Source organism: Moschus berezovskii, chromosome 6 (assembly GCF_049115385.1).
Source record: "Moschus berezovskii isolate FMDL1 chromosome 6, NW_MosBer_1.0, whole genome shotgun sequence".
Classification (NCBI taxonomy): Eukaryota; Metazoa; Chordata; class Mammalia; order Artiodactyla; family Moschidae; genus Moschus; species Moschus berezovskii.
In genome coordinates this window covers 104,561,491-104,616,785 of record NC_142465.1, presented here as the reverse complement: position 1 = coordinate 104,616,785, position 55,295 = coordinate 104,561,491, and the positions used below count along the sequence as shown (strand labels likewise).

The window sequence follows — 55,295 nt, the reverse complement described above, 5'->3', positions numbered from 1 at the left end:
GCAGGTCAGGTGGTCTGGGATTCCCATCTCTTTCAGAATGTTCCACAGTTTATTGTGATCCACACAGTCAAAGGCTTTGGCATAGTCAATGAAGCAGAAATAGATGTTTTTCTGAAACTCTCTTGCTTTCTCCATGATCCAGCGGATGTTGGCAATTTGATCTCTGGTGCCTCTGCCTTTTCTAAAACCTGCTTGAACATCTGGGAGTTCACGGTTTACATACTGCTGAAGCCTGGCTTGGAGAATTTTGAGCATGACTTTACTAGCGTGTGAGATGAGTGCAATTGTGCGGTAGTTTGAGCATTCTTTGGCATTGCCTTTCTTTGGGATTGGAATGAAGACTGACCTCTTCCAGTCCTGTGGCCACTGCTGTAGATATAACTTATTTACTTTACTGTAGAGCAGAAACTGACATCACAATGTAAAGCAACTATGCTTCAATAAAAAAATTTTTTTTAATGTATTTGGAGAAAATATGGCTAAACATTTCCTAAACTTAAAGAAGGGAACAGATATCAGGTATACAAAGCACAGAAGGTCTCAAATAAGATGAAACCAAACAGACCTATACTAAGACATGTCGCAATTAAAATGGTGAAATTTAAAGACAGAGGATTCTAAAGGCAGGAAGAAACAAAGAGTTAGTCACAAGGGGACACCCATAAGGCTATGAGCTGATTTCTCTGCATAGTTAGAGGCTGGAAGGGAATGGGGTGATATAGTCAAAGTTCTGAATGGGAAAACCCTGCAACATAGGATACCACATTCAGCAAGATTATCATTGAGTGAAGCAGGAGACATAAAGACATCTTAGACAAACAAAAGCTAAAAGAATTCAGCAGCACTAAACTTACCCTAAAAGAATGTTAAAGGGTTTTCTCTAAATGGAAAAGAAAAAAAAATGAGTCTACAGAGAAGAGAAAATCCCAATAGAAAAGGCAAATGTATAGTAAGGATTGACTATCACTTAAGCCAGGATGTAGATTAAAAAACGAGCAAACTAAAATACTAAATATATCTATACCACAGGTACACATATTCATATGATTTTATGATTAAGCTGTTTCTTTTTTCTTATTTTGAATATATTTATTTTATACCGATACTATAATGTTAAATTATCTTTAGCTTTATAGATTGTTTTGGTACCTGGAAAGACTAGATTGCTATTGCTCTTAATCATATTTTTACTTCTATGGGACTTAAACCAGTCAGTCCTAAAGGAAATCAACCCTGAATATTCATTGCAAGGACTGGATGCTAAAGCTGAAGCTCCAGTACTTTGGCCATCTGATGTGAAGGGCTGACTCATTGGAGAATACCCTGATTCTGGGAAAGATTGAAGGCAAAAGGAGAAGAGGGCTGCAGAGGATGAAATGGTTAGATAGCATCACCAACTCAATGGTCATGAATTTCAGCAAATTCTGGGAGACAGTGAAGGACAGGGAAGCCTTGTGTGCTGCAGGTCACAAAGAGTTGGACACGACTTCGTGACTGAACAGCAACAACATAATTTGTAATTAACATACTTGTGATGAAGATACACATGTATTGGGATCATGTAAATCTTATATAAATCTAGAATTGTATAATTATCTACACAGTATTAGTCTTCCCACCAAGGTACACTTAATATATATTGAGTTCATTAGATGTATTTCTTTATGTCTTTTAATATTAAAAATATTGCAATCTCTTTCACATAAGCCGTATGCATTTATTCAGTTCAGTTCAGTTGCTCAGTCGTGTCCGACTCTTTGCGACCCCATGAATCACAGCACGCCAGGCCTCCCTGTCCATCACCAACTCCTGGAGTTCACTCAAACTCATGTCCATCGAGTTGGTGATGCCATCCAGCCATCTCATTCTCTGTCGTCCCTGTCTCCTCCCACCCCCAATCCTTCCCAGCATCAGACTCTTTTTCAGTGAGTCAACTCGTCGCATGAGGTGGCCAAAGTATTGGAGTTTCAGCTTTAGCATCAGTCCTTCCAATGAACACCCAGGATTGATCTCCTTTAGAATAGACTGGTTGGATCTCCTTGCAGTACAAGGGACTCTCAAGAGTCTTCTCCAGCACCACAGTTCAAAAGCATCAATTCTTTGGCGATCAGCTTTCTTCATAGTCCAACTCTCACAGCCATACATGACCATGGGAAAAACCATAGCCTTGACTAGACGGACCTTGGTTGGCAAAGTAATGTCTCTGCTTTTTAATATGCTATCTAGTTTGGTCATAACTTTCCTTCCAAGGGGTAAGCATCTTTTAATTTCCTGGCTGCAGTGAGCATCTGCAGTGATTTTGGAGCCCCCCAAAATAAAGTCTGACACTGTTTCCACTGTTTCCCCATCTATTTCCCATAAAGTGATGGGACCAGATGCCATGATCTTTGTTTTCTGAATGTTGAGCTTCAAGCCAAACTTTTCACTCTCCTCTTTCACTTTCATCAAGAGGCTTTTTAGTTCCTCTTCACTTTCTGCATTTATTAGGTGTATTAATTTATTTAACAAAAAGTTCACCAAGTACCTCTAATATGACAACATATTTTTCAAAAGCAAAGGTTAAAATGTAGAGCAAATATATACGTGGGTTCTTTCTAAAGAAGCTAACAAGCTAGTAGGAGAGACAGATCTTAAGTAAATAATCAAACTAATAATTACACAGGTGAGACTGTGAAAGGTACTACAAATGAATCACTATTAAGATACTGTAACAGAGAAACCTGGCTTAATTATAAATGGATAGTGTTAATTGATTACTCTACTAAAGGATTAGCTACTTAGAAGAAATGTAGAAGAAAGGCTGTTTCAGGTAAAAAAGAAAGCAGTCTATCCATACGCTTTGTAGCAAGATGGATTACAGATAAAGTTATAGTTAACATCAGTCTACCCAGAGAAGTCCTGATTTATGCTTGTTGTCCTAGAATAATTATTAGCATCATCTACTTTCATTATTAAAATGATCCCTGTTTTTATAATGCTACATGGTAATACTAACTAAGAGTCATTCAGGGAACTAAAAAATACCTGTGACTGGAACCCATAGAGTGAGAACATATGTGATTCTAGCTGGGATAGAAACCATGGACCAAGTAAGGAAGGCCCTCATGCTCCATGTTAAAGATTTTAAAATTTATATTGAATTTAGAGTATTAATAGGCTAAGTCTGGTGAGTTTATAAAATTTATATTTTGAAGAGGTTGCTCTGGAAATTTAATGGAGGAGGTCAAGGGTGAATAGTAGTTAGACCTTTAGGAGGTTTATAGCCTAGACTAAGGGAGAGAGAGAAAGAGAGAGAAAGAATTGCTTAGATTAGATGGGTAATAATGCAACTGTAGAGGAGTGTGCTTATTCACTAAATTGGAATAATCAGTAGCAGTTAAACAACTCAGATGACTCCTGGGCTTGTCTCACTAGACAGGTGCCAAGAGAGACAACAGTATTAAAGTATTTGATTCTTTCTCCCTGATGCCAGTAAGGATAATGACTGGGAAGAAAGTCTATTTAAAAATATTGTAGGCTAAGTGTTTTTCAAGATATCAAAGAAGAAATGCCAAATGAGAGGCTTAATATATGAACCTGAATATTGGATGTTAGCTCTAGATTGTATATAATGAAACTGTTAACTTTGTTTCAAGCATTGTTATTGAAGTGTCTTTATTATGAAATTTTTTTCAGTAGATTTTCTTGGTATATCTAGGTAAGAAAGCACATCATCTACATATACTTTCAGAGTGTGTGTTTGTATCTGTTCAGACGTGTCCAACTCTGCAACCCCTTGGAGTGTAGCCCACCAGTCTCCTCTGTCCATGGAATTTTCCAGGCAAGTATACTGGAGTGGGTTGCCATTTCCTTCTCCAATAATTTCAGTATTTAATTTCAAATATTTGTATCTAAAAAGTTTTCCCCACATCATTGATTTCTTTGCCCATCACATCCAAAAGAATAATAGCAATTATAAACCTGCATGCTTATCAAGAAGCAACAGTTAGAACTGAACACGCAATGATAGACTGGTTCAAAATTGGGAAAGGAGTATATCAAGGTTGTATATTGTCATCCTACTTATTTAACTTCTATCCAGAGTACATCTTGTGAAATGCAGGGCTGTGAAATACAAGCTTGAATCAAGACTGCTGAAAGAAATATCAGCAACCTCAGATATGCAGATAACACCACCCTTATGGCAGAAAGTGAAGAGAAACTTGAAGGTGAAAGAGGAAAGTGAAAATCTGGCTTAAAACAGCATTAAAAAAACTAAGATCATGGCATCTGATCTTATCACTTCATGGCATATAGATGGGAAAAACAATGGAAACAGTGACAGACTTTACTTTCTTGGGCTCACTTTGGAAGATGACTACAGCCATAAAATTAAAAGATGCTTGCTCCTTGGAAGTATATTAAAAAGCAGAGATATCGCTTTGCCTACAAAGGTCTGTCTAGTCAAAGCTATGGTTTTTCAGAGTCATGTATGGATGTGAGAGTGGGGCCGTAAAGAAGGCTAAGCGCCAAAGAATTGATGCTTTCAAACTGTGGTGCTGGAGAAGACTCTTGAGAGTCCCTTGGACTGCAAGGAGATCCAACCAGTCCATCCCAAAGGAAATCAACCCTGAATATTCAATGCAAGAACAGATTCTGAAGCTGAAACTCCAATACTTTGGCTGCCTGATGCAAAGAGCTGACTCACTGGAAAAGACCCTGATGCTGGGAAAGACTGAAGGCATGAGGAGAAGGGGACGACAGAGGATGAGATGGTTGGATAGCATTACTGACTCAATGGACATGAGTTTGAGCAGACTCTGGAAGATAGTGAAGGACAGGGAAGCCTGGTGTGCTTGCAGTCCAGGGGGTCGCAAAGAGTCGGACATGACTGGGTGACTAAGCATAGCACAGCACATGCTTGCCTTATGAATTTGAATGGAACTCTTTGATCTTTTGCTAGCTACTAAAGAGTTTGTCTAGGAGTCATGTTTTGTTCTTAAGATCTTTTCAAGTTCATTCTTAAAAATTACCATCTTTATGCATCCAAATAGATATTTATTTGTTTATAGAATATACTTATATTTATTCAATTTCTCTGCATTGTCATTTATTATCATGGGTCTTTGTTAGAAATTGTACACAGTTTTTATGTTTATTTCTGAAAATTTATCCTTCATATGTTTTGTGCTGTTGTTTTCTCTGCTTTGTAAGCATAAATTACCTTACTTTCTATATTTGAAGAAATTTTCATATTCTGGTTTGCAGATAGTACCATTTATGAAACTACTTTTTTAAAAGCTAATATATTTTCTAATATTAAGACACTGATTTCACGCAATATATAGACTTGGTCCAATATCCTGATAATATTTTTTTCATTTTTTGATGAATCTCTGCCCATTATCATTTTATTTCTTCTATTAGATTCTTTCTTTCAAAGTCCTGACTTGATGTCCTTACAGTTACTTTTTAACTGCCCAAATAATAAATTCTATAAATATCTTCAAGTTTTCTTACATCTCACAGTTGCTAAGTCTAATGTCAGTGAAAAATACAATAACATAAAGAACATTGCTATTATTTTTCATTTTTTTCAAAATACACAGCTATCCACTAACATCTTTGATAAGCTCACCTGGGACAAAGCTATTGTTGATAATTCAAAAACTGAATTGGTGAAATTACTTTTATGCAACTAAAATAACAAATGATAAAAATAACTTTAGTAAATCCTTAGAATTAATTTCAAATGCTTCAAAATTCTATTCTAGTAACTTTTAACAAGTTAATGAAAAACTGAAAAATACTTACCCTTAGCTATCATAAATGCAGCTAGTGCAAGAACAATTAAATAAAGCAAGGCAAATATTACTGTAGCAATGCACCATGGAGACTCTGCCCAAAGAGAAAAAAGTAGTTCACCATGATGATCAATGGAAACAGGATTGAGGAGTTGGGATTAGAAGGAATTTTGGCTAGGAATGTTCATCCGATTAGAATTTGAATGAAATCTAAGTCCAGGGGAGTGCTGCATCATTGGTATTCCCACTCTGCAAGGAAAACTTTAAAACTTATTTTGAAGATTTGGATATACCCAGGGAAATATGAACGTTTTTATGTAGGAAAGTTGAACTAACAAGTTGCTCTAGTAAAGACATTTTACGATCAAAAAGAGAACCTCAGAAATCCTACAAGGGATTTAATTCATCACCTTCCTTTAATTAAACAATTTTCCCCCCATCTTTGTAGCAGAACTAAGAATAAAACTTCTGCATTAGCTGTTGACCTTGACAGATACTCTGTGACAGTTTTGATAAAATCTAGTTACTATGATAAACTTCCCACACTTCATTTCGTTTTTAGAAATATTGTAGCATAAAAGGAGCTTTTTTGCAAAGCTAAAATATCAACCCACAAAATATCTAGAAACTTTCTTTATTCTATGGCTTTGGTACATCATTTTAAGCTATGGTTGATTATTCAGAGCAAAATGATCAGGATTTCATTGTTCATTTCCATTTGCTCTTAACATTAGACTTTGGGTCCTTATGACCAGCTTAAAAGTATATAAGGGATGATTTCCATTTGAAAGATTAGTCCATATTTATTCTCATGACTTCTCATTAAAATATGAAGGCAAAAAAAAAAAAAGAGTCTAGAGTTTTACATTTTTTACCTTTTGTTTTCCAAATCCTAGTTACTTTTCTCTTCTGAATATTTGAAGAATCACGAATTTTGAGTTCTGAGTATGTTACACTTTCATCACAAAACTCTAGAAAGTATGTTAGAAAAATGCATGCAATAAATAACTATAATTTTATATATACACATGTGTATATATACATATATTTATAATGACATAGAATTAAAAGCATGTTAGAAACATAAATTGTCTCTCTTTTAGACTTGCAACAAAGTTTTAAAAATTGGCTCAGTTAGGCAGTTGCTTTGTGAATTGTGGCAAGCTTTTTTTTATCCTTAGTTTCTTATATAAAATAAGAATAACAGTACTATTTACCCATATATATATTGTGGAGATTAAGCTAATGTATATAAAGTCAATAACATGGTGCTTGAAGCAATAAACATGCAATAAGTTTTATTATTATAAAAATAGTCATAGTAGTAATTAGAATAGTAATTATGAGAATATAATGGACAATAGCATCTGAAGTATACCAGTTGCAGAAAGAATAGAAATTTAAGAATTAGTTTAAGTACCTATAATTTAAATGTCTACAAATGCTCCTTCTTACAGTTGAATTTAATGTTAATGAAAGGAGTGTGAGAAACACAGTCATCTAATTCTTGATAGGTAGATAAATTTTCTTAGCAATATGTACTCTTTCAGCGCAAGAAAAGCAGAATTCACAGCCACCAAGTCAATAATATTTTTCCAAATAATATTAAACCTAACTCTATTATAAATATTTACTCATCAAACAGTGATTGTATTTTAAATTCCCTTCCATTGGAAAATCTAAAATTCATCTGCAAGAACAAAAGGTTTTTAACTCTTCTTCTAAAAGTAGCTAGCTATGGACTTAGTTATTTATAATGTTATTTTCTCAGTAAATAAAGGCATTACTTAGCAATAGTAGCATTACCTGTATTTAGTTCATGCAATTCCTTTGGCAAACATTGATGACCAGGACAGGGGCTGGACCGTGCTGGTGTCTTTGGTTCCATAGTTGAATTCTGATTGCATGGATCAGATGATTAGCAGAGGGTCAGAATGAAACAGGATCAAGGAAACAGATCTCTTCATATGCAACATCAGACAGGATGTTTACTCTAAATTTAATATGTAAAGTACTTTTTACACTTAAGAAAATAAAAAGCAATGTAATACAGCCCCAACTGATTAACTTTGTTATTCTTCCATGCATAATGAAGCTCTTCTTTATTTCCAAAGATAAATTTTAAAATTATATTAACTATAAGGATCTTTTCTCTGCCTTGTTATTTTTCAAGATTACTAAATGAACAAAGAATATGAAACCATTGTTGTGTAAATAACCGATATATTGTATTTAAATAAAATGTAACAAATACTCATTTTAAAAACTATCTTTTTTTGTGGTTATAAATATTCATAATCATTATTAAAAGGTATCTTAGAGGAAATGAAAATGACATAAAACTCTGTTTCCGCAACAAAACTTCTATTGAAATAATTATTCATAACTTTTGTTTTTCAAGTGACCAATGGATGTTTTGTTTAAAGAAGTAAAAAGAACAATGTAACTATCAATAAGTTAAATACTGAGATAAATTATAATTTATTCCTACAATAAAACTTTAACAGTCATTAAATATAAATGAGACAGTTCTACAAATATTGATATAAATGTTCTGTGATAAATAGAAAAAGGTTCAAATTATTGCAAGCTATATTATATTTGGTAGAAAAAATATCTGTTGTTATCCATGTGCTCACAGTTTAATAATATGTGTCTAACCTGGTAATTTAAGATTGAAATGTAATAATATTTAAGTGACTAACTTGGTAAGTCTTAATTTTACATATGTAGTTTTCCATTTTTGTGTTGCTATTTTTAATGAACATACTTTTTATCATTGAAAAAATTAAAGTATGTACATGTGAAATTTCATTCTCAGCCTAATATGTGCTCTGAGATATACACACCACAGTGACCACAGAGGCCCCTGTCCTCACCTTTGATCAATAGAAATGAGGTTCATAGCACAAGAATGTAATTTGACAGGGAGACTATGAATGTTCTTGGGTCTTGTATTGTTTTGGAAGTGAGCAAAGATAAGGATCATTTATAGACATTAATGATTTAAGTACACGTACTTTAAATTTGAGTAAAGGCTAAAAAGAAGAAAAGAAATGATAATTTCAAAAATTATAGAAGGAAACATAAATTGAGAAAAATAAATCCACAAGAAAAGAGAGGGGGAAAATAAAACAATGGACAGGACAAACAGAAAGCACAAAATTATGATATTGATTAAAAAGATAAAATGCATCAAAAGTAAATGTGAATGCTCTAAAGGTCCTGATTAAAATACAGAAACGTATTGTGCAAATTAAAAAAAATTTAAGTGTTATATGTTATTTACAGAAGTCATACCTAGTAGATAAGGATGCACGATGGTTGAAAATAAAAATAAATAATGCAAACACTGATCAAATTAAAGCTCTTGATACCTGAAAAAATACACTCTAATGCAAAATATAGTATTTAAGGTGGGTTTTTAATAACAATTAAAAGTTTCAATTTAACAGTAATCATAATTTTAATATAATTTTTTAATATAACTTCAAAATGTAACCAGGATAAATGACATGCATATACAGAAGGGGCAATAAACAACACATTCAAAGACTTTTTCCTAGTGCTGCTTTTGGAAATGTATCAGTGTTACTGATCTTCTTCAGTTTTTATTATAATGTGATTTTTGTGAACTATTTTTCTCTCTTTTCTTTGATTAAAGTTAATCAGACTTCATAAATCTATGGGTTGACCTCTCATTATTACTGGGTTGAAAAAGTCTTTGCTATTAATTTTACAGAAGGCACATCTGCCTCTTTTAAAATGCTGCTTGCTACATGTTTAATTTATTTTTCATAATTTCTATCTTTTTGTCTTATGTGCTGTATTTTAAACAGTGGCTTCAGAAACATTTTCCAGTTCACTAATTTTCTCCTCATCTGTGTCAAATTAGAGGTAAACTTATCCAATATTCTATTTCATTAGTAATTCTATTTAGTGTTTTTTCAAATCTACTTGATCATTTTAAGTTTCTTGTTCTCTAAACATATTGCCCATTTTGTCTTATATTTCTTTGAATACAGTAAATGCAATTAATTTACATGTCCCTGATTATTATAGTAATAATTCTGTAAATATTTTCTGCTGTTTTTTTATTCCTGCTGCTTCCTTCTAAGGTCCCTTGCTTACTTGTGTGCATAGTTTTTAGTTTGTTTGCTTTTGACTCTGAAATTTTCATGTTTTTCACTAATTTATTTATGAGAGCTTATTAAACCTGATATGAAAGAGTCGTGCTAGAGAATCTTTGCATTTTCTTTTGCTCGGTGGCATATTAATAGAGACATCATTAATTTTGAACACCTTAGAAGAAAAATCTTGGAAGAGTGTGATACCACCAAAATGGAAACATATATCTTTTCTGATTCCAGTCACCCTCAAAGAAGACAACTAGCAACTATCCATAGGTAAGACACATTGTGAAAATCCTAGAATATGCAGGTGAGGGTGAAATTCTCCCTTGGACTACAGAGACCAAGAAGGACTATATTTGAAGGGTAAAAGGAATGGCTACATTCTGACCACAGTAGACGTGATAAACCCCATTAACACAATGACAAAAAATATTATGATAACCTCAAAAAACACAAGAAAAGATTTGACAAAATTCATTATCAATTTATGATAAAACTCTAAACAATTTATGTACAGAAAGAACATGCGTATGTGTGCTTAGTCACTTAGTCATGTCTGACTCTTTGGGACCCCATGGACTGTAGCCCATCAGCCTCCTCTGTTCGTTGAATTTTCCAGGCTATACTGGAGCAGGTAGCCATTCCCTTATGCAGACGCGGGGAGGAGAGCTCCATCCTCACGGAACCAGCCGCCTGGAGTGAGCGTGAGCGGTTCTGACAAGTGGCTTGTGGGCGGAGCGGACAGTGGGACATAGGATCTCAAAGGAGGAGAGACAGGTCAGAAGAGAAGAGAGGTCTCCCCTCGCCTGGCTGACACACCGCGTCGGCCACCCTGAAGCCAGGTCGGTGCCGTCCCGCGGGGCCCACTCCACGCTGAGCTTGTGAGCGCGCACCTTTGGTAACACTGGCCACAGCAGACTGAGCAAACTGCTCGCTTCTCCGCCTCACCGTCAGGCTGTGCACCCTGTGGGCAGGGCCTGTTTCTCGTATCCCTTGTCTGCTGAGCGCAGTAGTCCCTGTCACAGTATCGAACAGATGGACAGTAGAAATGAGTCCAGCATAAAACGCTCGCCCACCGAATGAATGCCTGTGGAAGTGGCCAGGGTGCCAGGGCAGCCACAGACTTGATTCTGAGCCTCCCGGAGTCAGGGCGAACCTGGTCGGTCCCGGCGAGGTCCAGTGTCCAGAGCAGCTGCCCAGTGTCTTCGTGTTTGTCTTCACCCTCTGCTGTGATCTCTGAAACACCTGCGGCTGTATGTTGCTTTCTTAAATAAAATGTGGAATTAAAAAAAAAAAAATCCCAGACCCAAGGATCAAACATGGGTCTCCTGTATTGCAGGTGAATTCTTTATCATCTGAGCCACCAGGGAAGCCCCACCTCAGTATAATAAAGGGACAAGCTCACATCATACTCAGTGGTGAAAGGCTGAAAATGTTTCTTCTAACCCGAGTAACAAAATAACAGTAATAATAATAATAGTAAATTGTTATTTACTACTTCTATTCAGCATAGTACTGGAAGTCCTAGTTAGGGTGATAAGGCCAGAAAAGGCTATAAAAGGCATTGAGTAGCTCATGCAGCTCAATACTAGAAAAATAAATGACACAATTAAAAAAATGGGCCAAAGAACTAAACAGACATTTCTCCAAAGAAGACATACTGATGGCTAACAAACACATGGCAAACTGTTCAACATCTCTCATTACCAGAGGAATGCAAATCAAAACCACAATGAAGCACCATCTCACGCCAGTCAGAATGGCTGCAATCAAAAAGTCTACAAACAATAAATGTTGGAGAGGGTGTGGAGAAAAGGGAACCCTCTTACGCTGATGGTGGGAATGCAAACTAGTACAGCCACTGTGGAGAACAGTGTGGAGATTCCTTAAAAAACTGGAAATAGAGCTGCCATATGACCCAGAAATCCCACTGTTGGGCATAGACAGTGAGGAAACCAGAATTGAAAGAGACACGTGTACCCCAATCTTAATTGCAGCACTATTTTCAATAGCTAGGACATGGAAGCAACCAAGATGTCCATCAGCAGATGAATGGATAAGGAAATAGTGGTACATGTACACAATGGAATGGTGCATATACACTCAGCTACAAAAAAGAACATATTTGAGTCAATTCTAGTGAGGTTGATGAAACTGGAACCTATTATGCCCAGTGAAGTAAGCCAGAAAGAGAAACACCAATACAGCATATGAATGCATATATATGGAATTTAGAAAGATGATAATGACGACCCTATATGCAAGACAGCAAAAGAGACACAGATTTAAAGAACAGACTTTTGGACTATGGGGGAGAAGGCGAGGGTGGGATGATATGAGAGAATAGTATTGAAACATGTATATTACCATATGTAAAATAGATGACTAGTGCAAGTTTGATGCATGAAGCAGGGCACTCTGGGATAACCCAGAGGGATGGGGTGGGGGGGGGCTCAGGATGGTGAGACACGTGTACACCCATGGCTGCTTCATGCTGATGTACGGCAAATACTGTAAAGTATATTACAATATTTGTAATTATACCAGAATATTGGTATACCAATATTTACCACAATATTGTGAAGTAATTAGCCTCCAATTAAAATAAATTAATTAATTTTAAAAAAGACATCAGAATTGGAAAGCAGAAGTAGAATGACATAATTTTACAAAAAGAAAATCCTTAAGACTCAACCAAAAACCTGTTAGGCCTAATTAATGAATTTAGTAAAGCTGCAGGATACAAAATTAGCATATAAAAATCATTAGCATATAATAGTCCTATTTTTATTTTGAGGAATCTCTATACTGTTTTCCACAGTGGTTGCATCAATTTATTTTTCCAGCACTAACGTACAAGTGCTCCCTTTTCTCCACATCCTTTCCAATGTTTGTTACCTGTAGACTTGCTCTTGATGGCAATTCTGACAGATGTGAGGTGATATCTTTGTTGTTTTAATTTGCATTTCTCTTATAATTAGTGATATTGAGCATCTTTTCATGTACCTGTTAGATGTCTGTATGTCTTTTTTGGGAAAAGTGTCCATTTAGATCTTCTGGTTATTTATTGATTGGATTTTTGAGGATATTGAGTTGTATAAAATAATGCAATTCTGCCACTTGCAGCAACATGGATGGGTGTAGAGAATATTATGCTTACTAAAGTAAGCCAGAGCACTATACTGTATTATATTAATTATATGTAGAATCTAAAAAATAATACAACTGAAATTATATGCAATACAGAAACATTCACAGATATAAAAAACAAACTGAGGTTACCAAAGGGGAGAGGGAAGGGGGAGGGTCAAATTCAGTGTATGGGATTAAAAGATTCAAGCTACTCTGTATAAATTAGATAAGCAGTAAGGATATATTGTATTAAACAGTGAATTGTAGTCATTATCTTGTAATACCTTTCAATGGAATATAATCTGCAAAGATACTGAATCACTGTATTGTACACCTCAAACTAATATTACATTGTAAATCAAGTATAATTTAAAAATACAAAAATAAGTAATAGAAATTTATTAAAGGCCACTATGAATTGAAGTGAGATTAGAGATCCTGATGCAAATTAGCACCAGATTGTTTGACTCCCTACATGAGATATATGCAACTCAATGCAGAAAAAGTTGAATGGAACAGTTAATAACATATATGCTCTGGACAAATAAGCAGTTAGTGGCAATGAAATCATTCACCATATGGTGTGATTAAGTCATGGCGGAAGTGATGACTAAGGAAAAAATAAAAGTCCAGAGATAAGTGCCTTAATGATATTCAAGAAGAAATTCAGTGGGATGAATATAGTTAATAAAACAGATAATGTTATCCTCATAGATTTTTTTTATATTTAATGTTCCAAAAATGGAGTTGCTTCTGATTTTCTGTCTCAAATTTATAGACCCCTTGAGATTGAGATCATGAAAATGCTGGACTGGTTGAAGCACAAGCTGGAATCAAGATTGCTGGGAGAAATATCAGTAACCTCAGATATGCAGATGACACCTCTCTTATGGCAGAAAGTGAAGAACTAAAGAGCCTCTTGATGAAAGTGAAAAAGGAGAGTGAAAAAGTTGGCTTAAAGCTCAACATTCAGAAAACTAAGATCATGGCATCTGGTCCCATCACTTCATGGCAAACAGATGGGGAAACAATGGAAACAGTGGCAGGCTTTATCTTTTTGGGCTCCAAAATCACTGCAGATGGTGATTGCAGCCATGAAATTAAAAGACGCTTGCTTCTTGGAAGGAAAGTTATGACCAACCTAGACAGCATGTTAAGCAGAAACATTACTTTGCCAAAAAAAGGTCTGTCTAGTCAAAGCTATGGTTTTTCTAGTAGTCATGTATGTATGTGAGAGTTGGACTATAAAGAAAGCTGAGTGCCGAAGAATTGATGCTTTTGAACTGTGGTGTTGGAGAAGGCGCTTGAGAGTCCTTTGGACTGCAAGGAGATCCAACCAGTCCATTCTAAAGGAAATCAGTCCTGAATATTCATTGGAAGGACTGATGCTGAAGCTAAAACTCTAGTACTTTGGCCACCTGATGCGAGAACTGACTGATTTGAAAAGACCCTGATGTTGGGAAAGATTGAAGGCGGGAGGAGAAGGGGACAACAGAGGATGAGATGGTTGGATGGTATCACCAACTCAATGGACATGAGTTTGAGTAAGCTCCAGGAGTTGGTGAGGGACAGGAAGGCCTGGCGTGCTGTACTCCATGGGGATGCAAACAGTCAGACACGACTGAGTGACTGAACTGAACTGGAGACTGAGATACACTTTTCTGTATTTTCATTATTGATTTCCATCTTTGTATGGCACATTGAGAACTCTAAAATATGTTAATTGAGTTGGGTTAGGGAAGGGAAGGAAGAAGCAAAGAAAAATAAGCAGAAGTCATTATATATCCTAATAATATAGTCACTTTTATTTTTATTGCAGGGAAGAGTTCAGTGCCTAAATGAATCAATTGCTATTTTGACTAGTGCAGTTTAAAAATTAATTTTTAACTCATCTCATTATTATCTTTCAACTTTATGAAATGAAAAGACAATAAGAAAAGACTGAAAGACAGGAAGTTTGGAAGCCGAATTTTAATTTGTAAATTGTGAACACACTTATGCCATTAATTTATTATGTTGATATTTACCAACAATCTATATAGAAATAATATTTTCTTCACATTTAATTACTTTCTAAAATTAGATTAAAATATTTTATGGGTTGACTGTGAGAATTAAAAAGTATTTGAGGGACTTCCCTGGTAGTCCAGTGATTAAGAATCCATCTTGCAGTGCAGGGGACGTGGGTTTGATCCCTGGTCAGGGAACTAGGATCCCACATGCCACAGAGCAACTAAGCCCCTGAGCCATGACTACTGAGCCTGTGGGCTGCAGCAGAAGATCTCTTGTGCCAAAACTAAGACCCAACACAGCCAAATAAATATTTCAAGATTATTTGAATATAACTTAACTGTAGAATGTTCTATAAACATTGTATTAATTATTTGTCCTATGATCTTGCTCTATTCTGCTTTTTTTAAAAAAAATTCATATACTTAATTTTTTTTAGAGTAGCTTTAAGTGATAGAAAAATTGAACAGAAAGTGCAGACAGTGCCCATATATCTCATCTAGACTTCTGAGTTTCAGAAATTCTGAATAAATCTGCTATAAAAGTTTATTAGCGGGTTTTATGTGGACATAAGTTATCAAGTCACTTAGATGAGTGAATCAAGGGGTGTGATCATTGTTTTATACTCTAAGAGGTTGCTTAAATTTTAAAAAGCTGTTTAGCTGTCTTCTAAAGTAACTTTTTGCATTCCTACCATCTATGAACGAGAGTGCTGGATGCTGTCAGTAATTTGGATTTTAGTCATTCTAATAAGCGTGTAATGATTGCTCATTGTTGCTGTCATTTGGAATTTCCAACCCTGAATATTCATAGGAAGGACTGAGGCTAAGGCTGAATCTGCAGTACTTTGGCCACCTGATGTGAGAAGTTGACCCATTGGAAAAGACCCTGATGCTGGAAAAGATTGAGGGCAGGAGCGTAAGGGGATGACAGAGGATGAGAGGGTTGGATGGCATCACCGACTCAATGGACATGAATTTGAGCAAGCTCCAGGAGATACTGAAGGACAGGGAAGCCTGGCGTGCTGTAGTCCATGGAGTCAAAAGGGTTGGACACTACTGAGGCACTAAACAACAAAGACATATAATGTTGAACACTTTTTATATTCATATTTGCATCTTTACTCGAGAGGTCAGTTCAGATGTTTTGCTCATTTTAAAATTGGATTACATATTTTCTTATCTTGGGTTTTAAGAGTTCTTTGTATATTTTGAACACAACTCCTTTACTAAATATGTGCTTTGAAAATTTTTTCTTCCAGTCTGTACTTTATCTTTTCATTCTCTTACATGTCTTTCACAGACTAGTTTTTAATAAAGTCTAGCTTACTGATTTTTTTTTGTGTGTGTGGATTGTGCTTTTGATGTTGTACCTAAAAATTATTGCCAAATCTGTTATACATTTAGGTCTAGGATTCATTTTGAGGCAATATTTTGGAAAGGTTTAAAGTCTGTGTTTAGATTTATGTGTTTTCATTGGATGTCCAGTTGTTTCAGCTCCATTTGCTGAAAAGCTTCTTTTCCTTTTGAATGGCCTTTGTTGTTTGGTCAAAGGACAGCTGTCTCTGTTTGTAGGGGTGCCTCTTTTACGATTCTACCTGTGCTTTTAGTTCCCTCTCAGGAGAGTTCTCACCTCTTTTGTGGAGGCTTATTTCTGGGGTACTGAGTATCCTGTGCCCTTTTCTGATGTCCATAGCCCTTTGGAGTGACACAAATTGTCTTCCCCTTCAGATCATTATTTAATTCACAGAATGTGGTAACTAGATACCTTATCAAAAGTGTCTTTTGGATAAGGAAGATGTAGTACATATATACAATGGAATATTACTCAGTCAAAAAGGAAAGAAATTGGGTCATTTATAGTGATGTTGATGAACCTAGAGTCTGTCATACAGCGTGAAGTAAGTCAAAAAGATAAAAGCAAATATTGTATTTTAATGCATATTTATGGAAAGAATTTGCCTGCAATGCAGGAGACACAGTCAATGCAAGATCGATCCCTGGGTGGGGAAGATTCCTTGGAAAAGGAAATGGCAACCCTCTCCAGTAATCTTGCCTGAGAAACTCATGGACAGAGGAGTCTAGTGGGTTAAAGTCCATGGAGTCTCAAAGAGTTGGACAGGAGTGAGTGACTCAGTGTGCGTGCATGGAATCTAGAAAAATGGTGCTGATGAACCTATTGACAGGGCAGGAATAGAGGCAAAAAAGTAGAGAATAAACTTGTGGACTTGGGTCTGGGGGGAAGGAGAGAGCTCTATGTCACTCCTCTGTGATGACCAAGAGGAGTGGTATGGGGAGGGGTGGGGCAGGGGCTCAAGGGGGAGGGGATGTGCTTATAGCTGATTCATGCTGTTGTACAGCAGAAACTAACAACATTATAAAGAAATTATACTCTAATTAAAAAAAATTAATTCCCTTTACTTTTTTTATTATTTACTAATAAAAACATAGTATTTTATTTTGCTACTTAGCTTAAAGTACCCTGAGTCAGGGCTTCCCAGGTGACACTAGTGGTAAAGAACCCACCTGCCAGTGCAGGAGACATAACAGACATGGACTTGATCCATGGGTCAGGAAGATCCCCGGAGGAGGGCATGGGAGCCCACTCCAGTATTCTTGCCTGGAGAATCCCATGGACAGAGGAGCCTGGGGAGCTAGAGTCCATAGGGTCGCACAGAGTTGGATGAGACTGAAGTGACTTAGCAGGAAGCATGCACCGTGGGTCGGGAAGATCCCCTGGAGAAGGGAATGGCAAACCACTCCAGAGTTTTTGCCTGGAGAATCCCATGGACAGAGGAGCCTGGTGGGTCCATGGGGTCACAAAGAGTCAGACACGATTGAGCGACTAACACTTTCACATGATCTAATTATGATACCTATTTTTGTAGCATAGTCTAAATAAACTTCTCTCACAATTCTGCAGAAAGCAAGCAATGGTTTTACATCCTGATACCTAAAATACAAAGACCTTCATTATTTATATCAACTCTACAAATATAAAGTCTTCCAAAGGAAAGGTACTCTAGCATATGCTGTTGTTTAGTCGCTAAGTTGTGACTCTACGGACTATAGATATCAGGCTTCTTTGTCTTCCACTATTTTCTGAGTTTGCTCAAATTCATGTTCATCGAATCAGTGATGCCATCCAACCATCTCATCCTCTGTCATCCCCTTCTCTTCCTGCCTTCAATCTTTCCCAGCATCATGGTCTTTTCTAATGAGTCAGTTCTTTGGATCAGGTGGCCAAAGCATTGGAGCTTCAGCTTCTTCAAAAAAGCTTCCAATGAATATTAAGGACTGACTTCCTTTAGGATCGATTGGTTTTATCTCCATGCAGTCCAAGGAACTCTCAGGAGTCTTCTCCAAGCACCACAATTCAAAAGCATCTATTCTTTAGCACTTGGCCTTCTTTGTTACCCAACTCTCACATCTGTACATGATTACTAGAAAAGCCATAGCTTTGACTATATAGACCTTTGTCAGCAAAGTGATGTCTCTGCTTTTTAATATGCTGTCTAGGTTTGTCATAGCTTTCCTTCTAAGGGGCAAGTTTGGAGCCCAAGAAAATAAAATCTGTTACTGCTTTCACTTTTTGCCCTCTATTTGTCATGAAATGATGGGACTGGATTCCATGATCTTAGTGTTTTAGTGTTGAGTTTTAAGCTAGCTTTTTCACTCTCATCAAGTGGCTTTTTAGGTCCTCTTTACTTTCTGCCATTAGGTTGCTCAGTGGTAAAGAATCTGCCTGCCAATGCAGGAGATGCAGGAGACATGGGTTTGATCCCTGGGTTAGGAAGATCCCCTGGAGAAGTAAATGGCAACCTATTCCAGTATTCTTGCCTAGGAAATTATATGGACAGAGGAGCCGAAGGGCTACAGTCTATAGGGGTGCAAAAGAGGCAGACATGACTTAGTTACTAAACAAAAACAAAAATAGCAACAACCCTATAAAATCTTCATTTCTCCATCATGGATCACAGACTTATTGTGGTGAAGGGGCTTGCAGCACTCAGTGAAACTCTGATCCATGCCATTCAGGGCCATCCAAGATGGATGGGTTATAGTAAAGAGTTTTGACAAAACATGGTCCATGGGAGAAGTAAATGGCAACTCATTCCAGTATTCTTGCCTGAAAGCCCCATGGACAGTATGAAAAGGCAAATAATTTATGTTATAGAAGATATGAATAAGACATAGTCTTTCCATGAAGTATCTGATGTTCTAATTTAATAGATATTTTAGTATAACTAACCTTTTGCACTGTGGTGTTGGAGAAGACACTGGAATGTCCCTTGGACTGCAAGGAGATACAACCAGTCCATCCTAAAGGGAATCAGTCCTGGGTGTTCATTGGAAGGACTGAGGCTAAAGCTGAAACTCCAATACTTTGGCCACCTCATGCGAAGAGTTGACTCATTGGAAAAGACCCTGATGCTGGGAGGGATTGAGGGCAGGAGGAGACGGGGACGACAGAGAATGAGATGGCTGGATGGCATCACCGACTCTGTGGACATGAATTTGAGTAAACTCTGGGAGTTGGTGATGGACAGGGAGGCCTGGCGTGCTGCGATTCATGGGGTCACAAAGAGTTAAACACGACTGAATGACTGAACTGAACTGAACTGAACCTAACTATAAATTAACAACATAGAAGTAGATTCCTGTTAAAGATGCATGCATAAGTCCACAGTTTTTAAGAGACTATAATAAATTATCCCTGCAGAAATCTGTGATTTAAGGGGAAAATATAAAGAAATGTTTTAATTTCTAATTCATAATGTAGTCATAACTTGCCTTTTTAAATGTAATGTTACTAAAATTATTTTTAAAATGTATTTCTGTTTCTAGAATTAGGCTTCCCTGCTGGCTCAGTCACTTCGGAATCTATTTAAGGCAGTGATGGAAAATTCTGTCCAGAACCTCACTGTCATTCTTGTAAAAGGTATTGATTTTGGTCAGTGTTTTGTCTCTGGTTACTTAGGACCTCCTCTGGCAGCTCTGTTTCCAGGGCTATATTTCTACCTGTGATGACTTCATCTCTGCCATCTTTATGGATTTCAATCGATTTTTTCACTGCAGTGGTATTTGCCCTGGTTTGGTACAGGATGAAATCTTAACATTCTGGATATCTTTACAAGTTAAACATTCATAGAAAACCAAATCTTATGAACAGAATTTGACAGGGAAACTCTGGAAATAGAGCAGAATTGTGGAGGAAGGTAAGAGAATTAAAGCAATAAACTGAATATGTGAAGGACTATGTGAATGGTCCTCAGTCAATAAGGGATTCCACAGAAAGAGAACCAGAGAATAAAAACATAGAGGCAAAGGCAAGATGATGACAGAGCTATTTTGTTAATTTTTGCGCAACTGACTGTACTTCTCTGGTAAACCTAAACGAGCTTATGTTAGAAAATTTAAATTTAAACTAAAGGAGCTCAGGTAGAAGTTTATGGAGGCAGAGAGTGCTTCTCAGTCTTAATTATTCTTAAGAATTTCCCAAATTCAGATTCCCATGTTCAACTGGAGAAACTGTGAATCAATATCTGGGCTGAAACTAAGGAATCCAGAGTAGAAACAAGTATAGTAGGTGATATTGAGGTGGGCGTTTTACTGATTACTCTTTAAGAAAGATGGGAATGAAGATAAAGTGGTCTTCCAAAGTTTAATACAAAATTGTTATCTTGCTCTGTTGGTGACTCTGTGATACACAGTTCTTTGGTTTACATATATTGAGAAAATGTTGTATAATCTTAGTCTAATTACATAGTTCACACTAATTGAGATATTTTTGTACTCAAGACCATATTTCTCTAACCACCTCCTTTGCTCTGTCAATGGTGATTTGAATCCAGATCACAAGAAATCTTGCCAAGCACTTCTTAGCCACCACAAGGGTCTTTTAGCTTTAATAGAAATGTAATTCGACTATCAAAATATGCTTTACAAAGCTATTCAATTCTATGCCTTTAGGCTCCCATTTCTATGCCTATTGTTGTTTGTTGTTGTTTAGTCTGTAAGTTGTGACTGCTCTTTTGCTACACCATGTACCATAGCCTGCAGGCTCCTCTGTCTGTGGGATTCTCCAAGTAAGCATAGTGGAGTGGGTTGCCATACTTTTTCAGGAGATCTTCCTGACCCAGGGATCAAACTGGCATCTCCTGCATTGGCAAGCAGATTCTTTATTACTGAGTTACCTGGGAAGGCCAGGCCTACTCTTACATAACTTCTTTTTTTAATATAATTAATGCAAATCTAAACATTTTCTGCCCACTTTATAATACTAATTAAGTAAATTTGTATTCATGCTAAAATTAAAATCAAATAAAAATAAAAATTAGAAAAAATAAGTAAATGAAATGTTACAAAACTCACATGTCTATGTATAGCAAATACTGTAGCAAATACCTACTCACTGTGGATTCCTGCATGTATTAAAAGTCTTAATATTCAAATATTTGTAGTCACTTTAAAACTATTGGCTTTAGTTTGGTAGATACAATAGCAAGTGTCTCTAAGTATACCAATTTGTCTCCACAAGAATTACCCATAAAATTTTCAGCTTTCCAGACCATTTGCAATCTGATGCTGGTGCACAGTATATTGAATGAAAAACCATTCAAAATCGCTAATATTTAAGGTATATGATGGATCTCCACACGTCCAACCACACATAGGTGCCTGGTATTGTTGGGCTTTGGTATGACCTCCTCAAAAATACACAAAAGAAGTGTCTGACCTACCTTTCTCACTTCCTCTTGTTCCATTCAACGTGTATTTAAGAATAACTCCTGAACTAGTGTGGTCTTGATTGCTTTTTGTTTTCTTGTAGTTACTCTCTTGTGTATCCCATATAGGCTATTCCATGAATTTAAACCCCACCTAGTAATATTTGCAAAATAATTCCTTAGCTTTAAACTATATTCTTCCTGAAACTGCCACTTAAGTATAGAATTTCTGCCACTGATTGCCAAAAGTAAATTACTTTTTTCAATATATTCTGCAAATCATGGCTGTTTAATTTACTTATAATTTCAGGAATTATTTTATCATGGTTTAGCTTTCTGTTTCTATAATATGAATGCCTGAATATGTTTTATGAAAATGTTCTTTCACCTCATCCAATTTAATTTTTTTCAGAAGTTCAAGTTTGTAAAATATTTTGTTTTGCATAAACAGTATGACAGGTTTTATATATGCATTTAGTTGCCCGTTATTTCTCTTTACAAAATATGTTACCTTAATATACCCAACTGAGAAGAAATCTCCAAGAAGTACACATTTAGAACATGGCTGTAACATGTATATAGTCATACTTGCATTTGTGTTACTTCGTTCCTCCCTGCTTCCTCTTCCAAAAGAAAATTTAGTCTTAATTCTAAAGCTAATGTTGTTAACTGTGATGATGCATGTCCAATGAATAACAGTACTAATATGGCAGTTAAAGTGACAGTTATCCCCATGTCCAAGTTTGCAAATCTCCATTCTGATTTGCTTCTCTACCTTTAAGCTAAACCCACTGCTTCTTGGCCAATTTCATAGGTCCTTACAGCTTTTCCTTTCAATATCTTCTGCAGTAGAATCTTACTTTTTTCCAGAAATTTCATTCTCCTTTCCCTAAAGCCCTTTTAGACTCCCCAAGAACCAATACAGTAACATCAAGAGTGGTCTAGGTGCTAAATGCCCTGGCGAGTGCTGATCACGCTGTGGTTGGAAAATTCTGTTCAGAGGCGTGTACAGTGAGTGAATATGTTAGCGACACCTTTACATATTTGGAGTGTGTTGACCAGATGTGTGACACTTAAACTAAAAATAACCACAGAAGAAAATCCAGTAATCTTTCAGAAAAAAAAGTACATGTGTCATATCAGAATGCAGATGGTTTATTTATTTAATAATTACATAGCAATATTTTTTGGCAGTCAATAGAAAAAAGGAATGCCAGAGAGCACTTTACCAGAACTCAGTTTTTATGTCTTAAAATTTATATTTAAAAGTTTTATTTATTTATTTTTGGCTGTGCTGGGTATTTGTTTCTGTGTGGGTTTTTCCCTAATGGTGGCGAGCAGGGACTATTCTTTGTTGCAGTGTGCAGACTTCCCATCACCGTGACTTCTCTTGTTGCAGAACACAGGCTCTAGGGCACCGAGTTTCAGAACTTGAGGCTCTGGGTTCTAGAGCACAGGCTCAGCAGTTGTTGCACATGGGCTTTGTTGTTTCTAGGCATGTAGGATCTTCCTGGATTAGGGATTAAACCTGTGTCTCCTACAATGGCCAGCAGATTCTTTCTCACTGAGCCACCAGGGAAGTCCCTTTATGTCTTAATGAATAAAGTAAATAAATTTTTTAAGCTATCTATATCCTAGGTAACACTGTGTAGGGCAGCAGGATATGATCACATTGTGTTCCACTGTTGACGGGCAGAAAATACCAAGTGTTTACAGGGACAGCTTCTTGGCATTGCTGGGACTTGATCCATCAAGAAGGAAACCAGAGTATTAAATAATTTGTCTATTTTTTCCCTCTCACCTTTTGATCTCCTGGCAATATCTTCCAAGGGCTTAAACCAGCCAGAAACCAGAAGGCAAGAAAGCCTGAATGGTGTAATTTTTAGATTTTAGTTTCCAAGGCAAAGAGTGCAACATAGATGCTTGGAAATGGATGTGGAAGGGGTGTTATGAAAAAAGATGTTAGAACCATAGCTTCTGGTGGTAGAGTGCAAGAAGTTTCATGGGGAAGACTTTGTGTGCCTTGCAATACTGGTGAGGGTCTAGGCAGATAAACAAAGTCCAGGCCAGATCATTCAGTAGAGTGAACTTAACGCAAAGAAATAGTTACAAAGCAGTTGCAGGGTTGAAAGACAAACAGGAAAAAGACAGTCCAGAGATAAGGAAAACAGAAAGATGGGACCATTCCCAGGGCTGAAGGAGCCAAGGGAGCAGGTGGGCCTCCAGAGCCCTGATGAGACCTGGGACCACAATGGACACTATCTGGTGGGAAGCTGTTGCTGTTTGCAGGAGTTAAAGCCACATGACAGGTGTAACCATTGCAGGAGATGTAGCCTGAAGCAGAGAGAGAAAAGCAGAAACACCAGGCTTCTCCCCCACTTCTCACTTTCCAAATATCAAGCCAGTTCCTCCCATTGACTAAACTGGAAGCTGGTTCACATGGAAACCGTGAAATGGATGTTGCAAGAATCGGCACCTGAGTTAGGAGCAAAGCATGGGGAAGGCTAAGGAGGATGAAAGGGATAGTGACTGACACAGGATAAAAGAAACCAGGTCTCCCAAGGACATAGGACCAGAGTGTTTTGCAAGAGATGCTTCTCATACCCAAATGGAAGTATGACTTAACACAGAGATTCATTGAACCTGTCTTGTCTAATATACATGTCAGTTTCTGTACTGTAAATGTGGGTAAGATCACTCAGATAAATTATCAGTATGGAACCACATGTAGAAGGGTTCAGTAATTGGGAGGTGGGTTTGCAAACATGTTTTATAAAGAAAGAATTGGGAATAATTTATTCAGTATACTGACATGAGTGATACAAGTCTCTAATCACTTATCTACAATGTGTGCATGTTAAGTCGCTTCAGTCATGTCTGATTCTGTGTAACTATGGACTGTAACCTGCCAGGTTTCTCTGTCCCTGGGATTCTCCAGGCAAGAATACTAGAGAGGACTGCCATGCCCTCCTCCAGAGGATCTTCCTGACCCAGGGATCAAACCTGTGTCTTCTGCTTTGCAGGCAGATTCTTTACCACTGAGCCACCAGGGAAGCCCTCTGCAATGCTGAAAACCAAAATATTTATAAAGCAAAATATTTTTACAAGTTTGGTGCCAAAACATGGACTCAGTATGTTTTTTGTTTGATGCATTTTTCTGAGGAAATATTGATGTGCTTGGTTATAAGGTGAAACCAAATTCTATTGGCACTGTTAATTTGGATATGTATGTACTATATTTTAAAGTGAAAAACTGTGAATCTTAAATTACACTTCTCCTCAAGGATTTTGGATACAAAATTAGAGACTATATTTATATCTTAAACAGCATTTAATTTTCCATTCTAACTCTTCAAAGAAATGGCAAGAAAACACCATATAAAAGAACAATCTCTCGTGTTTTCTGCTTGATTTCCCTGTCTCTTTCTCTCTTTGGTGTCACCTGCTTAACCATACTGGTGATATCTGATGCTAACCTGGATTAGAATAACATTTCTTTTTTTTTTTTTCCAAAAGCACCTTACTATTATCAGTAAAATAAGTTTTCACATCAGATTGTGTTCCTGCTAAAACTGACATTTAAGTACAGTATAGTCTAAGACGGAGAAGGCAATAGCAAGCCACTCCACTACTATTGCCTGGAAAATCCCATGGATGGAGGAGCCTGGTAGGCTGCATTCGTGGGGTCGCTAAGGGTAGGATATGACTGAGCGACTTCACTTTCCCTTTTCACTTTCACACACTGGAGAAGGAAATGGCAACCCACTCCAGTATTCTTGCCTGGAGAATCCCAGGGATGGGGGAGCCTGGTGGGCTTCCGTCTATGGGATCACACAGGGTCGGACACGACTGAAGTGACTTAGCAGCAGCAGCAGCAGCAGTCTTGCTAAGAATAGGTGGTTTTTAAATCATGACTGTTTGATTCACATTTTCTTCTGGAATTATTTTTGCCACATTCCTGCTTTCTTTTCCTCTCATGTGAATTGGCTGTCATGAAGACTTTCTGTTCTCCTCACTGTTCTGTCATAATACTAGTTCAGGAGGAAGTTCAGTTCAGTCACTTAGTCGGGTCTGACTCTTTGCGACCCCATGGACCGCAGCATACCAGGCCTCCTTGTCCATCACCAACTCCTGGAGCTTACTCAAACTCATGACCATTGAGTTGGTGATGTCATCCAACCATCTCATCCTCTGTCACCCCTTCTCCTCCTGCCTTCAATCTTTCCCAGAATCAGGGTCTTTTCCAATGAGTCAGTTCTTCGCATCAGGTGGCCAAACTATTGGAGTTTCAGCTTCAGTATCCAGTCCTTCCAATGAATATTCAGGACTGATTTCCTTTAGGATGGAATGGTTGGACCTCCTTGCAGTCCAAAGGACTCTCAAGAGTGTTCTCCAACACCAGGTTCAAAAACATCAATTCTTCTGTGCTCAGCTTTCTTTATAGTCCAACTCTCACATCCATACGTGACCACTGGAAAAACTATAGCCTGGACTAGATGGAGTTTTGTTGACAAAGTAATGTCTCTGCTTTTTAATATGCTGTCTAGTTTGATCATAACTTTCCTTCCAAGGAGCAAACGTCTTTTAATTTCATGGCTGCAATTACCATCTGCAGTGATTTTGGAGCCCCCAAAAATAAAGTCTGACACTGTTTCCACTGTTTCCCCATCTATTTTCCATGAAGTGACGGGACTGGTTGCCATGATCTTAGTTTTCTGAATGTTGATCTTTAAGCCAACTTTTTCACTCTCCTCTTTCACTTTCATCAGGAGGCTCTTTAGTTCTTCTTCGCTTGCAGGAAGTTAGGGAGAAACAATTCCTTTTGCAAAGTTGTGTATAAACAGGACACACAATTATGTCTGTATGGTATTAACACCTTTGCCCATAAGCAGCTTCAGAGTTATTCTTTTGTGTCCTCACTTGTTCATTACTTCCATCTACAAAATACTTCTATACACTCTATCAGAAGAAAATTCAGGTTAAAAAAATTTATGTAAAATGCAAGTCTAGTATTTACACTGTAATCAATTGATGCTTTATGATCCTCATGTTTGTGTGTGTGTGTGTTTGGCTCTTACCTCCTCCTCTCTTAGTGGGTAAATGCTGTTATGATTCTGAGCTCAGTGCTATTTCCTGTGGTCATGTTTGTCCGAATGATAGTGACGCATTCAAGTGATAACGATCACCACATCCAGGCTTGTAAACCTCACTTTTGTTCTCCTCTCCTCCTTATGCTTTATATTCTGTTCCTTGACCAGATGAACTGCTTCAATTCCCACTATTTTTTATAGTAGCTTCTTATTTTTTTCTTAACAGACAAGCTCCACATCCACTCATCTCATCCCCAGGACTGTATGATCATATCATGCCTACTGTAGGTGTTAAGTGTCATGTTGAGCATCAGCAAGTCTAAACTTGGAAATATTCTGTACTGTATAGGACACCTCAAAACACATGGAGCACAATGAGCTGATGACTGATGTCTGACCAAGACGGCAGGGTCATGTCGGAATCCAGACAGCATTTCCAAAAAACTTCTTATAATTATGTTTCACCTTTTCAGATGATGGAAATGAATATTAAAGGAGTTTTGTAACCTACTCAAGTTTACAAATCTAAGAAGAAACAGAATCAGACACTTGAGGCTACTGACTTAAAAAAAAAACAACACTTCTTCTCAAAAAAATCACATTTTAATGAGATTACTTTGATTCATTGGCTGTCCTGGGCTTTCATTGCTGTGTGCAGGCTTCCTCTAGTTGCAGCAAGTGTGGGCTTCTCTCCAGTTGCAGTGCCCAGACTTCTCACTGTGGTGGCTTTTGATGTTTCAGGGTATGAGTTCTGCGATGGGCAGGCTTAGTAGTTGTGGCTCACAGGCTTAGTTGTCCTGAGGCACGTGGAATCTTCACGACCCAGGGATCAAACCCTTGTCCCCTGCATTGGCAGGTGGAATCTTCACCATTGGACCACCAGAGAAGTCCAAAGCTACTGACTTTTGAAACCTCATATTTATCACGTTGAAGATGAGCAGAGAAGAATCATCTGATGAGTATCAGTTAGAAATTAGTTTTGAAGGCAAAACAGTCTACATTTGTAGCTCTGTGCTGCTATTTTTCTATAACCTTTGTGTGTCTTGTTCTCATTAGATATTCTCACTGATCCAGTTTCCACGCTACTAAGACAGGTGTATCAATTCTGACCTCAGTTAGTTAAGAGGCATTCAATTTTTTATAAATCTAATTATTGCCTGATTCTATGTATATATTCAGACAACATATAAATGTAAAAACTGAAGATGAACATCTGCTATTGCTCTTCAATGAGGGAGGTGCAGAGCTAGTAAAACATAGCCCAACCCTGATGTCCATAATGTTATGAATTATGATTCTCTGTAAGATTTAATTCAACTGAAAATGATTTTTTTTCACTAGATTGGTTTGATTCAGGAAAAAAAGCAAAATCTTGGAATGAGAAGATAGTTCAAATATATCTACTAAATTGTAAATATTGAAAGTCATAAATTTTGAGTGTTAGAACAGTCTTGGTTGCTGAAGGTTGGAGTGACTGTGGCTATTCCTTAAAATAAGACAGCAGTGAAATTTGCCACATCAATTGTCTCTTCCTTTCACAAACAATTTCTCTGTAGCACACAATGCTATTTGATAGCATCTTACCCATAGTGGAAATTCTTTCAACATTGGAGTCAGTCTCCCCTAAACCTTCAGCTGCTTTATAAACTAAGCTTATATAGCGTTCTAAATCCTTTGTTGTCATCTCAACAATCTTCACTGCACCTTCACCAGGAGTAGCTATCATCTCAAGAAAACACTTTCTTTGCTCATCCATAAGAAGCAACTCATCATCCACTCAAGTTTTATTCTGAGATTGCAGCCACTCAATTACATTCCCATGTTCTACTTCTAACTCTAGGTCTCTTGATATTTTCACCACATCTGCCATTACTTCCTCCACTGAAGTCTTGAACCAAAGTCATTCATGAATATTGGAACCAGTTTAAGTTCTTATTAATGTTGATATTTTTATCTCTTTTGGCTAATCATGAATGTCCTTAATGGCATCTAAAATAGTGAATCTTTTCCAGAAGGTTTTAAATTTACCTTGCTCAGCTCTATCAAGAGGAGTCAATATTTATGGCAACCATCAGTCCAGTTCAGTTCAGCTCAGTTCAGTTCAGTCGCTCAGTCGTGTCCGACTCTTTGCGACCCCATGAGTCACAGCACGCCAGGCCTCCCTGTCCATCACCAACTCCTGGAGTCCACTCAAACTCATGTCCATCGAGTCGGTGATGCCATCCAGCCATCTCATTCTCGGTCGTCCCCTTCTCCTCCCGCCCCCAATCCTTCCCAGCATCAGAGTCTTTTCCAGTGAGTCAACTCGTCACTAGCCTCATGAAATAGATTTCTTAAATACTGACTTGAAAGTCAAAATTATTTCTTGAACTCTGGGCTGCAGAATGGATGTTGTGTATGTTTTCAGGTATGAAAACAACATTAATCTCATTGTACATCTTCATCAGACTCTTGTCAAGGTGACTTGACAATGAGCAGTAATATTTTGAAAGGATTCTTGTTTTTTGAGCAGTAGTCTCAAAAGTGGGCTTAAAATAAACCATGTTGTAAACAGATATGCTGCCATGCAGGCTTTGTTGTCCCACTTATAGAGCACAGGCAAAGTAGAATCAGCATAATTCTAAAGGGTCCTAGAATTTTCAAAATGATAGATTAGCACTGGCTTCAACTTCAAGTCATCGCTGCATTAGCCCCTAACAAGAGAGTTAGCCTATCCTTTGAAAGTTTGAAGCCAGACATTGACTTCTCTTCAGCTATAAATGGCACCTTTTCCAATATAAGGTTGCTCATCTACTTTGAAAATCTGTTGTTTAGTGTAGTCACCTTATTACTCATCTTAGCTAGATCGTCTGGGAAACTTGCCTCAGCTTCTACATCAGCACTCGTTGCTTCACCTGGCTGTGAAGAAAGGAAAAGTGAAAGTTGCTCAGTCAGTGTCCGACTCTTTGCAACCCCGTGGTCTGTAGCCTACCATTCTCTTCTGTCCATGGAAATCTCCAGGCAAGAATGCTGGAGTGTATTGCCATTCTCTTCTCCAGGGGGTCTTCCCAACCTAGGGATTGAACCAGGTCTCCCTCATTGCAGATGGATTCTTTACTGTCTGAGCCACTGAAGCCCTGCTTCACTTGGCACTCATGTGTTATAGAGAGAACTTCTTTCCTTAAACCTCATAAATTAATCTCTACTAGTTTAAATATTTTTTTCTGCAACTTCCTTATCCCTCTCAGCTTTCTTGGAATTGAAGAGATTTAGAGCCTTGCTCTGGACTAGGCTTTGACTTAAGGGAATATTGTGGTTGGTTACAAACCTTCAATCTGTAACAAAACAAAACAAAGCAAAAAAACAAAAATCCCACAATATCCGTGAAGTGCGATGAAGCAAAATGAAACTATAGGAGGTATATGTGTAAACAGAACACAGGCCATCTCTGTTCCTTTTTTTTTGTTTTAGTTTTCAACTCTCTGAAGGAGTCTATAACCAAGAAAAAATCATATTAAGTAAGTACATTACAGAACTTTATATATTTGACATAAATTTTTTGACTGTCCTAAGGGAACTGGATACAAATTCCTTGATATAACAAAGTCTTTCTCAACGAAGTCATAAGTCACATTTTCTACTTTATGTCATGAAGCAGACTTATAGTACCTAATTCTTATATTTACCTCTCTGATGTTGTTGATAAAATGTGCTATAATTCTCTAACCTTTCTAGTAAACAAAGATCTTAAAATATATATTCACATCATTCTACCCCTAGTGCCTGTTGAAACGCTGTAAACATGACATCCACATGTAGTGAACAGGAAATATTCTGTAACTGCTACAGTCAAATTATAAAGCTTACTTCTATCTTTGCATTTACACCATTTTGGTCAAAGATTTTTCACCTCTCTTAACACATATACACCCACACCCATGCTCACATATAAACACACATACACACAAATAGTAGAAGGAGGGAAGAAGGTAAAATCTCTTTTCCCCCCATGAAATCTAACTTCAAAGAAATACAAATAAATTCTAAAAAGGACCATCCATCTTGGTGCCAATATCCTCTTCAAGTGAATTTATTTTACGTATGCAATTATCATGAAATTCACATATATAGACATATTTCTAAAAATTGAATTGTGCTTCATAGAAGGCAGAAGGCACGAAAATGGAGAAACCAGGAGAAAAAGCATATAACTAAAAGCTTCCTGAGACTTTAAAAACTCTTAGGTTGTACAAAAGTTATGGTAATAGCTCATATTTGGACAGATATGGTTATTTGTCCAAATCTGGGTTTTACCTCCATGAGAAAAATCAGCTATTTCATAGTCAAGGATGCATGTAGTGTGTATACTGTTCAGTTCAGTTCAGTTCAGTTCAGTCGCTCAGTCGTGTCCGACTCTCTGCGACTCCATGAATCACAGCATGCCAGGCCTCCCTGTCCATCACCAACTCCCGGAGTTCACTCAAACTCATGTCCACAGAGTCGGTGATGTCATCCAGCCATCTCATTCTCGGTCGTCCCCTTCTCCTCCCGCCCCCAACCTTTTCCAGCATCAGCGTCTTTTCCAGTGAGTCAACTCGTCGCATGAGGTGGCCAAAGTATTGGAGTTTCGGCTTTAGCATCAGTCCTTCCAATGAACATCCAGGATTGATCTCCTTTAGAATGGACTGGTTGGATCTCCTTGCAGTATAAGGGACTCTCAAGAGTCTTCTCCAACACCACAGTTCAAAAGCATCAATTCTTCGACGATCAGCTTTCTTCACAGTCCAACTCTCACATCCATACATGACCACAGGAAAAACCATAGCCTTGACTAGACGGACCTTAGTTGGCAAAGTAATATCTCTGCTTTTTAATATACTGTCAAGGTTGGTCATAACTTTCCTTCCAAGGAGTAAGCATCTTTTAATTTCATGGCTGCAATCAGTATCTGCAGTGATTTTGGAGCCCCAAAAAATAAAGTCTGACACTGTTTCCACTGTTTTTCCATCTATTTCCCAATCTATTTCCCATGAAGTGATGTACACTGTGTAAGTATTCAAATATAGAATTACAATGTAATTGCATATGTAGTAGTATCCAAAACATCTCTGGTTATTTATGTATCTAAAATCAAATAAAGACTCAAAATTATCAGGGTAACTGAAGCAAAATACCATGTATTCTCCTACTAGTATGCAAAGTGACTCTCCATGTTTTTATCTATTACAGATAGACAGAACTTAATGAGACTCAACTCAGCCATTGCTAGTTAGTTGACTTGGAGCTTATTTCTTTGATAATACTGTGTCTTCAGCTATGAAATTTAAGAAATAATGCTAATAATATCAGGGTAAATGAAGATTATAAAGGTAAATTATGCAAAATATCTCATGAAACTGGCATAAACACCAAAATAGCTTACTATTTTACAGATAATTATTAAGTATGCTAACTATAATAAATTATAGACCACCTGTCAACTAAAGAATTAAATAATAAATTATAAAATTTTAACAATAATCTTTTATGTGAATCCTTTTTTCCCAAGATTCATTTCAGGCTAGAGGAACTTGGTAATGTATAAATTGACAATCATTGCTGGTTGAGTGCTTTGCATAAAAGTTAAAAGTTGAGTTCTTGAAACTGACAGATTTTTATTGATGAATCATCTCCTGTTTGGGTACTGATACATCTTATTATTCTTAGGGAATCCTTTTATTTCCCCTTTCTTTTTCTTAATGCCCATTTCATCAACAGATTCTGACTGTAGAGACTTTCAGTGTAGAAAAACTTTGCCTAAAAGCCAAGAAAGAGGCTCAGTGCCATTTTAATGATACTTAGTGAAAAATACTTGAGCTTTCCATCTCAAAAAGTGACCAGTTTGTTTAGTGAGAACCCAAAGGCTCTCCAACAGCTCACCACAGAGACACTGTTTCCAGCTGCGTGGGGGGCAACAAGCCACAGTTGCAGCCAAGAAGCAAGCTCTCTGCAGCTCTTTTGTGAAGCTGTTACACTTTGCTTAAGTCTCAGGTGATGGAATTTATCAACTAGAAGAGATGAACATCAAGACAGAGGTCCCTAATCTTTTTGGCACCAGTTACTGGTTTCATGGAAGAAAATTTTTCCACGGACTGAGTTGGGGGAGATGGTTTGGGGACGATTCAAGTGCATTACATTTACTGTGCACTTTATCTCTATTATTATTAAATCAGCTCCACCAGGCATTAGATCCCAGAGGCTGGGGATCCCTGCTTTGAGGGCTGATGTTAAGAAATTTTGAAACAAATTGTATGTTCTCATCACTTTTTATGTTTTATAAACCTCTCCTAATTCCACACAATCAGAGAGTGCCAATGTTTTATCCAAAATATATGCTAGCTGTTAGATCATTATTATTTGAATGCTTTTTTTCTCTGTCAACATCTCACTTTATAAAATAGCTATCAGGCAGAGTCAAGTGCTGAGCAAGATCTAGATATGTCCAAAATTTTCACATTGTTTTATTTCTTTTTTGAGTCTAAGTTATACCTGAACCAGATGCAGAATTGGTTGCTGCTGTGGTTTTCTTGCTCGTTTGTCCTTTTATTTCTTTTGATGGGAAGCAATACTCTTGGTAGGGCTTCCCTGGTGTGCAGTGGTAAAGAAGCCACCTGTCAGTGCAGAAGATGCAAGAGACGTGAGTTCAATCCCTGGGTTGAAAAGATCACCTGGAGGAGGAAATAGCAACTCACTCCAGTATTCTTTATGGAAAATTCCATGGACAGAGGTCTGTTGTAGGATACAGTCTATGGAGTCTCAAAGAACTGAACATGACTGAGCACTGCCAGTACCCTTGGTACTTTTAACTTCATGCAAAAAGGAACATTTGCTTGTGTAATGTGTCTGGTCAATATCTATGATTGTAACTGTCAGGTAAAATTGCAAATGTAAAATGATACCATACTTGTAAAAACAACTATGCAGTATCCAAAACCAATAATATAAATATAGTGGGTAACGTGTCAGAGATCAAATTAAAATAATATGTTGAATAAAATCGGAAGATAGTGTTCTCACCAATAGCAAATATTTCTCACTTGATTGAAGCCCCGAGGTGATCATCTTTACTTCTTAGCGAAAGCCAGAGTAAGACCTGTTAAATAACAACTCCAATTAATTCTTACAAAATTTTCTTCAGTGGTACTGAATGACCAATAAGAGGCCAGCTATTCAACTTTAAATGATGTCAGGATCTATAACTGTAATGAAGTGGCTCAGTTGTGCCCGACTCTTTGCAACCCCATGGACTGAAGCCTATCAGGCTCCTCCATCCATGGGATTCTCCAGGCAAGGAGTACTGGAGTGGATTGCCATTTCCTTCTCCAGGGGATTTTCCTGACCCAGGGATTGAACCCGGGTCTCCCGCGTTGCAGGCAGATGCTTTACCCTCTAAGCCACCAGGGAAGCCCTACTCAGAGGTGGGAGAAGTTTAAGTGATTTCCTATTGTTAGATATACTTGTGTGATCTTCACCCTAAAGAAGGTATTGCATAGAGAATTTCTAGTGTATTAATAAATTTGTGCATCAGTAAATTTGTGAAATACCAAAATACTTCCCTAGGATTAAATATAATGATCTACTTAAGCTGTGTAAAACATACATACTCAACACTACAATAAGTATGTTATGTGTGCTCAGTAGGTGTTAACATTCTCTACTAAACCAGTTCATTAAAATAAAAACTGATAAACAAGGTTTCAATTATTTATCTTGCCTTTAATAATATCACTTCAGAGTGATAAAATAATTGGTGATAATTATTTCATAGAATACCAAAACAGATTATGTGATGGTGCTTACACGAATTTAAACATGTGATAAAATAGTATAAAACTATATACACATGTGGGGCTTCCCAGGTGGCTCAGTGGTAAAGAATCTGCCTACTGGAGATGCAGGAGATGTGTGTTTGATCCCTGGTTGGGAAGATCCCCTGGAGAAGGAAATGACAACCCACTCCAGTATTCTTGCCAGAAAAATCCCATGGATAGAGTAGCCTGGTGGGCTACAATGCATAGGCTTACAAAGAGTTGGACATGACTTGGTGACTGAACACACACATATATTTGTATATATATGGATATATACACACACACACACATATGCATGTGAAACCTGAATAAGAGCTATCGATTGAACTAATGTTAGTATCTTGGTTTTGATGTTGTGCTCTAGTTTTGTAAGTTATGACAAGGGAGATCCTGGTACTGTGTATTTTTCCTGTCAATTTATGTTAATTTCAAAATAAAAAGTGAAAAAAAGAGAGAGTTAACAGAAGTCAGTATGCTTATTCTCTTGGTGTTAACACCAACTATCCTCACTTTCCTGTCCTCCTTATATCTCAGCTACACTACTATTAATAACTCTTTCACTAAAGCAAATTCTGCTATATTCTTAACAAGAGGTTCATTCCACAGCAGTAAATTCAGAGATGGTGGATGTGCTCAATGTTTATAGATCAAAGCTCAGGGAACTCATTGTGTCTCTATTATAAACATTCTTTCTTGCTGAATTTAGACTTGAAGATTTCTAAACACAACCCCCCTAAATATGTACTTTAGTTGATTACAATAGGTACACAATAAGTACACAAAAAGATCATTCTCATCTTTTCACTGTGCTTCAAAGTAAACTTGTACATGTAGATCAGTGGAAGATTCATTCAGAAAGAGTAAACTTGAGAAAAAAGCGAAACAAAGCAAAGACAAACATGAAACATTATTGACAGGCATCACTACTTTCCTAAAGTTCATTCTAGAAGTTCAGCATTTTAAAATTTCCTATAGATCATCATTGCTAGCCATTTTGTTTTGGGTAGAGTTGACTCCACCTCAGTATCCAAGTGGATACTGTATCACAACTGGGCCCCCATGGATTTCAGTCAATCCATGCATCTTATTTCTGGGCCACAGTAGTAATTTGCATCTAGCTTGCGAGCATGAATGCTTAGTAACTTCAGCTGTGTCTGACTCTTTGTGACCCTATGGACGGTAGCTGGCCAGGCTCCTCTGTCCATGGGATTCTCCAGGCAAGAATACTGGAGTGGGTTACCATTCCCTTCTCCAGGGGATCTTCCCTACCCAGGGAGCGAATGTGTCTCTTAAGTCTCCTACATTGGCACACAAGTTCTTTACCACAAGCACCACTTGGGAAGCCCTCATTGACATTGAAGGCAGAAGAAGGGGACAACAGAGGATGAGATGGTCGGATGGCATCACCGACTCAATGGACATGAGCTTGAGTAAACTTTGGGAGCTGGTGATAGACAGAGGGGCCTGGCGTGCTACAGTCCATTGGGGTTGCAAAGAGTTGGACACGACTGAGCGACTGAACTGAAACTGAACTGAAACATCTAGCTTGTGCTGTGCTATGCTTAATCACTAAGTTGTGTCTAACTCCTTGTGACCCCATGGACTGTAGCCCACCAGACTCCTCTGTCCATGGGGATTCTCTAGGCAAGCATACTGGAGTGGGTTGCCATGCCCTCCTCCAGGGGATCTTCCCAACCCAGGAACCAAAACCAGGTCTCCCACATGCAAGCAGATTTTTTACCATCTGAGCCACCAGGGAAGTCCGAGAATTCTGGAGTAGGTAGCCTATCCCTTCTCCAGAGGATCTTCCTGACCCAGGAATCAAACTGGGGTCTCCTGCATTGCAGGCAGATTCTTTACCAGCACAGCCACCAGAGAAGCCCAAGCATCTAGTTTAGTTAGTGTCAATAAAATGGAGAGGAATTCTTGGACCAAAATAAACTAGACACCAAACATTTTATATTATTCTGGTTATACACATTTTAAAAACAAGAAAAACTAAACTACAGTGTTAGAGGTCAAGGTGGTGGAGACATTTGGAAGAAGAAAGGGGGTAGAAATTAGAAAGCTAAATGAGCAAAAACCTTGAACATCCTGGAAATGTTCTATTTCTTGACTGATGTGGTAGTTACAAGGGTATATTACCTCTAATGAGTCATAAACTTTATGATTTTATTATTTTTCAGTATGAATATCATCATTTATTTGAAAAAGGTAAGAGAAAATATGTCGAAATCTTTTCTGTCTTATTTAGGTTTTGATATGAGGCAGTTCTGTTTACTGTTCTCACTTTATAGTAACCACACTTCCACATTTCAAAGTCTATTTATCCTACAAGTTTATACTCAAATTTTAATTTTATTATCATTTCTTTCTTCACTTCCTTCTGACATTGTCAATTCCTTCTCTGTGAAATAGTTCTGTTCCAGAGTTGATTGGGAAGATTCAGGTGTTATCTCCCTTCTAATGAAGAAAAATTTTAATATATTTTTAAAAAATCTATGGTCTCTATCGGCAGATCATCAGAATTCCCATGTATTTCAGTTAGAAAGTAGATAAGAATCAATATTTTCTCAAGGCAGGTATTGCATCACTTTTTTTGATAGACATTGAGATATTCTACACAGTTAAGTTGAATACTTAATCTGATCGTTAGACATTTAATGGAATTTTAAGCAAATTATCTGGTTATTGCTTGTACTCTAAAATACTCATAATAGGGACTTCCCTGGTGGTTCAGTGAATGAGACTCCAAGTTACAATGCAGGGTGCCCGGGTTCGATACTTGATCGGGGGAACTAGATCACATATGCATTAATGAAGATGGAAGACCCCACACACTACAATCCCACAAACTACAACTAAGATCAGTTGCAGGCAAATTAATAGATAAATATTTAAATAAATAAAATGCTCATCATCAAAGTTAAATAAGGTGACTTAAAAAACTATACAAATAACATAAAAGCTAAGTTTTCAGAAAAAAGTGTGTAAAACTCTTAGTACAACATTGTAAAACAATTATTCTACAAATAAAAATTAAAGAAAAAAGCTCTTAGGAAAATTTACAATGAATAAAACTAGATCACTATGAAACATTAAAATAAAGACACCCATGTATCTGTGAAAATGAAATGATCATGCTGCTGCTGCTAAGTCGCTTCAGTTGTGTCCGACTCTGTATGACCCCACCGACGGCAGCCCACTATGCTCCTCTGTCCCTGGGATTCTCCAGGCAAGAATACTGGAGTGGGTTGCCATTTCCTTCTTTAATGCATGAAAGTGAAAAGTGAAAGTGAAGTCTCTCAGTCGTGCCCGACTCTTAGCGACCCCATGTACTGCACCCTACCAGGCTCCTCCGTCCATGGGATTTTCCAGGCAAGAGTATTGGAGTGGGTTGCCACTGCCTTCTCCGAAATGATCATAATCATGATTAAAATATATGTATGATTATAATCATGATTAAAATGTATGTATTTAATATTTTTACCTGGTGATACGTCAAAAACAGATTAGGTTCATGTTTTGCACTTTAGGTGATTAAAGATGGACGAGGCAATCATGCAGATAAAAAAGACAATCATAATTCTAATGTCTATACAGTCCATGGAATTCTCTAGGCCAGAACACTAGAGTGGGTAGCCTTTCCCTTCTCCAGGGGGATCTTCCCAACCCAGGGGTCGAACCCAGGTCTCCCACATTGCAGGCAGATTCTTTACCAGTTGAGCCACAAGGGAAGCCCATATCTAGCCTTAATACAGGGTAAAATTTCAATCTTGGCCATTGCTGATTCAACAACTTAAGCTGAATTGTAATAATTTTAACTCTTTTCTATTGTCCATTTAAAAATTATATAGTTATTTTCACATCTCTGAAATAACATACAGAATTATCTTAGCATCAATAATTTTAAGAGAAAAGATCTTTCTATGGGTACATTCAAAATCTGTACTGACTCTACACTATTGGACTTAATGCTTTATCCACAGTTTCATTGAATTCAGACATCTTGAGATGAAACTGCTAGTAATTTGAGAAGGAAGGGTTGCCTTAAGCATTTATGTTCTGACAGTTCCTATGATGAATGCAGTTTGATAGTAATTCATACTCTACAAAAGGAATAGGCAAAAAAACAGAGGAGTCATGTGATTATTCTCTTACCATAAAAGAAAATTGTTTGGAGCGTGAGGTTGAATGCTGACTCTGACATCACGTATTCAAAATGCAAGGTGCCCAAAGTTGCATAAACAAAAGTAAGTATATGAATTTTTGTGTCATGGGGCTGCAGGGACTGGGATTCATTTTATGTAATATAGTAATATAATGCTTAAAAATAAACAACATAAATAAAAAAACTTGAGAATTTATTTTGTATGTGGATGAACGGTCGATTATATTTTCAGACACTTAACTGTAGATCAAAATCTCTGTTATTGGCTTTTAATCTGCCTATCTGCCCCCATCTGAAATTCCTATTATTAAGGTTATGGTTCCGAGCACAAAAATATGCAACTTGAATTATCAGTCTCTTATCTGAACTAGATACACAATAAATGATTATAATAATTAACATATTAGTAAAAATAAAGAGTCCAGTATTAAAAGAAACTTTCAATGCTAGTATCAATGAAGCACTGAGTGTGTAGGCTTAGATCAGTTGAAGCAGTTGTAGGGTATGGATATGTGTGTGTTTTATAGGACAATCATGGGAAGTTTTCTGATTCTACTTTTTATATCTTTGCTTTCCATACCTGGGTTAAAGTGGCAGAGATCAAAAGCTCAGAATGAGAGATGAAAAATTCAAATCACTCTGTACTAAAAATAATAAATAAAAATCAACACAACTTATAGACTCAGAGAGATAGGCTTGATTTGAAATACAGGTCATGCATGCTCTAGAGAAAGACTACTAGGGTTTCAAACGTAGGTAAACTTGGTTTAGTACTTTAGCTTTACTGTACCTTATTTTCTCATTGGTAAAACAAGCATATTTATTTATCTTTATTATTAAGTCATATCCAGGGATAAAAATAAGATAATATATCCCACGTGATTTAATCTATATTTGACACAAAGCAAATAATAAATATTCTCCTTATTAAAAAAGGAAAATTCAGTATCAATTTTTTTACACTATGTAAATTTACCTTTCATTTCCCCATATATTCCATTTTCCAAGTAATTTTTTAGATGACTTTGATGTTCAAACATTAGAAAAATTTTTTCCCTCTCACTTTATTTTGTGATAGTCAAAGTGTCTGCATTATGCAAGTTCAGTGAGAATTTCCTGTATTGTGGTTCCTGAAGCATTTTAGAAGACGATTTTACTGCCTCTTTTCATACTACACATCCATGTCTCATCGGCAGAAGATTTGAACACACTTTGGTACCCAGTTTTTCTTATTTTAAAGGTTTCCTTCACAACTTTTGGGTCCCTTAGCCTCCAGCTTAGCTTCTAGATCTAATCTCATTTCTCGGAATCAGCATCCATTGTGTGTTACCGTCACTGACATTGGACAACATCTCACATGGCAGGTATGTGCATCCCAAGTCATAACATGGAAAAAATGAAAATATCTAGGAAAGATATCTCATGAGCATGACTGATTTCAGGGAATGCTTTAATAAAAAGGGTGCAGTTTTAGGCTTCCCATGTTTCAGCACTTTTTACTTCAATTTCACTTTTCTGATTCTTCATTCTGTAACTTAGAAATGACTTTGTGAAGTTTTGTCAACAGATTTGCAGAGTTGATTTTGACAAGGATAGCTCTAAATTCTGATTGTGATCTGAATTTACGAGGAAAAAATGTAAACAATATAATTCTAGCTTGGACATAAATAGAAAATGCTAAATATTAACAACTCAATGCTTGAAAGTGCTTTTTTAAATTTGCCGTTTGTGTTATGACACCCCAGAATCATCCAGATTAACATTTTGATGCATTGCACTGTTATTCAAGACACCATGTTTTGGGGTGCACTCATGTTAATGCAGAATCTTCTGATGCTAGATTACTTTAGGGTAAAGGTCTTGTAAGCAAGCAATTTTCAGCATGAGAAAATGTAGTATACGTGAAAAATGGTTCCTGTAAAAATGAATGCTATGTGTCATAAGTTAATGTACTGTGGAAATGAAGCCAAGCTCTCAAGTACAAGCTCTGTACATTGATTGTGAAGCCTGTCACCACACTAGGTCCAGCGTACTACCATGTCTTCTCTTCCTGGTGGAGCCTCTACAAAGCTATCAGCAGCTTGACATTTCTTACAGTAGTGAATATGTTGAGATTAGCAGAAGGGCATGCTCCCAAAGGAAGCCTGGCATGCTGCAATCCATGGGGTCTCAAAGAGTCAGACACAACCAAGCGACTGAACTGAACACTCCCAAGTATTGTAATAGTTTTGTGACAATGATAGAATATGTTAAAAGAAAGACTCTGGGTTTAGAAAAGCTTTCATTTGAATTCTGATTTGGGTACTTAATAGCTTTGAACCTTGGGAAAAATAACCTTGTTAATGGACAGTAAGTTTTCTGATCTACTTAACGAGAGTCATACATTCTATCTTGTGATTTTGTTGCCGTTGTTTCTGTGAAAATAAATTCATTATATCAGCCCATTAACTAGAACTTTGTGCCTGTTGATCTCTTTTTACTACAGATCTCTAAGCTTCTTTGCCAAATTAAAAAATTAAAGGTAAATACTGAGATAGAGAGGATAAAGAGGAAAATGTATGGATAATCTCACTGAAGAATAAAGTACATTATATAAAAATGTTGGTAACAAGTGGAGTTCTGAATGGAATATTTTCATTTTCCAGCATTTTTCTGGCAAAATGATTGGGTTATCAAGCCAAAGAACTTTTTGGTTCCTCTCACTGGTTTCTGCTTTTAAGAATTCCTGTGTTTGTTCTTTAAATCATTACCCTCTCTTTGTTTACAGGTTTTCAGACCACTCCATGGAGGCTGATTTCTGGGGTTTTAGGAGTAATATGCCTTTTGTTGATGGCAACTTTGGGAGTTTTGTTGAAAAATTGTAAGTTTTTATAGTCAAGGCTATATATAAAAAATCTAAGTTGTGATGAAGCTATCTTACAAGAAAAGTTTCATTTTGCTAACATGTAAAAGATTCTGATGCTGGAAAAGACTGAAGGCAAAAGAGAAGCGGGTGGCAGAGGATGAGATGGTTAGATAGCATCACTGACTCACTGGACATGAATTTGAGCAAACTCCCAGAGAGAGTGGAGGACAGAGGAGCCTGGTGTGCTGTAGTCTATGGGGTCGCAAAAAGTCAGACATGGACTTAGTGACTGAACAACAATATTTTGTTATTTCATAAATGTTTATCTGACAAAGTAAATTTCTTATCATTTCTTACAGCATTTACTAAACAAAGTGTTCAGCTTGGACCCACCACAGATCTCACTGAAGGTTGGTTTCACACTTTGGAAAATTTTTGTGTTGGTAGAGAAGGAAATAAATAGTTTCTTGGTTTTCTCACACAGAAGCTTGATGGAATATTACACAGTCATACTGATTGATGTGGTAATTGTAGGATAGTCCCGTTTCATTGTTCATTTAAGAATGTATTAAATACAGTATATACTATATATATAATTAAATAATAAGAAAATTATTATATTGAAATAACATATTTTCCAATGTGAGTGATCATGTAAAAATAAACACAAAAATTACAGTAAATATAATTAACAAAAATAAATTGCAAATAAAAATGGCAAAAAATAAGTTGCAGTAAATATTCTAGCTAATTCTAATTACCTGCTTGTGTTTGTTGATAACCTTTACTTTTATATCTCTTTACCTTTACCTCTGATTCTTCTATAATTTAGAAAGCAATGTGGAGATTAATGCAATTCTAAACCCTACTTAACCAGTGAAAGTAAGTTCAAAGTCCTAGTTTTTTTTTTTTTGAAATAGAAGATCTTTTATTTGCTCTTCAACCCACTGTACTCTGGTTTCTCACCCTATCACCCAACAAAAGTCCAAGTTTTTAAATGTATGTTTATACTCAAATGCTCTCCAAGTTGTCTTCTGTGTTCATATATCTCTTTACTTGTATCATTTTCCCCCCTGAGCATTTTTCCAACATAATGAGATGCAATTGATAAAGGACATTGCATAAATTTAATGTGTGGGGCTTCCCCAATGGCTGAGTGGTAAAGAATCCCCCCTACAACGCTGGAGACATGAGTTCGATCCCTGGGTGGGGAAGATGTCCCAGAGAAGGAAATGGCAACCCACTCCAGTTTTCTTGCCTGGGAAATCCAGTGGTGAGAGGAACCTGGCTGGCTACAGTCCATGGGGTCGCAAAAGAGTCAGACACAACTTAGCAGCAAGTTTTGTGTACAATGTGCTGATTTGGTACACTTATTATTGCAATATTATTATCCAAAAGCATTCACTGACATCATCATTATGTCATACAACTATCATTGCTATTCATGGTGAGAACATTCAAGAACTACTCCTGTGGCAACTCACAAGTAAGTAATATGGTATTGTTAACCTTAGTTACAATGTTTCACAGTAGATTCCCAAAACGTATTCATTTTCTAACTGGAGAAGTGTATACCTATATATACATATATATATATATTTTTTATTTTTTTTGGTATTGGCCACAAAAGGTGGCTTGTGGAATCATAGCTTCTTGACCAGGGATTGAACCAGAGTCAGGGCAGTGAAAGTTTGAAATCTTAACCACTGGATCACCAAGGAATTCCAATGAACCTTTCAACAAACCCATTTATCCCACATCCCATCCCCTGGTAATTACCATTCTACTCTAAAATTTCAGCACCATTCATCTGGCAAAGATTTGAGTATTGTTGAAGACATTATCACTACTAAACTGAATGGTCCCATTTCAAGCAAATTATTCTTTTATTTTCATTTTGAAAATAAAGTATCCAGAATTCTTTTTTTTTTTTTTTTAATCTTCTGACTTGGCATATGGCATCATAGTTTCCCAACCAGAAATCAGAAACTTTGCACTGAAAGCCCAAAGCCTTAAAGACTGTACCACTAGGGAAGTCCTCAGAATTCTTTTGTGACTCAGGAAATATGCTAAAATGATTTCCTTCTTTACGTATCTCTTTCATCTAATTTACTCTTTCTTTCTTTTTTTTTTTTTTACCAAAAATTTGCTTTCATTTTGTTGTGATTTATGTAAATGTTGTCTTTGATCAAAAACAATACTCACCCCGAGGCATAAGAGCAGTCACAATTTTAGCATAGATGCAAAAGACAAATCGACAAAGAAAATGACAAAACAGAATCCCAGCATAGGCTACTTTTAATTACACAAGAGATCAACTTTGTGTCGCTTTCTCAAAAAAGGTTCTTACCACTGCCCCCCATCCTACCATCTGCTAAACTGTGTTTGAACATACTATTTCTTTGTATACTTACCCAAATTATCACTAAATATAGTATTCATAAATGATTGAAATTTATATAATTTTACCCCTATCTGAAACTCCAATACTTTGGCCAGCTCATGTGGAGTTGACTCACTGGAAAAGACTCTGATGCTGAAAGGGATTGAGGGCAGGAAGAGAGGGGGACGACAGAGAATGAGATGGCTGGATGGCATCACCAACTCGATGGACATGAGTTTGAGTGAACTCCGGGAGTTGGTGATGGACAGGGAGGCTTAGCGTGCTGTGATTCATGGGGTTGCAAAGAGTCGGACACAACTGAGCGACTGAACTGAACTGAACTGAACTGACCCCTATCTCTAGAATATAATCTCCATGAGAAAAGAGGGTCATGTCTGAGTTGTTTAAATTAATATTCTCTGAACTGTGGTGCATGCAGTAAATTCTCACAGAATATTTGTAGAAAAAATTAATAACAAATGATTTTTTGGGTTGCTGATTTATTTTTAAATTTTTATTTATTTATTTTTTCCAGACCATGAGTGGCATGTAGAAACCTTTTTTTAAAAAATTTATTTATATGTTTTAATTGGAGGCTAATTACTTTACAATATTGTAGTGTTTTTTGCCATACATTCATATGAATCAGTCATGTGTGTACATGTGTCCCCCATCCTGAACCCCCCTCCCACCTCCCACCCTATCCCATTCTTCAGGGTCATCCCAGTGCACTGGCCCTGAGGGCCCTGTCTCATGCATCGAACCTGGACTGGCAATCTATTTCACATATGGTAATATACATAAATAACAAGTGATTTTTGAAAAAGTGAATAACACTGAAAAAAAAATTGAACCTCCAATGTCGTCCAGTCATGTTTTATTTTTTCTCTTAGAATATGGCTGCTATTCTTGCCAAGAAAAGTGGATTGGCTACCAATGCAACTGTTATTTCATTTCTAATGAATTAAAAACATGGAAAGACAGTAGGGACTTTTGTGTTTCTCATAATTCCAGTCTACTTCAGATACAAAACAGAAATGAACTGGCAAGTACTTAATTCTGATTTTCTACATTTTCTTTGACTTAAGAAAATATATTGTCTAAGTAAGCTGAATATTTTGATTCAAGTCTTTAATCAGACAACAAATGGATGATTATATTTGAACTAATATCTTATACTTTGAAACTGTCACAAAACAAACCCAGAATTTCTCAAAGATTTACATTATAGGAGTGTTGACAGATAAAATACAGATAAAGTTTTAGAGAGACTTCAAAGTAGAAATAAAAATAACCTATTTTTAGCTCTATAATTGAACTTCTAATTTATTTTGTAATTATATACCTTTTGTTATCACTCTTGAGTGTAATGTGAAATGTATATGTAGAATATTATAAAACAATTAGCTCTTTTGTAGAATTTCTCTAGCTCCCTGTAGAACCTGTGCTAAAATTTATCCCTCAATGTGCTGTTGATTTGGGATCAGATTTGACTGATGGTCCCCTATGAAGGAAGTGTTCCATGAAAACTCTAACATCCATTATGACATTTTTCATTCCTTCAAGTGAGACTTTGTGGTACTTTTTTTCCCTCAGAAATGAATTTGATGAATGAGAAACACTTAGAGGCAAGTGACTGACTACACCTCCTAAATTAGAAGTTAAAAATGATTTTAGTTTGTATTAGTTTGGTCCAAAAGTAATTGTGGTTTTCCCTTGTTGAAAATTGCTGTTGGATATTGGAAAACATTCTTAAATAAATGTGATTATGTTATATACCATTTAATATGCATTTCTCACTTTAGGGTTTTTTTTTTTTTTTTGCTAATGACATCATTTGCTGTTTATTTTATATTTATTTTAGGCTATAGAAACTATGTTAGATAAAAAGCAAATTTAAGCAATTTTTAAATTCAAGTTCAAAATGAGTTATAAAGCAGTGGAGACAACTTGCAACATCAACAATGCATTTGGCTCAGGAACTGCTAACAAAAGTACAGTGCAGCAGTGGTTCAAGAAGTTTTGCAAAGGAGACAAGTGCCTTGAAGATGAGGAGAGCAGTGGCCGACCATCGGAAGTTGACAATGACCAACTGAGAGGATCATCAAAGCTGATCCTCTTACAACTACACAAGAAGTTGCTTAAGAACTCAGCATTAACCATACATTCTGTGATCATTTGGCATTTGAAGCAAATTAGAAATGTGTGAAAGCTCTAAAAGTGGGGGGCCTCATGAACTGACTGAAAATTAAAAAATCATTATTTTGAAGTGCCGTTTTCTCTTATTCTATTCAACAGCAGACCATTTCTCAAGTGGATTGTGATGTGTGACGAAAAGTGGATTTTATACAACTGGCGATGACCAGCTCAGTGGCTGGACCCAAAAGAAGCTCCAAACCATTTCCCAAAGCCAAACTTGGACCAAAAAAATGTCATGGTCACTGTTTGGTGGTTTGCTGCTGGTCTGATCCACTACAGCTTTCTGAATCCCAGTGAAACCATTACATCTGAGAAATCTTCTCAGCAAATCAAAAAGATGCACCAAAAACTGCAATGCCTGAAGCTGGCATAGATCAACAGATAGGACCCAATTCTTCTCCATGAAAATGCCTGACTGCAGGTTGCAAAACAAGCACTTCAAAAGTTGAACAAATTGGGCTACAAAGTTTTACCTCATCTGCCACAGTCACCTGATTTCTTGCCAATTGACTACCACTTCTTCAAGTATCTCCATGAATTTTTGCAGGGAAAATGCTTCCACAACCAACAGGAAGCAGAAAATGCTTTCCAAGAGTTCATCAAATCCCAAAGTATGGATTTTTATGTTACAGGAATAAACTTATTTATCGATGGCCAAAATGTGTTGATTGTCATGGTTCCTATTTTGATTAACAAAGATGTGTTTGAGTTTAGTTATAATGATTTAACATTTATGGCCCGAAACCACAATTACTTTTTTGTACCAACCTGATAGAACTGAAAAACTGAATCTGATACTGGACACTGACCTTCTTAAAAGTATACGTTTCCTAGAGTAGATTTGAAATAGGTTAATGTGTTGGTCTCTGTTTCCAAGCAGGATTTTATGAAGTTCAGTTCCAGTTTTTACTGGATTGGACTTTCTTACAGTGAAGAACATCATGCCTGGTTGTGGGAGGACAATTCTACTCTCTCCCAAGATCTGTAAGTTTCTGGCATCAAAACTTTTTCTGTTCTTTTTGAGTTTATCCTTGGATTTGATCATTCCTTTTCCCATATACTAATCATATCTTCTTCATTACAGAGTTCCTTCATTTCACACTGTAAATCCAAAGAACTGCATAATATATAACCCAAGCAAAAGTGCTCTGGATGAAGACTGTGAAAGTACATATAGTTATATCTGTAAGCAACAGTTTATTTAGATGTTTCTTGGGGCAGAAGTATTCTGCAATGAAGATTTAGACTTACTTAGAACGGCAACATATTATTACTATCTATTTCTGGGATCTGTAAAGTGTTTCAAATTGTGTCTTATCAATCATATAATTCTCATATATTTGAAAACATATGCTTAAATTTTTTATCAATACATAATTGATACATAAATTATATTGGTTTTAGATTACAACATAGCAATAACTAGACAGTAAGTCTAATCAACATTCATCACTGTTATAGTTACAATTTTTAAATTTTGCAATGTGTTTTAAAATTGATGAAACTTGTGTACCTACACTGAAATTATAGAGTCAAGATAAATAATTTCATGAATATTTAATGTATATGGTCAATTGTGTATTTCATAACTTATATATCTATTCTTAGAAATTCTCTTTGCTGAAATTTAAATAAAACCTAATTCCTACCAAATAATATATATCAAAATCATACCAGTCCTTTGTATGGCATACTAGGTTGAAAATTCCCATTCTGATCTCTTTTTTCTGGAAGCAAAAATAGCTTTAATGCTCTTTTTAAATTTCTGGATATCTATGCATCTATATCTTCTAATTTAGACCTGCAGGTGCCATATAATACTTTCTTCATGTACATCACAGGGTTCGGAGGGTTTCACATTTGTGTGTCTTCTCTTGATTCTACAAAGTTCCTCATAAGAATTGCAAGTCTCTGTCCAAGTATGTAGTCTCACAGATTATTTTCATGTTTTGGAAAAAGAAAGGTAATCTAAGCCCTGATCGCACAAATATACACTTATTTTGCTCCATAGATCTTTCTTGCCTCATGCTTATCTATCAGTAAAAAAAAACCAAAAAAGCAATTCTTACATGTGCTTTGAAGGTTTTAATCTCTCATCAATCCCAAAAATCTTTTCCTAAAAGTTATGTAATAAATACTAAACAATTACAATTTTGAGGGGTACAGGGAGAAGTTCATTTTATTGAGGGGTTTTCGAATAGGTCAAAGAAGGATTGAGAACATAGTGAGTTCTGATGCCTGTGACCTGAATGGGATCTTTCTAACCTCAGAGATATCAAAACCCAAGTCTTCCCCTTTTTTATAACTGTTGCATATAATTGACCCAGTTTCAAACCCTGGGTTGGAAAGATCCCTTGGAAAAGGGAATGGCTACCCACTCCAGTACTCTTTCCTGGAGAATTCCATGGACATCAGGCTCCTGCCTGATGGACTACAGTCCATGGGGGGGGGAGTGTCACAAAGAGTCAGACACGACTGAACCACTAACACTTTCACTTTTATACATCTTAAGAACATCTCTATTTGCTTTGTGATTTTATACTTTCATTAAATGGTGATAATTAAGAACCCAAAGTTGATTTTAAAAATACTGAGTCAATCTCCACACTGTTCTCCATAGTGGCTGGACTAGTTTGCATTCCCACCAACAGTGTAAGAGGGTTCCCTTTTCTCCACACCCTGTCCAGCATTTATTGCATGTAGACTTTTGGATAGCAGCCATTCTGACTGGTGTGAAATGGTATCTCATTGTGGTTTTGATTTGCATTTCTCTGATTATGAGGGAAGTTGAGCATTTTTTCATGTGCTTGTTAGCTATCTTTATGTCTTCTTTGGAGAAATGTCTGTTTAGTTCTTTGGCCCATTTTTTGATTGGGTCGTTTATTTTTCTGGAATTGAGCTGCAGGAGCTGCTTGTATATTTTGGAGATTAATTCTTTGTCAGTTGTTTCATTTGCTATTAATTTCTCCCATTGTGTGGAGACTCCTCAAAAAACTGGAAATAGAACTGCCATATGATCCAGCAATCGCACTCCTGGGCGTACACACCGAGGAAACCAGAATTGAAAGAAACACATGTACTCCAATGTTCATTGCAGCACTGTTTATAATAGCGAGGACATGGAAGCAACCTAGATGTCCATCTGCAGATGAATGGATAAGAAAGCTACATATACACAATGGAGTATTTTTCAGCCATCAAAAATAATGCATTTGAATCAGTTCTAATGAGGTGGATGAAATTGGAGCCTATTATACAGAGTGAAGTAAACCAGAAAGAAAAACATCAATACAATATACTAACGCATATATGGAATTTAGAAAGATGGTAACCTTAACCCTGTATACAAGACAGCAAAAGAGACATAGGTGTATAGAACAGTCTTTGGGACTCTGTTGGAGAGGGTTAAGGTGGGATGATTTGGGAGAATGGCATTGTAGCATGTATATTATCATAAGTGAAATGAATCACCAGTCCAGATTCGACGCATGATACAGGATGCTTGGGGCTGGTGGACGGGGATGACCTGGAGGGAGGATATGGGGAAGAGGGAGTTGGGAGGGGGGTTCAAGAAGGGGAACACATGTACACCTGGGGCGGATTCGTGTCAATGTATGGCAAAACCAGCCAATATATTAATGTAAAGTAATTTGCCTCCAATAAAAAATAAAAAAAAATAAAGACATTGCAGACAATTCTAAAAGAATGGGAGAACAAAAAAAAAAGAAAGAAAAGTGGAAAGAAGTTGGCTTACAATGGCAAATACCAGTGTTCATCTCTGCAGCCTCTTTTGTTGATGAAATTAGACATTTATTATTATAAATGATTTTTTACAATGACAAAATGAGGGACATTTAGGGAAGATAGGTATTATAATAATTAATAAAGTTTTGTACTTAAAAAAAATACTGAGTCAAGATGAGGAAAGAACCTCTTACGTTTTATTTCTCAAAACATAATAGTACTACAAGTTGAACACTTCACATTTTTGTATGAAGGTTGACTCAGGAAAAATGCACTTGTTATATTATGAAAAATACAAAATAGACTATAGCATCTTTCAAATGCTTAACATGGACTAAGCAAACATGCACTGAACTTTATAGATACTTGAAATGTTTGCCTTTGCTGCCCATGTAATTTTCATAACAATAATATAGTTCTAATTGAATATAAAAGGAAAATTATAAACAAAGTTACACACATACACACACCATCTTTTTTTATCACTTCCAGAATGTAGGGAAAAGGAAATTTTCAAAAATCAAAGCTATTGTATTTGTAACAAACAGCTTATTTAGCTGTTTTCTTAGAAAAAATTCAAATCTCATCTGTCTAAATATGGAACCTCTTTTATTTTAATAAATTATGCTCATTTCTCTATCTCTAGAAGATTAAATGTATCCATGTCTATTTCATCTCTTTTAATAAATATTCATTAATTAAGTCAAACTCTTTGTGACCCCATAACTGTCGCCTACCAACCCACGCTGCTCTGTTCAAGGGATTTCCTATGCAAGAGTACTGGAGTGGTAGCCATTTCTTTCTCCAGGGGATCTTCCTGACCCAGGGATCAAACCTGGGTCTCCTGCATTGCAGGCAGATCTGAGCATGCATCTGAGCCATCAGGGAAGCTTCAATATATACTACACAAAAACATTTGAAACCACTTATATTGTTGTTGATAAAATGTATGTGTTTCTACTCAATATATAAAGATTCAGAAAATTATTTTTAAATTTCCTAATTTTATTGTGTTTTGTTAAACTTGAGTCTCCTGATTGAATCCTTGGTTCATGTGATTGCTTCCCAATTTTTCTCGAAATAAAAATAATTTATGTTCTTGTCTCTTACAATTCCTCACTTTTTGTTTTTCTTGGGTGTTTTTGTTCATCCTTCTCAAAAAGGAGTCATTCATATTTCTTTCTTCCCCTGATCATTCCATTAAACTCTTTCCCTAAGTGTCAAATATCATATACTGTAAAACTCACTTTTGTAATAATGGTACACATATATCTTTCGAATCCTGCATTGATATTCTTCAGTTGTGTTCAGTTGCTCAGTTGTGTCTGACACTTCACAACCTCATGAACCACAGCATGCCAGGCCTCCCTGTCCATCACCAACTCCCAAAGTTTACCCAAACTCATGTCCATTGAGTTGGTGATGCCATTCAACAACCTCATCCTTGGTTGTCCCCTTCTCCTCCAGCATCAGGGTCTTTTCAAATGAGTCAGCTCTTTCTTTCAGGTGGCCAAAGTATTGGAGTTTCAACTTCAACATCAGTCCTTCCAATGAACACCCAAGATTGATTTCCTTTAGGATGGACTGGTTGGATCTCCTTGCTGTCCAGGGACTCTCAAGAGTCTTATCCAACACGATGGTTCAAAAGCATCAATTCTTTGGGCTCAGCTTTCTTTACAGTCCAACTCTCACATCCATACATGACTACTGGAAAAACCATAACCTTGACTAGACGAACCTTTGTTGACAAAGTAATGTCTCTGCTTTTTAATATGCTGTCTAGGTTGGTCATAATTTTCCTTCCAAGGAGTAAGCGTCTTTTAATTTCATGGCTGCAATCAGCATCTGCAGTGATTTTGGAGCCCAAAATATAAGCTCAGCCACAGTTTCCACTGTTTCCCAATCTATTCGCCATGAAGTGATGGGACCTAGATGGAGAAACAGTGGAAACAGTGTCACACTTTACTTTTTTGGGCTCTAAAATCACTGCAGATGCTGATTGCAGCCATGAAATTAAGACACTTACTCCTTGGAAGGAAAGTTATGACCAACCTAGGTAGCATATTAAAAAGCAGAGACATTACTTTGCCAACCAAGGTCTGTCTAGTCAAGGCTATGGTTTTTCCTGTGGTCATGTATGGATGTGAGAGTTGGACTGTGAAGAAAGCTGATCGCTGAAGAATTGATGCTTTTGAACTGTGGTGTTGGAGAAGACTCTTGAGAGTCCCTCGGACTGCAAGGAGATCCAACCAGTCCATTCTAAAGGAGATCAATCCTGGGTGTTCATTGGAAGGACTGATGCCGAAGCTGAAACTCCAGTACTTCGGCCACCTCATGCGAAGAGTTGACTCACTGGAAAAGACCCTGATGCTGGGAGGGATTGGGGGCAGGAGGAGAAGGGGAAGACAGAGAATGAGATGGCTGGATGGCATCACCGACTCGATGGACATGAGTTTGAGTGAACTCCGGGAGTTGGTGATGGACAGGGAGGCCTGGCGTGCTGTGGTTCATGGGGTCGCAAAGAGTCGGACACGACTGAACGACTGAACTGAACTGAACTGAACTGATGGGACCGGATGCCATGATCTTAGTTTTCTGAATGTTGAGCTTTAAGCCAACTTTTTCACTCTCCTCTTTCACTTTCATCAAGAGGCTCTTTAGTTCTTCTTCACTTTTTGCCATAAGGGTGGTGTCATATGCGTATCTGAGGTTATTGATATTTCTCCCGGCAATCTTAATTCCAGCTTGTGATTCTTCCAGGCCAATGTTTCTCATGATGTACTCTGCATATAAGTTAAATAAGCAGGGTGACAATATACAGCCTTGACATACTCGTTTTCCTGTTTGGAACCAGTCTGTTGTTCCATGTCCGGTTCTAACTTTTGCTTCCTGACCTGCATACAGATTTCTCAAGAGGCAGGACAGGTGGTCTGGTATTCCCACCTCTTTCAGAATTTTCCACAGTTTATTATGATCCATACAGTCAAAGGCTTTGGCATAGTCAATAAAGCAGAAATAGATGTTTTTCCGGAATTCTCTTGCTTTTTTGATGATCCAGCAGATGTTGGCAATTTGATCTCGGGTTCTTCTGCCTTTTCTAAAACACCCTGAACATCTGGAATTTCACAGTTCATGTATTGCTGAAGCCTGGCTTGGAGAATTTTGAGCATTACTTTACTAGCGTGTGAGATGAGTGCAATTTTGTGGTAGTTTGAGCATTTTTTGGCATTGCCTTTCTTTGGGACTGGAATGAAAACTGACCTTTTCCAGTCTTGGGGCCACTGTTGAATTTTCCAAATTTGCTGACATATTGAGTGCATCACTTTCACAGCATCATGTTTAGGAATTTGAAATAGCTCAGCTGGAATTCCATCACCTCCACTAGCTTTGTTTGTAGTGTTGCTTCCCAAGGCCCACTTGTCTTCATATTCCAGGATGTCTGGCTCTAGGTGAGTAATCACACCACCGTGATTATCTGGGTCATGAAGCTCTTTTTTTTACAGTTCTTCTGCGTATTCCCGCCACCTCTTCTTAATGTCTTCTGCTTCTGTTATGTCCATACCCTTTCCTTTATTGAGCCCATTTTTGCATGAAATGTTCCCTTTGTGTCTCTAATTTTCTTGAAAACATCTCCCGTCTTTCACTTTCTATTGATATTCTTACTGCTACTGCTAAGTCCCTTCAGTCGTGTCCGACTCTGTGTGATCCCATAGACGGAAGCCTACCAGGCTCCCCCATCCTTGGGATTCTCCAGGCAAGAACACTGGAGTGGGTTGCCATTTCCTTATCCAATGTGTGAAAGTGAAAAGTGAAAGTGAAGCCGCTCAGTCGTGTCTGACCCTTAGCGACCCCACGGACTGCAGCCTACATGGCCCCTCCATCCATGGGATTTTCTAGGCAATAGTACTGGAGTGGCTTGCCATTGCCTTCTCCGATATTCTTAGGTTGTATCTAATTGTATATTTCAAGCACTAATAACACAGTTGAGAGTATATGATTTAATTTCACCATTTCATCATACAGTATGAGAATGTAATGAAACCTTTTCATTTATTGCTTGTTAGACAATGTGACTATCACACCAAAGCCATTTTTACTCTTGAATAAAGTGAGAGAAGAAATAAACTTAAGTCATACTATGATAGATGCAGGCTTCCCAGATGGGTCATACAGTAAGGAATCTGCCTGCGATGAGGGAGACCTTGGTTTGATCCCTGGGTTGGGAAGATCCCCTGGAGGAGGGCATGACAACACACTCCAGAATTCTTGACTGGGGAATCCCCGTGGAAAGAGGAGCCTGGCTGGCTACAATCCATGGGGTCCCAAAAAGTCAGACATGACTGAGCAACTAAGCACACATGATACATATATATTAATAATTGCCATCTTTCAAATCATTTGAAACCTAAAGTTATGAATCATTTCTTGGAGACTTAAATTTTTTGTTTTTGTGTATTATTTTGCAGAAGCAAAGCATGGACATGCTTTAAAATTCCACAGTACAGAAGAGGTTATTAGGAAAGTCAGTAATTCTTTTCCCTATTTGTCATTACTGTGGTCCTGCCCCAGGGGCAAACTAATTATTATTCTGTTTTTTATACTTTTATTAGCTTTCTGTATAAAAGTAGGAAGAAGTATTTTTTACATTTCTAGCCCAGAATAAATCTTGAAATATAGCAAAATCAAGGCTTGAAATATTTTTCTAATTGACCATTAGGAGAGTTCCATTCTGTTTTTTATTGTTGTTGTCTTTGTCGAGGGCTTATGAGGCTTATTGGGTGTTACAAGAATAAGGGTGTTACGTGAGATGGATCTTATCTCTTTCAAAGGCAAATTATCTCCAGATAACAATAAGATGAATAGTTATAATATGGCTTGCTGCTGCTGCTGCTGCTAAGTCACTTCAGTCGTGTCTGACTCTGTGTGACCCCATAGACGGAAGCCCACCAGCCTCCCCCGTCCCTGGGATTCTCCAGGCAAGAACACTGGAGTGGGTTGCTATTTCCTTCTCCAATGTGTGAAAGTGAAAAGTGAAGTCGCTCAGTTGTGTCCGACCCTTAGCGACCCCACGGACTGCAGCCTACCAGGCTCCTCCATCCATGGGATTTTCCAGGCAAGCGTATGGGAGTGGCTTGCCATTGCCTTCTTCGATAATATGGCTTAGGAGGAGGAAATTCATAATACCCTCCCATACAGAGAGTGAGTCATCTTCAGAAGTTTCCCCATTTTCTATTATGATTCAAGAAATT

The 55,295-nt window shown here is 37.1% G+C and overlaps 2 protein-coding genes across 2 annotated transcripts in view; one reads left to right on the top strand and one right to left on the bottom strand.

The window, feature by feature from the left end:
• Nucleotides 1-8,001, bottom strand: part of LOC129536334 (uncharacterized) — a 13,734-nt gene extending 5,733 nt beyond the window's left edge. Inside the window, exons 1-3 of the mRNA XM_088836743.1 lie at nucleotides 7,590-8,001; nucleotides 6,659-6,754; nucleotides 5,794-5,877 (exon numbers count right to left, since the gene is read on the bottom strand). Coding sequence (XP_088692869.1) covers nucleotides 5,794-5,877; nucleotides 6,659-6,754; nucleotides 7,590-7,671 — 262 coding nt within the window. The 5' untranslated portion in view covers nucleotides 7,672-8,001. The remainder of the gene's footprint in view (nucleotides 1-5,793; nucleotides 5,878-6,658; nucleotides 6,755-7,589) is intronic.
• Nucleotides 8,002-38,895: 30,894 nt separating this feature from the next.
• LOC129536880 (natural killer cells antigen CD94-like) lies at nucleotides 38,896-50,215 on the top strand. Its single transcript, XM_088837340.1, has 6 exons — nucleotides 38,896-38,957; nucleotides 41,643-41,735; nucleotides 42,080-42,130; nucleotides 44,997-45,148; nucleotides 47,183-47,286; nucleotides 47,387-50,215. The coding sequence occupies exons 1-6, from the start codon at nucleotides 38,927-38,929 to the stop codon at nucleotides 47,505-47,507; spliced, it is 552 nt and encodes a 183-aa protein (XP_088693466.1). The 5' UTR covers nucleotides 38,896-38,926; the 3' UTR covers nucleotides 47,508-50,215.
• The last annotated feature ends 5,080 nt before the right edge of the window (nucleotides 50,216-55,295 follow it).

Excerpts from the sequence above, each read along its gene's own strand:
- LOC129536880 (XM_088837340.1), top strand. The coding sequence starts at position 38,927 with ATGCAAGGTGCCCAAAGTTGCATAAACAAAA. Across the intron at positions 38,958-41,642 it reads CCAAAGTTGCATAAACAAAA|GTTTTCAGACCACTCCATGG; the intron begins GTAAGTATATGA and ends CTTTGTTTACAG. Across the intron at positions 41,736-42,079 it reads GGGAGTTTTGTTGAAAAATT|CATTTACTAAACAAAGTGTT; the intron begins GTAAGTTTTTAT and ends CATTTCTTACAG.